Genomic DNA, 72,089 nt, shown 5'->3' with positions numbered 1-72,089 from the left:
AGACCTGACAACCCTCCATGTACGGTAGAGACACGGATGGTTCCGTGATCTAAAGCAGCGTTTTATATTACCTGGTTATTAAATGTCCATCAGTTGAACATTGTCAAAAAGGTTTTTTATTGAATTTTGTAATATACACATCTATACATCAAAACCTTAATCCTTAAACAGAATACTTGTACAGGTGTAGTACATTATCATTATGTCAATAGCAGGCCCGTGATGCAACAGGAAGGCACGTGCCTTGAATGTAATACAACCCACGGACCCAGGGGGGCATGTATACCATGGGGAGATCGACATACCAGGTGCGCTTAACCGCGCGATTTACTGTTGTTAGCCCAGGGCTAGCCTTGCTCCAAGGCTGAACTGAAAGATAAGTCCATGGATGTGTAGTAATTGTATCCTCCTAATAGGCAAGTCTAGATATGTGGACAGTAAGGACTACAGTCTCTTATAGGGACAACTTGTTCATATTATTTACACAATCTAGAAATAATGATTTATACTAACAATCATTGCCTTAGAGACTTATGCAAGACTATCCAGGGCTTGAAATGAACACCTTCCAGTTTCCATGAGGAAACAGTGAAACCTTGGTAGCTCGAAGTCAGGGTCACCATCGAAATCATATCGAGTACTCTGTAGTTCGAGTTGGAAAGGTGAATTATTAATTTCGTTGAGATTGCATATCACATTGCACTACTAATATTAAATTTCGAATGTATATGTGCTACCCACACTCACACTTTACCCATGAATATTCGGGTTAGAATTGGTCTGCAGCATCTCATGCTTGTCGTAAGGGGCGACTAACGGGATCGAGTGGTCAGGCTCGCTGACTTGGTTGATGCATGTCATCGTATCCCAATTTCGTAGATCAATGCTCATGAAGTCAATCACTGAATTGTCTGGTCTAGATTATTTACAGACCGCCGTCATTTCGCTGGATTATTGCTGAGCTTTGAAGAACACACGCTCGCCCACTCACTCACTCACTCACTCACTCACGCACTCACTCACTCACTCACTCACTCACTCACTCACTCACTCACTCACCCACCTAACCCACCCACCCCTCACTCACTCACTCACTCACTCACTCACTCACTCGTATATATGTATCAGTTTAACAGAACAGAATGTATTTCGTATAGTCTTGCCATGAGGCCAATAGAAGAGATGATTGGATAATATTTCACATATTGTGACAGAGCGCTTCAGTTTATATTGGCTTTGGAATTTAAGTTAAAACATTTTTTTTCAATATAAAGATTTGCCTGAAATAAAATGATGTCGTCATTTGTTGTGAGTAACAATACAAACTTGTGCACGGTAGGATATTGATAATGATACGAGGGCAAATACCTTATCCTTAAGTTAGTATAAGCTGGACATATAAATAGTGCATGGTATTCATCATCTAAGTCTTCTTTACAGAAATTGCATAGACTGTCAGCAAAGTCATGGTCACAAGACATTCTATATTTATGTATTTTAAAATCATTTGAACAACATCTAAATTTTGTTAAAGATCTTCTTAAATTTACAGTCTTAATCGACGATGGATTTTTCTATTCAATTAAAAAATATATATTTCTTGAATAACCTGTGCTCTTATAGAGCATACACCCCACTCCTTGGCGTGTCACGGCCCGCCTCTTTCTGTCAATATTTCTCTAGCAGTACAAAGCTCTTCATATTGCTTACTTTATTTATTGCAGTATTATTACTGTTGATATTATCACTAGCAGATAGTGAACAGTGTTTACAAAGGTAATGCGAAATTTAGCGTTTGTTAAACTGACTTCGATAGGACCATGGACCACGATATGGAAATGTATTGGGGCAAACCACAGCTGGACTTTACTGGGAAGTTCTCGCTTCTCAGAACTATGGTTATGATGTTATTATAGTTATTTCACAGTGGTACAATTTGATCTTTTACAAGATGAATAGTGTGACCATATAAAAATGTCCCTATAATAATAATGTGACTATGTAGACATGTCCCAAGATTAATAATATGACTATATGGAAATGTCTCTATAACAATAATGTGACTATATAGAAATGTCTCTATAACAATAATGTGACTATATAGAAATGTCCCTAGAATAATAATGTGACTATATAGAAATGTCCCTAGAATAATAATGTGACCATATAAAAATGTCCCGATAATAATCATGTGACTATGTAGACATGTCAAAAGATTAATAATGTGACTATATAGAAATGTCCCTCGAATAATAATTTGACTATATAGAAATGCCCCTCGAATAATAATGTGACTGTATATAAATGTCCCTAGAATAACAATGTGACTACATAGAAGTGTCCTTATAATAATAGTGTGACCTATATATACATGTCCATAAAAAAAACAAAAAAAGATGTGTCCCCTCTCGGGTACCCCTTTACTGGTACCTCTCAACAGCATCCCTTTATGTTTCCTCTATTGCTTACTCTTCTAACACCCACCCCCCACCCCCCATCTCAACCAAGCAGTGTAGAAGAAGGGATTACACATACCACAGTAATCAAAATAGCATGTGATTGAACGACCTTGAGTTATTTCCTTGTTGGTCATTGTAATACAATAACATCATGCATGGTCTATTCGTCGGGTAAGCTCAGATTAAACGCGACATCACTACGACATTAAAGAAGGCCGGTACCGTTATGTTCTGACATGCGCATGCTCACTTGCACCCCAACTGACGTCATAGCGGTTACTGACATGAATTCACGTGTACTCTACGCTGTATCGATCTAGTCTGGCGTAAAATCACTGCAGACAGATTTATTGATTTGCAACTATGAAGTATAAAAAGCCTCGTTTGATCTCATGCCTGATCAGGGGTACCTGTGCAGGTGTGGGTTTTACTTGCTGCAATTACTCGCGTGAAAAGTATTCAATACCCGTCACAGGCATTGATTTTGTGTCAGACAATAGCTTACAAGAATATATTTCTTAATATTTGTCATTAATGGGTGTGTGTTTCATACAAGCTGTGTTGAATCGGTGCTCACTCACTCACTCACTCACTCACTCAGCATCAGTTGATGTGGTCGTGGAAACTTTTGACCTGTCTCTGTATCTGAGAGCATCCTCCCATAGAACTGACAGACACGTTGTGATGTAATTAAAATACACTTCAAAGAGGAGTTGAACCTAACTCACTCACTGCTATACGGGGTCTTGTTTTCATCATGCCTAATGACATACTTCATCTTCCTCGTCATCATAAGTGATAACAATCAGACAATGTGATGGCGTAACCTATAATTGAGACGCCATTTTCGTCATTATGCAACTGCAGCCGACAAGTAACGATTAAGTCAAATAGAATCGATGCTATTCTGCAATCAAAATGCACGCTGTAATCTGGGCCTGTATGTGACGTACATGGGCCCGGTATATGTATAATGGACTGTCAGTAGGTGCACCTTGACAAGGAAGTTGGAGGGATGCCAGCGGAGCATGTGATTGTCCCTTACAATAACCGTTACTGTTATATTTCAGATGCATGCTTATTTCACTAATCCCGTTAGTCAAACAATGGCCCGCACTGTTGTGTATACATGCCGACGATCGATATTGTTCACGTGAAATTTTACAGTTAGTGAGTGAGTGGGTGAGTGAGTGAGTGAGTGAGTGAGTGAGTGAGTGGGTGGGTGGGCGGGTGGGTGGTCGAGTGAGTGAGTGAGTGAGTGAGTGAGTGAGTGGGTGGATGGGTGGGTGGGTGAGTGGGTGGGTGAGTGGGTGGGTGGGTGGATGGGTGGGTGAGTGAGTGAGTGAGTGAGTGAGTGAGTGAGAGAGCGAGTGGGTGAGTGGGTGAGTTAGTGAGTGAGTGAGTGGGTGGGTGGGTGGGTGGGTGGGTGGTTGGTTCTGTGAGTGGGTGGGTGAGTGAGTGAGTGAGTGAGTGAGTGAGTGAGTGAGTGAGTGAGTGAGTGAGAGAGCGAGTGGGTGAGTGGGTGAGTTAGTGAGTGAGTGAGTGAGTGAGTGGGTGAGTGAGTGAGTGAGTGGGTGAGTGAGTGAGTGGGAACGCACGATATATGATTGACGGACACCAAAGTTACTTAACACGTTGTATCCTATTCCAGATTGAATATCACCATTCAAATACGAAATTAATTGTTTGATAGGCATTACTTAGATGCAAGGCTGAATGATGAACATTAACAGTAACAACAATGCATACATGTTCTCTGTCCATCAAGTTGTTACAGTATTACCCTTCTGCTGTCATGTTTAACCTACTCATGTTAATCTCTCTCACGTATGCAATTGTTGTTACTGTTAAAGATGATATGAAAGGCACACTCAAGAATAGTTTTAACATGTTGCATCCAATCGTCAGTCAGACCTTTCGAGAAGTTATGGTAAAGTAGTTTATACAATATTACTGTTTCTTTGCTGTATTTCCCTTGCTTTAGTCTAACCCCAAAACATATTGATCTAGTCTTGTCTGGGGTATCTAAAACTAGTTTATAAGCGGGTAAATTACTGAGAAATGTTAGATGCTTTTTTAATATACTAGTAGATTTTAGAAACTCTATACAAACATACACTATAAACACATGTCGAGACCACATACATATCTACTAGCACGATGTCGCATTTGTACAAAAATTGTTTCAACATACAGGTTATATAGTTCTTATTTTCATATTTTAAACTATTGAACAGGCGTGTTACCAAGCTAATATTTAACTAACACGAACAATATATGTCTTCAACGTTAACGACAGCAAACAACAGCATCGTCAACTCGCAGACAGGTCCAGTATCTTATTAAAATAACTCCAAGGAATCAAAAGTTTCCCAAAATACCACGGTGGGCGATATAAAAAATAATAATTAAAATAAAAATAAAACAACAACAACAACAATAATAGTAATAATAATAATTAGGGATGTGCGGTTTTATCGGTATACCGGTATATTGCAATACAAATTCATCACGATACGTATCGCGATACGTTTTTGGCGTATCGGTTTTTCCCTCATTATTCAAACTGCGACTGACATGTATATGCCATGATGTATAGTCTTACCTTATTAAATCAAAACAAAGACAAAACAAATGCTTCATACTCTTTATTTGATTGTAGATAAAAATAATAGTACAATTTATTAAAATTGGTTCATAATTTTGACCAAATTGTTAACATTGCAGCTTTCATATTAATATTTGTCAAAGGGATATGAAAAAAAGCTTTTCTCTTGGTAGAAATTATTTCCCAATATATTGCAAAATAATATTGCAATATGTTTTTGGAATATTGCAATATATCGCAATACACTTTTTGGTCCAATTCCCAACCCTAATTATAATAGTAATAATAATTATTATTACAACAACAACAGTAATAATGACTAGAAAATATGCTGCTTTTATTTTTAAAAACAAATCAATGGTTCACTAATTCCGTGCAGCATCTTCATCCAATAGAGGCATTCATTAACCCTCCCAATGTCACCTTCCACATGATGCGTCTCAGTAAGAAAAGGCGCAGATACCTTTTCGCGCTAATGTCGCTAGGTCACGTGGTGTGTGGAAATAAAAAACAAGAATACATCCTAATAAAAACCTGAAAAACTTTATATGTTGAATTATTTTATTTGTGATCAGGTGCGTGTGTTGCTGCATGTATTTCACCCAGAGAAACAGAGTATGTGCAGTACATGTGTCCAGTATATATATATATATACACCCAGTAAGATTGTCCAATCAGTACATCCCCGCCGCCCGAATGACTCTGAAACAAGTGAAAGACTTCCGGAAACACAGTGACTCTGACAACCTATCTTTTCCGAGAAAAAGATAGATTGCAGCGTTAACTCAGCGTGGAGTGAGTGAGTGAATTTGGATTAACGCCGCTTTTAACGATATTCCAGTTATATCGCGCCGTGTCAGCTTAATATGGGAGGAAAGCCCGAAGTGATGCAGGTCTCAGACGTTTACCACTTCGGTGAAACCCACGAGCACGGGTATGGTGCTGACAAACCTAGAAACATAATTGGGGCGAACCGGGATTCGAACCCACAATCATAGGTTTCTGGTGTGCCCAAGGGACGCAACTCTGCACAGCGAATCGCGGCGCCTTAGACGACTGGGCCCCCCGTGCCCCCTACTCAGCGTGGAAATTGTGTATCTCCCTTAACACATATTTGAATGATTTACCTGTTTTTAGTTATGAAATATTTATAAGCCACAGTCCGTTTGAATTCCATTTCCCCTCTCCATACGTGCACATTACACATGCAGCTATCGCTATCAAGATCAAGTTAATAGTTTAAATGATTCGAATTTAAACTGGTACCTTAATTGGCGATTTATATAATTTCATATTTTTGTTGTGTTCGATTGTCATGGTTATCGTGCTTCATGAATATCTTGTTTAACAGAGTGACGAAATCAATACAAAACAACTGATACAGTTATATGTGTTGAATGTCTGTAGCTGCTGTTGAACTCATACAAAACCAATGAGCGCTTAAACGCCCTGATATCACGAACTACGTGTTTATTTCCACGCACGATTTTCAAAAACATACAAAAGTTAAAATTAGGCTCTCAACCAAAACAATAAATTGAACACCGTCAAACATATTAACATTTGAAGTAATGTAAGTAAGTCCTTGTTTCTTGTGTACAGCTATATAAGCGTAACACAATCTGTCCTATTTTCTTATAATTTAATAAATGTGATAGTTATATCATATAAGATGTTTAACAATTTCAGCATCAACGCCATTATATATTAAATTCACGACCATCTCCATGCACAACAATCCAACTGCAAATAACAACGTTAACATTGTTCATCGAAGCTACTGTTATTATTTTTGCGGTCTCAGGTAAAGAGAAAAATATGACATATTGATCAATATTGAAATAACGCAAAACTAAATCCTTTGGTAAACGGTAAATAAAAATATATGTAGCCAGTGAAATTCGTATGAAATGTAGACAAACAATGCCTTCTTATTCTTGTTTAATTACGAAACCTATCGAAGAATAAAATTCATCTCTATTTACGACATTTAATAGCGTCAACAAATCCGAAAGCTCCTGTGAGCGATGTCCCGTGTGTGGAGCTTATGTAAGTGCCAGGTGTTGATATCAACACATGCTGCTGCTATCGACAACTGTATATGACATACATAAAGGGCGGTGACTGGCAGACTGATATTTACAATAGTAAATGACAACTGATTGGCAGGGCTGTCGCGTCGATTACGCACGGAGATTTCGTGCAAGGGAAACTGCGTCTTAATTGCACGTCCCTTTTGTAAAAAGTTAGGGGGTACTGATTTACAGAATCAGTTCTTCTTGGTTTGTTTTTCAAAGAAATAAGATATTAAAATAAAAGGTTGACGAATTTAGATTGCATATATAAAGCGGTTGAGACTATGATGAATTGGAGTGAGTAATCAGACAAGAGTTGTCTTCCCTGATTTCGTGTCTGGACCTGCTCTCTGGTTTTAAATACCCTGATACCACGGGTAAACCCAGATGTTGCCTGTATTCTCGGAAAGCCGAGCGGTTGTGTGTTTCGGAATCCTGGACAGAATTCACTGAAGGCTTGCAGCTATATGTAGTTATTATGGTAAGTCATGATATTTGATCAGTTGTCACTTGGACGTGGGGCTATAATAACTGACATTGGCTGAGTAACTGATCCATCCGTCACTGTGACAGCACGTGCTCGTCGACACGCTATGCCAATGTCATGAATGGAAAATGGTTTTGCTTTCTTTTTGTATATTATACGCCTCTCGAAATTTCCCCCCCACATCCTCTCTCACTCTCTCCCCTCTCTCTCTCTTACCTTCACCCTCTCTATCCCCTCTCTGTGTGTCTCTTCCGCTCTCTCTCTCCCCCTCTCTCTCTCTTACCTTAACCGTCTCTATCTCTCTCAGTCCCCTCTCTCTGTGTCTCTTCCGCTCTCTCTCTCTCTCCCCTCTCTCTCTCTTACCTTCACCCTCTCTATCTCTCTCAGTCCCCTCTCTCTGTGTCTCTTCCGCTCTCTCTCTCTCCCCTCTCTCCTCTTACCTACACCATCTCTATCTCTCTCAATCTCCTCTCTCTGTGTCTCTTCCGCTCTCTCTCTCCCCTCCCTCTCTCTTACCTACACCCTCTCTATCTCTCTCAATCCCCTCTCTCTGTGTCTCTTCCGCTCTCTCTCTCTGTGTGTCTCTTCCGCTTTCTCTCTCTCTCCCCTCTCTCTCTCTTACCTACACCATCTCTATCTCTCTCAATCTCCTCTCTCTGTGTCTCTTCCGCTCTCTCTCTCCCCTCCCTCTCTCTTACCTACACCCTCTCTATCTCTCTCAATCCCCTCTCTCTGTGTCTCTTCCGCTCTCTCTCTCTCTCTGTCTCTTCCGCCCTCTCACTCTCTCCCCTCTCTCTGTGTCTCTTCCGCTGTCTCTCTCTCTCTCTCCCCCGTACTCTCCCCCCCACCCCCACCCCCCACCCCCACCCCCCCACCCCCCACCCCCCTCGCTCTCTATGTGGATGCTCACTTAAATGTTTGTCTAACAGTAAAAGATACACGCACGGGATGACGTTTGACGTTAGGCGATAAAAAGAGATTACTAAACATACATTGACAGGTACTAACATTTATTGTTAAAACACTAAGCAGATAAAATAACAAAAATACAAAGATAGCCACGTGGTTAAGGAAGTACAATAAAATTATTTACCATACAACTAATTTATTTAGCACAATAAATAATTGTATTTACCACAATAAAACTAAGGAAACGAACTGTAAGAAATGATATTAAATAGAGGAATACTGCAGCTAGTTAGATACAACCCATAACACTAAGGAAACGAACTGTAAGAAATAATATTAAATAGAGGAATACTTCAGCTAGTTAGATACAACCCAGCCATGTAATGTACAGCGGCTAGAACAACATAGACAACTGTGTACAACTGCTAGATGCAGCACAGACAATTGTGTACAACTGCTAAAAACAAGATAGAAAGTTCTGTACAACTGCTAGAAATAAGACATTTATCTACAACGGCTAGATACAACATACAATTATTACAACGGCTAGGAACAACATACAATTATTACAACGGCTAGGAACAACATACAATTATTACAACGGCTAGATACAACATACAATTATTACAACGGCTAGATACAACAGACAATTATTACAACGGCTAGATACAACAGACAATTAATACAACGGCTAGGAACAACATACAGTTATTACAACGGCTGGGAACAACGTACAATTTTTACAACGGCTAGATACAACAGACAATTATTACAACGGCTAGGAACAACATACAATTATTACAACGGCTAGAAACAACATACAATTATTACAACGGCTAGGAAAAACATACATTTATTACAACGGCTAGATACAACATACAATTATTACAACGGCTAGATACAACAGACAATTATTACAACGGCAAGATACAACAGACAATTAATACAACGGCTAGGAACAACATACAGTTATTACAACGGATAGGACCAACGTACAATTATTACAACGGCTAGATACAACAGACAATTATTACAACAGCTAGAAACAACAGACAATTATTACAACGGCCAGGAACAACATACAGTTATTACAACGGCTAGGAACAACGTAAATTATTACAACGGCTAGATACAACAGACAATTATAACAACGGCTAGATACAACAGACAATTATTACAACGGCTAGAAACAACAGACAATTATTACAACGGCTAGGAACAACATACGGTTATTACAACGGCTAGGAACAACGTAAATTATTACAACGGCTAGATACAACAGACAATTAATACAACGGCTAGGAACAACATACAGTTATTACAACGGCTAGGAACAACGTACAATTATTACAACGGCTAGATACAACAGACAATTATTACAACGGCTAGGAACAACATACAGTTATTACAACGGCTAGGAACAACGTTCAATTATTACAACGGCTAGATACAACAGACAATTATTACAACGGCTAGAAACAACATACAATTATTACAACGGCTAGGAACAACATACAATTATTACAACGGCTAGGAACAACATACAATTATTACAACGGCTAGGAACAACATTCAATTATTACAACGGCTAGGAACAACACAGACAAAATATGTACGACGGAAGATACGACTGACGTATACATCACGTCGGTTTTTGTGACCCGTATATAGATCTGACGAAATACAACCTGCCACACATTTCCACCAGTAGATACATATTCCGACAGTCGTACAAAGTGAAGCCAAGCAGAGAACGTATAGAGTAACAGACATACACATTGAACAGACAAACAAACACAACACCACTAATCGTGTGGGTGGTGAAGGTGCCATTTTTACTGTTGTTATCTATTTGACCACATGGAAGATGTATTATACTCAGTATATACCAAGAAGCAGTTAATGTATAATTTCTGAACCAAATGTATTAATTTGTGAAATAAATGTGTGCGTATACACAATTTCAGTCCATGGATTAAACACAAAGCAAATATTATGTTGTTTCGAATAACGAATGACCCCGTTCAATAAAAAAAATCAGGTCAAACTGAAAAAATAATTTTGTTGTTTAAAAAAATTCAAACATGACATATATATCTATTTGTTGTAATCATATGCCACTGACAAACACGACAGAGTTACCTCCCCTGATTCAGCCTGCACGGTGAACAGTCATGGGTATTTAATTATAACTGCAGTCGACTCACGTCGCCTTTCAGTAGCGGCGTGAGTCCCACAGAGTGAACTACGAGAGTGAGACGGTTGTGATATTCGTACTGGATTCTGTTTTCCCCCTGTTCCTTAAATTATGGTAAGAAGCACATTTACTCTCTCCCCATTATTCCCCGATGGGCGGCATATTTGTATTTCTAAAGATATATGTATATACTTTAGCACTGACCTATTCTAACCATGCTTTATATTGATTTGTGACAATGACAGAACGCCTAGATGCCGTTACTCGTGTCTGTCGGTCATGCCGATAACTTGTAAAGTCTTGATGTTTTCTATTAGTGTCATTAGTCATTAATGGCTGTTGAATTGCTTTTAGAAAATCTGAACAAATTAAATGTGGCGAAAACAATATCGAAAGTTCTTAAACGCTCTACAAGTCTTCTTTTGAACGAATATAAGCGACTGTCCTAAACAGGTCAAGTGACGTTATTCCCAAATCATGTTACAGTAACCTGATCTCGCGGTCAGAAACGTCCAAACGTTCTGTCTATATAACTGAATATTTGGATTAATACAACTGATAATATGGTATGTGTAAGTCAGAATATGCTGTAGCCGCAGCGTAGTGTTGTGTTGTGCATGACACGGTGCTTTATTGAGCACATCAAGCACAGTTATAATAATAATCATCATACACATATTTTGGTCTGGGCGTCACAAACATGCCAAGTCTGTTATCGAAATGCTGAAAGTGGTTGCGTAATTACACGTTCTGCCTGGAGTCAGTGAAAGAATTGAGGTGCCGACGTGTGTTTTTTAAACAACAGTCTGTATATGAAAAAAGGCATGTGTTACCGTTACATAAAATATGTCGGATTCTGTATCAAAAATATATTCGTGAGTTAATGTGTATACGTGTTTTCGGAAACGAAATTATTTAATTCATAATGACCTGTGTGCTTGGTATGATATACTGTCCTGTATCTTGGTATCGTATTAATGCCATGTATCTTTGGTATGGTATAACGTTCTGTATCTTTGGTATGATATACTGTCCTGTATCTTGGTATCGTATTAATGCCATGTATCTTTGGTATGGTATAACGTTCTGTATCTTTGGTATGGTATAATGCCCTGTGTCTTTGGTATCGTATTAATGCCATGTATCTTTGGTATGGTATAATGCCCTGTGTCTTTGGTATGGTATAATGCCCTGTATCTTTGGTATGGTATAATGCCCTGTGTCTTTGGTATGGTATAATGCCCTGTATCTTGGTATGGTATAATGCCCTGTAAGTTGGTAGGGTATAATTCCCTGAATCTCGGTATGGTTTAATGCCCTGTATCTTGGTATGGTATAATGCCCTGTAAGTTGGTAGGGTATAATTCCCTGAATCTCGGTATGGTTTAATGCCCTGTATCTTGGTATGATATAATTCCCTGTATCTTCGTATGGTATGATGCGTGCAGTGTATCATCTGTGAGGACAAGCCTCTCATCCACACACGGCCCCCTCCATGGTAGCCAGGCTGCTTGTGTGTCACGGCACGTGCCTAGAAGCCGGAACTGATGGGAGTGCAGTGGTTCAGGAAGCAGTGTTATCGTAACGGAATGATTTGAAACTACAATAGACACAAGAATGTGGTTTTATATGTACAAGATGTGTGCACGAGATGAGTGAAGCAGTTTCCTCATCCACATCTCCCGCCGCTACCTGAAGCTGCTTCATCTTCTTGCCTCCGTATTGTACCGCAGCAGAGACCCTAACTCCTTCAACAACGACAGTTATCTGGTCTAGCGACGACCGCTAGCATTATGATTACAATTACTTCTGCTGTTGTTATATAATCACAATCATAATACCATATATCTTATGATTATGATGATGATGATTGATGATGATGATGATTATTATTATTATTATACGTCTATTGGAAATAAGTAATAACATGGCATAACTACTACTACTACTACTACTTGTTCTACCACCACCTGACAATCAGAGAAGGACGTTCGCGGTATATCGATGATACAAAGCGAAATTTTTCAGACGTAACGAGGTTATGTTATCGCCGTCGCCCACTAACGGTACACTCATGGAGTCGGTGGACGTCAAGTGACAGTGATTCACTAACTCCGAACATGTATAGAACAAAAGGCCTACACACAAACTTAAAGGTGAAGTTTCTTAACACCGGCGCCGCGTGAGTTCCCAGAACTGCCACCCGAAGCTCTCCACGCTTTCCAAGTAGTCGCGGTTCAGCAGGACATGTTCCGTGTTTATTTATCTTCATATCTATGGTGCGGGTATATTTAAATACACGTAGTGTATTCGCAACACCCGGAAGTCATGTGGCGATCACAATACCCGTCCGTCATTCAGATCACGCGGCGTGAACGATTACACCACCACGAGCAACCGCGAATGTTCCCGAATGTCGACGATGGCAGTTTGCACGAGACACGCTCGACCGAGCAGCACGAATCACGTCGCCTACCCACTTGCGTCACGGGCTACAGTAAAAGATTCGTAATTACTCTCGCAACATTTATCGATTTCACTGTAACGTGCATTCCTGAGGAGTATTCCATAACGCGGAGATCGATTTCTCATTATTGATCCCGCGTCAGTGATAGACCATAAAAGGCTATCTCTCCGTGAAACTGATTGCATCAGACCCGCCAAATAGACGGGGGCTGCCTTAATTGCGTTGTAGGGATTCCAAAGTCGTAATTCAGTTTGGTATTAACTATACCAGTCTATATGGCGTCTCCGGTGGTACACGACGTTGTGTTTTAACTGAATATTTGGATTAATACAACTGATAATATAGTATGTGTAAAATCAGAATATGCGTGTACGACTAGCAAATATTAACATTTGACCACTATAACCGAGGTACATTTAGTTTGTGCTTGACATGCCGATGGTGAAATGATTATGATATTAGATTTATATTTCTTATAACATTGGTAACACTCGCCTCATGTGTTCTTACTCCTAATAATTTTCTTTATAAAAAATCAATGAAAGTAAGGGAAAGGTTTAATGTTAAAAGAACAGAGAGATGAGGGGACTGTTTTAGGGTTTTTTAACACAATAACGTGGATTAGCAGTGGTAGTATACATAGAATTATTAGGTAGGATATGCCGCACGACATTCAGAGGGATAAGGGAAATTATTGTTTTTCAATATTCATATTAGTAGGAATCACCTTGATTAATCATTGAATATTAGGAATATCCTATATAAAGGTGAGTACGATATATTTAAGTTCGAGATGCCAAGAAAAGCCGTGTGATGTTGTTTGGTGAATTTATTTTTCAGCGCATTGTTTGTTGTTCTCCCGTGTTATTATAACCCATGCACACATCCAGTTTGTTTATTAACCTCGCGGCTGACAGAGTTAATATTTAAGCTAACTTGTTGTGGATAATTTTAATTGATATTTAAATGATTAAATAATTAACTTAATTTGATTTTACAAGTTGATTCTGTTCTTTAGAAATCCATTGACAAATATTTGTAAACATTTTCGTTAACGAAATCTGAAACATTAGTCCTTTTTCGTGGAAGGTTTCGTAATGTGTCGAAATGAACGTTGGACCTTTCGCCCAGCAGGTACACAAGAACCGAAACCACACATTGCGCCAGTTGGACATCGTGAATATTTTCAAATAGATTTCCAGTCCTTTTTTTTGTATACATTTTAGAATCACGGTTACCAAAATATAAGGAATTTCTTCAGACAAATTGGAAATAGTGAGTTTTGTTTTGAAGAACACAAGGAGATTGAATAACCCTGATATTTAATGAAGGTAATGGGGAGGTTTAATCCCCCCCAAAATAACTATATTCTTTCTACATACTGTCGAGTTTATTAGAATGTTAGTGACTGTGTCTTATTATGCATTACTTTATATTACTGACTGTATGTTATTATACATTACTTTCTATTACTGACTGTATCTTATTATACATTACAGTTTATTAGTGACGGTATCTTATTATACATTACAGTTTATTAGTGACTGTATCTTATTATACATTACAGTTTATTACTGACGGTATCTTATTATACATTACAGTTTATTACTGACGGTATCTTATTATACATTACAGTTTATTACTGACGGTATCTTATTATACATTACTTTCTATTACTGACTGTATGTTATTATACATTACAGTTTATTACTGACGGTATCGTATTATACATTACAGTTTATTAGTGACGGTATCTTATTATACATTACAGTTTATTAGTGACGGTATCTTATTATACATTACAGTTTATTACTGACGGTATCTTATTATACATTTCAGTTTAATACTGACGGTATCTTATTATACATTACTTTCTATTACTGACTGTATCTTATTATACATTACAGTTTATTAGTGACGGTATCTTATTATACATAACAGTTTATTAGTGACGGTATCTTATTATACATTACAGTTTATTACTGACTGTATGTTATTATACATTACAGTTTATTACTGACGGTATCTTATTATACATTACAGTTTATTATCGACTGAATCTTATTATACATAACATTTTATCAACTTTTATTATTTACTGAATCGTAGCCTATAATATGGTACATTTTATTATTAACTGAATTTTATCAAATGTAACATTTTATTATTGACTGAATCGTATAACACGTTATATTTTATTATTGACTGAATAGTTTGATAATTACATTATATTAAAAACTGAATGGTATAATATGTTATATTTTACTATTTGCTGGAAACATTACAATATATTATTGCCTCAATCTTAAATTCATTACATATTATCATTGACTGAATCGTTTAATACCTTACAAAATATTATAAAGTGTATCGTATGATACATTTCGTTTTATTTTTTATGTTTTAATGTTTTGTTTTTTTCAGGGATGAAGCATCATGTCGCGAGAGGGCAAATCAGACAGCGTGATGAGAAAACCCGACCTGGGCCCTTGTCACTCAAGTTTGCGGTCTACCCATTCAACCCCATCCCCCGTGAGCAACATGGGCGGGCCGAGCCCGGAGGCGTTGTCGCCTTATTCAGCCCCACCTCCCCTCAGCAATATGGACGGGCCCAGCTTCGAGGCGGGGTCACCTCTGATGGAGAACCAACAGCGTGTGCCCCGGTCCTCTCACGTGATCAGTGCGGTCCGGCGCAAGGTCATCAACGACAGGATTGCCCGCGGGGCGGAGGAGATCAAAGTAGAATTCAACACGCCCGTGAAACATGAGGTAAACTGTCAATCAAACTGCTTCAGATTTAGACATGCGCAGTCTACATTTGCAGTGGGTACGTGACCATGAGTGACAGGTGTCAAACATGACAGAAATTAGTTCCAGCCTGAGGTGCCTTACCAATGCATGTCGATATTGTTAATATCAGTGTTGTTGGGTGTTAAACAATTTCTGTATTGCAGTTTGACTTAATTAAATAGACTGACTGACTGAGTATGGTTTTACGCCGCTTTTAGCAATATTCCAGCAATATCACGGCGGCGGACACCAGAAATGGGCTTCACACATTGTACCCATGTCGGGAATCGAACCCGGGTCTTCGGCGTGACGAGCGAACGCTTTAACCACTGGGCTACCCGACCGCCCCTTATTAAATAGAAGGTACATTAAATGTTACAATATGTTCCAATAACTTCAAAGATGTGGTTTTTCATACATACCTTTCTGGACCTGTACGGTTGGAAAGTCTACTGGTAGCAATGTTCTGGTAGCGATAACTCGGCACAGTGTGAGTTATAATTGTCTTTAAGCGTATTCATTTCAATTCGATCTTCCTCAGCTGACGGAGGAAGAGAAGGAGAAGAAGGCCCGGAGGAGGAAACAGAACAGGGAGGCTGCACACAGATGTCGCCTTAAAAAGAAACGAAGTCAATGTGGGACGAATGAGGTTTGTTTGTTTGTTTGTTTGTTTGTTGTTTAACGCCGCAAGCAATATTCCAGTTATATGACGGCGGTCTGTAAATAATTGAGTCTGGACCAGACAATCCAGTGATGGACATCATGAGCATCGATCCACGCGATTGGGATACGATGGCATGCATCAAACCAAGTCAGTGAGCCTGACCACCCGATCCCGATAGTCGCCTCTTACGACAAGCAGAGTCGCCTTTTACGGTAAAATTAGGCTGCTGAAGATATGTTCTAACCCGGATCTTCATGGCACGAATGCGGTTGGTGACCCCACACACTGATAATTTAAAAATATCTAACTCAAGTCTAGAATGATTTGGCAAGTCTAGAATGTCTCCTATCAGTTTGGGGCTCTATTTGGATTTTTTCATTTTTGTAGTTATTTATTTTTAAAATGAGATAACTTTATTTCTGGGACTAAATACACACCGAATAGCCTTCTCAGCAAATGAAGACAACTGATCTCTGTGAGGCGTAAAGTACACAGCGATAGCTTTATGACGTGGCTGGTGTAAGTTTGCATGTCAAGCTTGTATTCACGTTTGCTACATTTGTTTCAGGAACTAGGTGATTTGAGGAAAACCAACTCCGATCTTCAGGCAGAGGTAGAGCTACTCAGGCAGGAGGTCGAGAATCTCAAGAGAATTGAGCGAGAACACAGGATGTCTGGTCAGTGCCTCCGGTATCCTCAAGGCCAGCCGTGTGCCCCTCGGCCAGGCATCCACCCTCACACTGACCATCACACTGACCACTGTCCACCTGGTAATGTCTCTGACCACCATGACGACACCTGGTGTCCAGGACTCCCTCGCCAGTACCCCACGGTCCAGGTTCCTGGTGACGCCTACAGCCCAGTAAGTGACGTCAGCGGTGGTAGTCCCTGCCCTGACCACCAGGTGCCCCACATGATGGACAACCAGTGGATGACCACGTCCAGGAACCTGGAATCCTTCTTTCAAGGAACCCAAGCAAACATGGACGTGCCTCCATTCCCGGGAGTGAAGACTGAAGGATGTGACACTCGTCCCAGCTGCCAAACAGACCACGGTGTCCAGATCTCAAACAGACACCACGCAGACAGAGCCATGAATGGAAGGATCTTGCGGAATGATGCTTGGCTTAATGTCGGTGATGATGTTAACAGAATCACTCCAGATATTCCCCACGACAATAACACCTTTTACGCAACATCCCATACTAATGACGTCATGAAACCAGAAGCGGAAGATAGGCCTTTAGGGGAAATTGGTATTCCCTCCCTGGACAATATTTCAGTGGACCAGTTGATTCCTGCAAATATTGACCTCTCAAGGTACTTACCGACACAGCGCAATTGACCACTTGTCGTATACATTGCAGGAAAGTGATTTCTGAAGTCCAGGCCCTGTGCCAGAACTGATAGCACAATCAGTAACAGAAGATTGCTCAGTTTGGAAACAAGGATGACGAACATGCCGGTCGTGTAAATAGCTTCACGGTGTACCATAAGAATATATGCATTTTGTAGAATTAAGGCGTACTGCGGTCCACACACAGCTTATTCCCCCGAGAAAAATAACCTTTGCATACGTCCAATTACTGAAGATACCCCACTGTGTTCAAGCATATAAACTGCCGGGCAAAATTAAGTAACACCCATGTTTGACGGTGTCTGAAAGTGAAACAAACAAAAGATGGCTGTTCGATGGCGATGCAGAGTATTTATTCCAGGTATCTTTGTTGTGTTTCGGGCCTTAAGTTTGCAGTGTTTCGGCGACTGTTTTCAATTTGGTAAAGATTTAATAATGTTTGTAGTTTTAGGTCAATTCCAATTTTCAGGTGTATACTTTCTTCTGCCCGGTAGTGTATATGATATGTGTGTCAGGTTGGAGTGATAACATGAGTTATCAGATTCTCGAGTGCCACTAGCTCCGGTTGCTGATAACATACTTTTTTACGTGGAATGCTGTTCAAAGCGGCGTTAAACACAACTCACTCACTCAGTTCTGACGTTGCGATTATTCTACATATGATGTGTAATATCTCACCGGGACATAACTCCGGTTACTGTCTGTGCATCAGTTAAATCATATACGGTATTTTGTTTCCATCGATGTTTAATAGTGCCCCTTGTTCCACTTGCTGACGTCATTCAGTAGTTATATACAACGAGCTCCCTAGTTTGTTTAATTCATTGCGTTGATGTTGTCGCTTATGAGGACACTATTGGTGGAACATTTACACAATAATTGTTGAAATAGAGATTATGTTTGTTGATGTATTTATTCATTATGTGACCTCCCCTTGGCGGGAGTCATGCTAAGAGCGTTGGCTGTTGGCGAAAGTGATCTCCGTTTGTGGTATATTTATGAACATTTATTGGGCGGATGCAGCTACGCACGATGTCAAATATCAACTTACCTTTTATCATTGAAATAGACGACATGATAAAAAAAACCATATGCATAGAGTGAGATATGTTGTTGACACAGTGCACCACTGTGGGGCGGGGCGGGGCGGGGCGAGGTGGGATAGGGATAGGGTGGGGGTGTTAGGGTCGGGAGAGAGATAGGGTGGGGTGGGTCGGGAGAGAGATAGGGTGGGGCGGCAGAGGGATAGGTTGGGACAGGGTGGCTCGGGAGAGGGATAGGGTGGGTCGGGAGAGAGATTTGGTGGGGTTGGTCGGGAGAGGGATAGGGTGGGTCGGGAGAGGGATAGGGTGTGTGTGTGTGGGGGAAGGTCGGGAGAGGGATAGGGTGGGAGGGTCGGGGGAGAGATAGGGTGGGTCGGGAGAGGGATAGGGTTGTGTGTGTGTGTGTGTGTGGGGGGGGGGGATGGGTAGGGTGGGGCGGGAGAGAGGTTGGTTTGGTTGGGTCAGGTGAGGGATAGGGTGGGTCGGGAGAGGGATAGGGTGTGTGTGTGAGGGGGGGGGGGGGGGTCGGGAGAGAGAGATAGGGGGGGTCTGGAGAGGGAAAGGTTGGGGTTGGATCGGGAGAAGGATAGGTTTGGGTGGGGTGGGTCGGGAGATGGATAGGGTGGGGCGGGGTGGCTCGGGAGAGGGATGGGTTGGGTCGGGAGAGGGATAGGGTGGGGTGGGACGGGTGAGAGGTTGGATAGGGGTGGGAGTGACAGAGGAGACACCTATGCACTAAATCAATGTTTAAATACAAATTGGTGAAACTGACATGTTGTGAATATCAACAGGGAGCAGGTACAATCTACATACCTTGGTTGTCTATTGCCATTGTCACGTAGACATGACTTGTGATAGCCATGCGGCGCGTGTCTATTGTATGTATATGTCATGTTGTGGGTCCGTGATTATTTTTGATATGGTTATACATTTTGATTAAACTATTTTTTTGAATACAGTTTTATTTGTTCTCTGTGCGTGATTAGAATACAATGCTTTCCACAGATACCAACCGTGATGTTTAACGCAGCATTCGGCACTGTCCCAGCTGTCTTAGTGGACTCTGTATGTAATCGCATGTTTTCTAGGTACAATGTGTGAAGCCAATTTCTGGAAATAAATTAAAATCGGCGCAAAACCATACTCACTCACTATTCATGTTAAACTGCGGCATGATATCTAAGTGGGCTAGTATTTTTAAACCGACATTAGTCCGGACCAGTACAAGCAGCCACACGCACACACAAATATACACCCACACACGTGTGCATGCAATTATCTTCAACGCGACGTCATTTCACCTCATCTCACCTCTTGTGGTGAAACTAGAGGATTGATGTCAAGGGACCAATTAAATGATATTTTGCGGTGTGGATGGGGTTCGAATTTTAGTGAAAAAATAATTTGTATCCAAGAAAGATTGGAATTATTTTTTTTGCCTTAGGTTCTATACACAAGATACTTGTTTGCTAGACAGGTGTGGCAAAAACCTTCGGCTTCCCCCTTCTCTCAGAAAAAAAACAAGGTTCTATCGTGAAGCAGCGACAGAAACAATATTCTCTTTCTAACTCAAATCCCCCTTATACAACCAACCTGCATTGAAGGCATAGTATGTACCCGGACGCTAGCCCTAACAGCGTTCATTATAATGTTATGCATTTATACTTTATATACAGTCATATTATTTCCTTATATGATATGTAAAGTTCTTGCATATTATTTGTGAAAAAAACTTATTTGATTCTGCTAACTTCTATCTTCAAAACAAAGTTAGGAAAGTCATATAAAACGAAATTTTAGCCACCTTGTCCCGCTACGGAATCACATTAATCGAGTGACAATATGACGAGATATGGAGTGTAGCACGTAAAGATGTATATACCTGCGAACGCCAGATGACAGACACTTCTCCTCGCTGCTATTTTTATACATATACTCTTCCACGTGTTTCGGTCTGGGAAAACCCCATCTATTTATAGACATGGCGTCAGGTCAACGACAGTGAATCGGTCGCACGCTTGAGGCACGAGTCAAACAGTTATCTATGATTACGGATGATCAGAGCGCTAAGATAATACAATTAACATAATGTCGAACCGCTCAAACGATATTTGCAAAGACAGACGCTTTGTGAAACATGAAAATGAAGTTATCCCAACTTAAATTGTAAAATAATATTTCAGGTGGGCGGGGCGTTTTGCGATTTCCCGCGAAAAATTCAGCCACTGAATTACCTCCCCTGTTTCATGTTCAGTCATGTTGTGATATTAAAGTTTCCAAGTCGCGAGCCACATGCATTTAGTCTTTGTACAACTGCTGGATAGCTCGGACGTCTACAGAAATCAAGGCAAGGTATGTGTGAATAATGTTATTTTGTATGTGTGTGTGTTCTAGATGTCCAGAGCGAGTTTTTGACTGACGATGCAAAATTACCACGTCCAGGTATCAACAATGCCTTGTGCAATTAACAAAATTATAAAGATTCTATTGAAACATAATTCTTGAATGCATAAACTCACATTGCAATATTTGTAGTCTCCCAGCTCTGAAAACACGTGCATCTTGCCGCGCAGTGAAATTAAATACTCATCTAATGGTGACGATTTCACGTTATTGCTGTGATTTGTGAGGAGAAGATTCTTCTTACTTGATAATGAGTTTTTCTCATGTGATGAATAATCCGAGTATATATTCTAACTGAGCTTGTTATATTGTTTCTCCATCGTGTAAAAAATTACAATGTACGATTGCACGAATTTAGCTATTTTTTTCCCCAAATCCCCAAATGAAGCATTCATTTTAATAAAATAATTCATGCAAAAAAGTAAATATATTCACTAATCTCTTCAATTAACGTACCCTCAAGCACAAATAAGCACATAACCGTTCTTGTTGCATGCTAGTGAAATTGAGTGCTAGCTACATCTTCAACAATGAGTGCACATTCTCTACCAATATTAAATAAAATATTTTTGACAAACAAATAATACATTTCCTCAAATTTACGGGTATCATCAACAATGGCCCCCAGTCTCCCCTGCCCTGGCTAGGTCGTGTGTTGGACACCGACACTGATGATGCATACACTATTTATAGTACTTACCTCAAATGAGACGTAAATTTGAATATTCCAAGGACAAGCCACAAAAATCCCCTGTGACTGATGTACAGGCATAGTGTTGCTGACATCTTCACACGTAATACATTTTTTTTAGACTTAAAAAAAAAAGAATAAAAAGATTGACGTGTTCTATATTTAACACGGACAGGGAAGTGGGATGTTGCTGATTTCAATTAAAGTTTATATCGACTGTGATTTAGTGTATACAATTTAGTGTGAACCATTTAGTGTATCTCATTTACTCCGACAGACAAAGACGGGGTAGAGTGGGCGAGGGGGTGGGGGTGGTGGGTGGGAGACGGGTTGGAGGGTGACGGACATGCGCACACTCTATAATATATTGGCAAAGTGACTGTTAAATTTGCAGTCACAACGCAACTCTGACCCGTCCCATAATCCACCACCCCTCCGTTAATCCACCATCCCGCTACCTTAATCCCCCCCTCCCCCCTCCCCCCACTCAATCCTCTATCCCTCCCTCAATCCAACACACCTTACCCTCAATCCAACACCCCTCCGTTAATCCACCACCACCACCCCGCTACCCTCAATCAAACCTACCCCCCTCAATCCTCTATCCCTCCCTCAATCCACCCTACCCCCCCCACCCCCCAATCCTCTATCCCTCCCTCAATCCAACACCCCTCCCTCAATCAAACACCATACCCTCAATCCAACACCCCTCCCTCAATCCACCCCATCACTTCTCCCTCAATTCACCATCCATCCCTCAATCTACACCCCTCAATCTACCACCGCACCATCACCCCTTCCTCAATCCACCACCCCTCCCTCAATCCACAAGCCCTCCCTCAGTCCTCCATCCCCGTTCAAACACCTGGTACAAGGTGCCTGTACCTTTTTCACTGTCACACCAAGGAATTTAGCAAGCTTGTATGTAAACCTTTTTCGCGATTGTTCAATAGAATCATTTTTTTCGTCTTTGTATTTGTCAAAAAAAGATCTTTTACACGTGTATTTAACAAGGCTTATGGCGGCATGTTAAGACATGTTCACCTGTCTGTTTGTAACGTTTATTCACAAAGCAATATGTCACACGGGCATCAATAGCTATTCCGCGCGTGTATATACGACAGCTGTTGCAGGAACCTCATGCCTGTTTTATAATGTGTAAAAAGGCGATGACGTGGTTAGGAAACAATGCTACCATTGCTGGCTGTAATTTGTTTTTGTCAAACCATATATTCCTCAAGTGAATTGTTATAACGTCGTGTAGTGTCGTACCGCCTCTGTGGTCCAGTGGTTAGAGCCTCTGCCCGGAGAGCGGAAGGTCGGTGGTTCGATCCCCGGCCGCGTCAAAACAAAAGAAACGTACTTATTGTTACCCAGCCTCGGGCTCGGCATTGGGGGAATATAACATGGACTGGTTGGCTTGGAGTCAAACTGTGTCTGATTAGGGCATTCATGTGAATCTGCATAATGGTATCTCAGTGGGCTCGCGCTATAAAACCGACACACACACACACACACACACACACACACACACACACACACACACACACACACACACACACAGAGTTATGTAGAAAACCATGTTCACGGGAGCGAAGAACGGAATAAAAACCGGGGTTTTGTTCTCAATACACAAGCTTATTCAGATAAAGCACAATGTGATTAACTTTGCTTATGATGTAGTGGTAGAGCGGCAAACGCCTTTGGAACAGTTAGACAAAAGATATGGTTAACGCTTAAATAGTATCGATGTATACACACGGTCAGAACATTTAAATTCATGGCACATGAGGCAATACATTGACGGGTTAGAGGAAGTTTACATTTGCATATTCACATTCCACTCGGCTGATTACTGTGCACTGCGAAATTGCGCAGTGACGTCAATTGTTCCTTGTGACGTCATATGCACGTCACCCGTTGTGAGATACTCACTGATAACATGCATGTAATATCGCCTGCATGATACTCGTATCAAATACACCGTCATGGAATAACCACTTCTTGTTTTTTTCATGTTAGCCACCCTCAAAGACGGGTGTATATACTTTTTTTGCCGGCAGTTTAAACCAGTACAAAACGTCAAGCCTTATTTCTCCGTGCCTTTCAAACGTTGTAAGAAAAACAACAACTTTTGTTTAAGCTTAAGGTCCCCGATACTAAAATAAGATATGTAACGGTAAGTGTGAAGATGCAGTGGGTGGAACCCCTCCCGTAACGCCAGTTAAGGGGAACGACCGGGAGCTGAAACAGTGGCGCGCTCCTCGCGCAGTATCAGTAGATCGTGGGCGGTCAAAGGGAGATAATTCACTATAAATTTGTACACTCGGCTGTGGTCGTTGGGCGTGTTCAAACTTTACAGCAACAATCAACCACCGCTCAGTGTAATCGAGATTTCCTCGCAAGTTAAAACACAGCCAAATTGAGTTGTCGGAACTGCAACTCAAGTTTAGCTCACCTGGTGTCTCTCCGCCATCCCCCCTCTGTAAACACTGTGCTGAATCTGAATGTTTTTGTTTGTTTGTTGTTTGTGTATTGCACTCAGCGATATTCCAGTTGTACGACGACGGTCTGTAAATAATCGCGTCTGAACCTGACAATTCAGTGATTTACACCATGAGCATCGATCCACGCAATTGGTCTCTTACGACAGGCATATAGTCCCCTTTTATAGCAAGCATGGGTAGATGAAGACCAATTCTAACCCGGATCTTCACGGGTACTGAAGCTGAAACTTACACTAGTAGCATCACCTGGATCGTTAAAGAGCTTCCTATCTGAGTTTCATTCCGTAATATTCCGTAATCTGTGATGTGTCTACCTGTTATTTCAGATGGAGGTTGTTGGTATAAGGCAGGACGAGTATGGCGACTTTCAAGCACCGAAGATAACATTCACAGACATCTGCGACCCCAGATTGGAGCGTGCGATGTCTGTTGCCATGGAAACTAATCAAATAACACCGCTCCTTAAGGAAGAGTTGCGACTGTCAATCTTAACGAAGAGGTTTTCTGAGGGGAAGGAAGACATCCAAGTCCACTTCCCTCAACCCCGATCATATGACGTAAGCACCGGGAGATTACTTGTTATGTTACTTCTATACTAATGTCATGGATGTTTTTAATCTTATATAGTTAGAACAGTATTTCGGTTGTGTCACGATGGATCAAGTTGATGTCGAAAAACAAAAAAGAATCTAGACAGGTAGAACTTTGTTGAACCCGGAGTAGGGTGATTATGACACTCTGTCTGACTAATTGTACAATTTAGGGCAACCGAACTGTTTACTTTCTGCAGCAAATAGCTGTAACTGACTTACTCATTATCGGTTTATATGATTTAACTGTTTCGAGAAAATAATACTCGTCCCTTTGTATGTTGTTTAACGCCGCACTCGGCAATAGTCAAGCTGTATGACGGCGGTCTGAAAATAATTGAGTCAGACAATCCTTTGATTGACATCATCGATCCACGTAATTGGGAAACGATGACATGCATCAACCTAGGCACAAAGAATGACTACCCGATCCCGTTAGTCGCCTCTTACCTCAAGCATACTCGCCTTTTACGGTAAGCAGGGGTTGCTGAAGACCTATTCTACTCCGGATCTTCACGGGTCTCATTCGTTCACATGTGTGGGACTAGTGGCCGACTCTGCACTCGGTGTAATGAACTTTGGTCTGATGTTTCAGCTGACCCCGGCGGAGATGGAGAAGCGCGAGAAACGGAAGTTGCAGAACAAGATCGCCGCGCGCAAACACCGCCTCAAGTCCAAGTCCAAGATGTCCGACATTCTTGAGGTTGGTCAAAATGTCGTGATCCTTTATTTCTGACACACTTGTGGACAGGGTATATTCCAACTGATCAGTCACAGCATGGTGGTGTCAGGCGTTATTGGTCCCGGATCCGACAAACCAGTGGTTGATGATATGAGCACCGATTCGTAGAGTGTCCATGTTATGCAGTTTGACACACAGGAACTCGTTATTGGTCAGTAATTCAAAATATATACCCCTATAAATAAGTAGAGTATAGTGGCGTATATGTTTTTATTTACTGACCAATGACGAGTTCCTGTGGTTTGACATAAGCGGCACTCACAGGCCTCAGACACAGACACACATAAAAACAAACCACAGTTTACACACCAAAACACACAAGCAACACACGCAGCATACACACAATATAGACAAATATTACACACACTCCAATACACACACAGGAATACAAACGTCACAACTACGATATTTTTTTATCCTCACTTATATCCTATGTCAGTGAGTGAGCATTGTTTTACGCCGCTTGGAGAAATATTCCAGCAATACGAACCAGAACACCAGGACACCCTTCACACGTTGCATTTGTACCCTGTGGGGAATCGAACCCAGGCCTTCGACGTGACGAGAGAACACATTAACCCGGGTTAGCCCACCACCCTCAGGGTCATTGAGTGGTTATTTTTTTACGCCGCTTTTAGCACTATTCTCGCAATATTACGGCGGAAGATACCAAAAATTGGCTTCACACATTGTACCCATGTGGGGATTCTTCGGCTTGAGGAGCGAACACTTTAACCACTAGGCTTCTCCCACCCACTCCCCCCACCCCACCCGACCACCACCACCCTCAGGAATGCTAAAACATTCATTTATATGTCAATATATCGCACAGGAATGCCTCCTTCAACATGTCTTTATTCTTTCAGTCCCTTAACAATAATTATACATATTAACTTGTCTTTTTTCAGGAGTTGCAAAAACAAGAACAGTTAAAAGAAGAGTTGGAGAAAGACTACAACAGGTTATTCAGCGAGAAACAAGAGATTCTGTGTAGTCTCTTAGACCAACACAATGGCGTGGCAGTGTCATGTGATCACTGCGAGAACGAGGCTGGATGTGAACCAATCAAACTGTTGCTCAACGTCACAGGCACCATCAACGTGGAATCAAACGTCTTCACGGTGATACAGTTGGATGGCACAAGTCTCCCCGACCCCCGCACACACGCGTCCATTGAACTTTGACCTGATGTAGCTTTTGTATATAGATGCTAGCCTGAAATATGCTTCAGAAAAGGCTTTTATTATTTTAATGTTAAGCAGAACATAATTTGAAGTCAGCCTCCGTTCCGAGGCCCAAACTTTTCAAATAACTTTGTTGTGTTCGTCGTGTCTTCACCAGGCGTTTTCATGGTCGTGTAGACCAGGGAGGGACTCAGCCCTCATATTACAGCACGACTTGTTTTCTGTTTGATTGAAAGATTTTTTCCAAGTAGGTTTGCTCATCTATGGAGCATCTTGACGTATCGTGGTGTGACGTGGAGGTTGATGACGTACACCTGGACACTGCTTGAGACTGACGTTATCTTGACGTATCGTGGTGTGACGTGGAGGTTGTGTATGACGTACACCAGCCAGGACGCTGCTTGAGACTGACGTATCTTGACGTATCATGGTGTGACGTGGAGGTTGATGATGTTCACCAGGACGCTGCTTGAGACTGACGTATCTTGGCGTATCATGGTGTGACGTGGAGGTTTATGGCGTACATCAGGTCGCTGCTTGAGACTAAGGTATCTTGACGTATCATGGTGTGACGTGGAGGTTGTGTATGACGTACACCAGGATCTGCTTGTGACTGACGTATCTTGACGTATCATGGTGTGACGTGGAGGTTGAAGACGTTCACCAGGATCTGCTTGAGACTGACGTATCTTGACGTATCATGGTGTGACGTGGAGGTTGATGACGTACACCTGGACACTGCTTGAGACTGACGTTATCTTGACGTATCGTGGTGTGACGTGGAGGTTGTGTATGACGTACACCAGCCAGGACGCTGCTTGAGACTGACGTATCTTGACGTATCATGGTGTGACGTGGAGGTTGATGATGTTCACCAGGACGCTGCTTGAGACTGACGTATCTTGGCGTATCATGGTGTGACGTGGAGGTTTATGACGTACATCAGGTCGCTGCTTGAGACTAAGGTATCTTGACGTATCATGGTGTGACGTGGAGGTTGTGTATGACGTACACCAGGATCTGCTTGTGACTGACGTATCTTGACGTATCATGGTGTGACGTGGAGGTTGAAGACGTTCACCAGGATCTGCTTGAGACTGACGTATCTTGACGTATCATGGTGTGACGTGGAGGTTGATGACGTTCACCAGGACCTGCTTGAGACTGACGTATCTTGACGTATCATGGTGTGACGTGGAGGTTGATGACGTTCACCAGGACCTGCTTGAGACTGACGTATCTTGACGTATCATGGTGTGACGTGGAGGTCCATGACGTACACCAGGACGCTGCTTGAGACTGTGCTGTAACACGGCATTGGGAGACCACTCCGGTGGTTAAACAGGCAGCAAGATACGAACTTAGAATTGCTTTCACAAGACGGGAATAGGACCACGTGATCTGTCGCAACTTTCACACTGGCATCACGCCCGTTCGTCAACAAGACCGTTCAATTCACAATAGGGTTAGAGGTTAATCTGTACATACTCACCGCACACAAAAGAGCAGTGATGGCATTCTGCGTGCTCTAGCCTGTGTTGTTGAGTTGTGTTTTCATTATTGTAGTCATTTGTTACATGTCCCATACTGTCAAACTATATTAATTCTGTATGAGAACGTTCCGGTACAGATCAAGAACGATCCTCACTTGTTCTTGATATACTCGTATAAAGTGCTGTAAAACTTGCTGCTTCAACACGTATCTACGTGGCGTGTGTTTATAAAGTATAGCATTGGGAATAAAATGTATATCCATTGGCATGTTATAACAGTGCATATACACCGGCATGCTATGTTTTAACCGCGCGTATACACCAGCAAGCTGTGTTATAGCAATGCCTGGTTGTCATGGATCAGCTGGTAAGTGTTTAAATACGTGCTGTACCTGAAATCATTAAGGATGCTTTAGAGAATAAATTTCTTTGTGACATTCCTAAATCACCTTGATTTCATTATTTTACTGTGTGAGCTTCGATGCCGGTGCAAATAGTCTACCTCAACCGTAGACTGATCTACAATGTCGCAGTGGGCGGTCTACGTATGATCGTGCATCCAAGTATTGAGGCGGTTTACGTATGATCGGACCATGTAATAGTGAGGCGGTCTACGTATGATCGGACCCTATAGAAGTGAGGCGGTCTACGTATGATCGTGCATCCAAGTATTGAGGCGGTTTACGTATGATCGGACCTTGTAGTAGTGAGGCGGTTTACGTATGATCGTGCATCCAAGTATTGAGGCGGTTTACGTATGATCGGACCTTGTAGTAGTGAGGAGGTTTCACGTATGATCGGACCATGTAGAAGTGAGGCGGTCTACCTATGATCGGACCATGTAGTAGTGAGGCGGTCTACGTATGATCGGACCATGTAGAAGTGAGGCGGTCTACCTATGATCGGACCATGTAGAAGTGAGGCGGTCTACCTATGATCGGACCTTGTAGTAGTGAGGCGGTTTCACGTATGATCGGACCATGTAGAAGTGAGGCGGTCTACCTATGATCGGACCATGTAGTAGTGAGGCGGTCTACGTATGATCGGACTCTGTAGTAGTGAGGCGGTCCACGTATGATCGGACCATGTAGTAGTGAGGCGGTCTACGTATGATCGGACCATGTAGAAGTGAGGCGGTCTACCTATGATCGGACCATGTAGAAGTGAGGCGGTCTACCTATGATCGGACCTTGTAGTAGTGAGGCGGTTTCACGTATGATCGGACCATGTAGTAGTGAGGCGGTCTACGTATGATCGGACTCTGTAGTAGTGAGGCGGTCTACGTATGATCGGACCCTGTAATAGTGAGGCGGTCTACGTATGATCGGACCCTATAGAAGTGAAGCGGTCTACGTATGATTGGACCCTGTAGAAGTGAAGCGGTCTACGTATGATCGGACCATGTAGAAGTGAGGCGGTCTACCTATGATCGGATCATGTAATAGTGAGGCGGTCTACGTATGATCGGACCCTGTAGAAGTGAGGCGATCTACGTATGATCAGACCCTGTAATAGTGAGGCGGTCTACGTATGATCGGACCCTGTAGAAGTGAAGCGGTCTACCTATGATCGGACCATGTAGAAGTGAGGCGGTCTACGTATGATCGGATCATGTAATAGTGGGGCGGTCTACGTATGATCTGACCCTGTAGAAGTGAGGCGATCTACGTATGATCAGACCCTGTAATAGTGAGGCGATCTACGTATGATCGGACCATGTAGAAGTGAGGCGGTTTCACGTATGATCGGACCCTGTAGAAGTGAGGCGGTCTACCTATGATCGGACCATGTAGTAGTGAGGCGGTCTACGTATGATTGGACCCTGTAGAAGTGAGGCGGTCTACCTATGATCGGACCATGTAGAAGTGAGGCGGTCTACGTATGATCGGACCCTGTAGAAGTGAGGCGGTCTACGTATGATCGGACCCTATATAAGTGAGGCGGTCTACGTATGATCGGACCCTGTAATAGTGAGGCGGTCTACGTTTGATCGGACCATGTAGAAGTGAGGCGGTCCACGTATGATCGGACCATGTAATAGTGAGGCGATCTACGTATGATCGGACCCTGTAGAAGTGAGGCGGTCCACGTATGATCGGACCATGTAATAGTGAGGCGGTCTACGTATGATCAGACCCTGTAGAAGTGAGGCGGTCTACGTATGATCGGACCCTGTAGAAGTGAGGCGGTCCACGTATGATCGGACCCTGTAGAAGTGAGGCGGTCCACGTATGATCGGACCATGTAATAGTGAGGCGATCTACGTATGATCAGACCCTGTAGAAGTGAGGCGGTCTACGTATGATCGGACCCTGTAGAAGTGAGGCGGTCTACGTATGATCGGACCCTGTAGAAATGAGGCGGTCCACGTATGATCGGACCCTGTAGAAGTGAGGCGGTCCACATATGATCGGACCATGTAATAGTGAGGCGATCTACGTATGATCAGACCCTGTAGAAGTGAGGCGGTCTACGTATGATCGGACCCTGTAGAAGTGAGGCGGTCTACGTATGATCGGACCATGTAGTAGTGAGGCGGTATACGTATGACCGGACCATGTAATAGTGAGGCGGTCTACGTATGATCGGACCCTGTAGAAGTGAGGCGGTCTACGTACGATATGAACTTGCAAATCTCCATTCGAAGAAAATTTAAATAATCTATGAGATCATGCTTTACCAAAATCAACAAAGAAAAAGAGGAGTTTAGACTTGTGTTTACTTAAGAATCCTAATGTAGGACAATGTAAGTAAATGATTAAATACAAAAAAAATTAGACGTATCTTTTAATTTCCACGTGCGTTATGAAACGTGAATATTCCATGTCGAATATGTCTTTTAAACATGTCATTGTAACGTCATTATCAATCAACTTAACCTCGAAGCACTAGCTAGAGGGCAAGGTTTGTGTTACATTCGTGTTAGTTACAGTTTGATTGACCGCTGCTGAAATATATAAGTATACCCTCTGGTCTTAGAACAAGCGTCAAGATATTCAATTACGAATAATAAGCCGCCACGATCAAACTGTGGCGGCTGTAGAGATGTCTTGTCTGTGTAATAATGGTCAAATTTCAATCAGATACCCCTCAGTGTTTAAAGAAATCTTGAAAAAAACTATGGACGAGTTCTGTACCTGTCAACGCCATCATTGAGTACCGCCTTTGTTAGTCGTCTTCGATACGCCCCGCCGACTGATTCGAGAAGAATAACATTTATTTAACCATAAAAAAAAGAACTTTTTTTAGTCGTCTTCGCTGTTGGACTTTAGTTAGAAGTAATTTGATATGAAACATAATTTAGTTTAATCCCGTGTATCGTTTGTCGGAGTTGTAACGATTGTTAATCAAGATTCAGAAAAAAATACATACCATGACTGAACAAATTGCAAGGCGGCCTCCCGGAGTAAGACGTCTATCATGTATAGGTTGAAATGTGCAACGTTGGACGCCAGTCGTATGTTATAGCTGAACACACTTGAATGAAATGACTTGAGCGTGAGCCTGGTACTGACACGCAATTCTGACATGCGTTTAACAGCCCCATTTTTTTAATGAGCCTGTATTTCGAAGCTGATATGTATATATATTAAAGATTCAAACAGGATTATTCAATTCACGCGACTATGATTACAAATATATTCAAAATAGCTAAACTCATGCCCTGTAAATGCTTACATTAATATATATTCATCATAATCATACCCGATTACACGGCAAGACTGTATGCATGAGGCATCTTTTTATGTACGTGACAAACAGGCATCAATAATGGGGTGATTTATGAGACAATCGTCTTTTCGAATCCTATTACGGCATTTCGCGTACATCAAAACAAATTCAATATGCCATTTATATATTTGAAGCAGCCGAGACGGCAACATTAAAGCGATCCAGATTTCATATTTTATTCGGCTGGCCGATTGTATTGTCAGCTGTTTTTAGACTGTCTACATATTTCTCAAGGCTATTACCTCCCGTGTATTTCTTTGGCTTGAAACTAGTCCATGTTTAGCCTACAAGTTCAGTTGTCATGACAACACTGTCAGATGCTTCTGAAGGGTCATCTTGTCTATACGGGAGACATAAAGTGACGAGACGTTTTATTACAGATAAATCTGTTTCCAAAGGCGTTTTAATACCTTCTCTCAAACAAATAAAAACTTTAAATTGTTTGTATAATTTTAACGCTATCAATCTGGAAGCCAATGCTGATATAAAAAAATGTTGATACGATCCTTGGCGTAGCTAGGGGAATCTAAAATGTAAACATAATGCAGTTATTTTTTTCTTAAACGCTTTTAACGACTGAACACTGATAAAACACAAGCAGTCCCTACGATATATTCAAAACAGATGTCACAAAGATGTCCTTGACACATTCTAGACAACACATTGTAAGTGTAGAACAGTTTGATCATTGTGATCAAACCCAGACATCCTAAAAAAGCCAAAAAGCAAACACAAAGCCGAACTCACAAACGATGCAATAATTGACAGTCGGTTCTACCTTTTAATTTACAAAATATCCTGTCACTATTTCACCCGACTGATAGAAGAACACACTATAGTACTTGATAAAAAAAATATTTTTTTTTATCTTTTATTTTGCAAGCACGTGTTTTCCCATCTACGTTGTAACTAGGCCAGTGGCGCGTTGAATCAAACTGCCAACACGTGGCGCTCGTGCGTGGGATACACACCTTGCCAATCTGGAAATGAGAATTGGAGCAATTACAATTCTTGAAACCAGCATACACAAAGCGGTGTTGCTATAAGCAGTGAAGTGTTCACCGTAACACCATACAGTCGTTATGACGTCGGTGCCATCAGAGTGGGACCCACCACGTTCAGGACGTCCACTGGTAACGCCACGTCGATAAGATAACCATATCCGTCTGGTTCGCCTGCGAAATCAGTGTCAAACTGCAACTTTGACAGCCCGCAGCAGCATACGCAGAGTGATTTTTCAATTAACCAGCAGACTGACCCATAAGCCACATCCTCTGGACATACTACTCCAGGTGTCTATAAATTTGACGCACCAACGATAGAAATGATGTGCAATTTCCTATTATCACTTGTATCATAAAATTATCTTCCCGTGCTTTTTCAGGTAAACAATTGACATGCCTTTGCATGTGTTTGGGGCGAGTGCCACCGGTAGGGCAGGATATGCTCACCTTTTCGCGAACACCTGGTATCATCACTATTGATAGGATTCATAAACACATGCTCATGATACAGTCGGGACCCGTGAAGATTCCGGGGTAGAATAGGTATTCAGCAACCCATACTGGCCGTGAAAGGTGACGATGCTTGTCGTAAAAGGCGACTAATGGGATCGGGTGGTCAGGCTCGCTGACTTGGTTGATGCATGTCATCGATCCCAATTCCGTGGATCGATGTTCATGATGTCAATCACTGGCTTGTCTGGTCCAGACTCGATTATTTACAGACCGCCGATATATAGCTGGAATATTGTTGAGTGCGGCGTTAAACAACAAACCAACCAACCAACCAACCAACCAATCTTCGGCGTGACGAACGAACGGTTTAACCACTAGGCTACCCGACCTCCCCCTGCTCAGGTGAAGTGAGGGTAGCAGTGTAGGAGGGTAGTAGTGAACGGGATTCCTGGAACCAATGCACCTAACCGCCCCCAACCTCCTTCAAAAGAAAGGAAAAGCATATAATTATTATTAATGAATTTTTGGAGACACATTCTATCCGAATTTTCCAAAAATAATTAAAAAATAGTTACATATGTTTACAAGACCATGGAGTGAACAGCCCCTTCGTTTTCCAAAGCAGATCTTAGATGCACATCAAAACGACATGCGTCGTCGTGAAGGCGACTGACGGTGTAAGGGAGATAACTCATGCAGAATCGTCTCGCGCTACTGTAGCTTGGTCGAGACAGCGCTGCTGAATCTTAAGAGCTGACCGCTTGTCTCCTCAGCCAAATCAGGATTATACACAATATTTTATCACGAACAAAAGAAAGTAATGTGAGTGGAAGGTAAGGGAATACTAACGCGAGTTAACGTTACAGCGTTTAGCTGAGAGAGCGAGAGAGGGAGGGAGGGCTGGCGCACCATGCACAGGGAAGACACACACGCGCTTGTTGAGGGAATTCAGACAAAACCTGGCCTGCTATACCCCAACCCATGACAAGATAGACAACGATCAGTCAACAGTGTTTGTCACTGTGAAAAGGTGCACGTACATTTCGCGTGGATATCGTGTGATTAGTCTCTGACGAGGACGCTATTTGTTACACGTGACAGGACGACTGTTCACACCGTGTGGGTCCGTTGCGGTTGTGTTTGTTTGTTTGTTGTTTAACGCCGTACTGAGCAATATTCCAGCTATATGACGGCGGTCTGTAAATAATCGAGTCTGACCCGTGAAGATCCGGGATAGAATAGGTCTTCAGCAACCCATGCTTGCCGTAAAAGGCGGCCATGCTTGTCGTAAAAGGCGCCTAACGGGATCGGGTGGTCAGGCTCGCTGACTTGGTTGATGCATGTCATCGATCCCAAATGCGTGGATTGATGTTCATGATGTCAATCACTGCATTATTTACAGACCGTCGTCATATAGATGGAATATTGCTGAGTGCGGCGTAAAAGAACAAACCAAACCAAATAATCGGGTCTGGACCAGACAATCCAGTGATTGACATCATGAGCATCGATCTACCCAATTGGGATCGATGACATGAACTTGTTCTAAGTCAGTTACAATAGCATACGGTCCCAATACATTTTTAGCGTAGTCTCTTCACTTATTACCCCGGGGTCGTATATTACACAAACTGACCAATAACAATTCTTGCATTGAATGTTGGTAGTGTGTGGAATCAATGAAACCACATAGAGCCGACCACAATGACATCATCTTGAGATATCAGCAATTTCAAATTTTCAACTTTGGTACCAGAATGAGGTAACTTTCAAACGTAAAATGATTGGCAACAAAGTGATAACCTTTTGTTTTGTACATAATTCTTTGTGAGGTGAGGTGAAATTGGGTCCAAGATTATTGCACTTATATAGCGACGTGCATGCACGTGTTTGTGTGTGGCTGCTTGTACTTGTCCGGACTGATGCCGATTTTTAGTGCAAGCCCACTGGGATACCATGCCGCAGTTTAACATAAATACCCCACTCAGGCACAGTATACTGACTCCGAGCCGATCAGTCCTTGTTTTAGCCCCTTAATGGCCGAGCGCCAGACAGGGTAACGACAAGTATCATCTTTTAGCGTCTTTTGGTATGACGCGGCCGGGGATCGAACCCCGGACCTTCCGCTCTCCGGGCGGACGCTCTACCACTAGACCACGGAGGCGGTCTCATAATTCTTTGTGATCGTTTAGGAAAGGAGAATATTTACACTGGTAATCTATATTATATGTTTGGTTCAGTACACCTGTTATGTAATAATGGTGTGAACAAGGGAATTATCCCCAAGTTGCATCATATGAAAACACACACACATACACACACACACACACACACACACACACACGTATATTTTTGAAACAATTTATGACAATTTATGACTAGATTTATTGTTAATCACAATTTTTGTTTGAATGCCACAATGAACCAAACCAAAGAATATGTGGTTGGCATATATCTATTTTTTATACCAGTGGCAGGTTCTCTTCGACATTACGAATTTGATCCTTTGGGGCTCTGAGGGTTGGAGTGTTTGCCAGTTATATAGCTTTTTGTGCCATCCTAAACCCTTATTGTTTAGTTTGTATAAGGGAAAGACCTTGGTGCATGGGAATATACTCATAACTCATTTTTTATATATTTGTGGCTTGGCTTCATGATGTCAAAATATAGGAATAATGCAACCAGCCACACTTGGCTGCAGTGCCTGGTGCCAGTTCTCATGATGTCCTGAACGCCCATCGACTGCCATAAGAACGCAGCTAAAACAATGCTAAAAGCACAGAACAGATGCAGGTTCCACTGTTAAGGTGAGAAAACCACGCCCGTGAGGTTTTGTTTGAAAATGGAGTAGAGTGATGGGCCTTAGCCCTGAGCTGTAATTTTCGACTCCGGGTGTCCAGGTTTTCAACCAGAAGCAAAGAGAAGTGGAATAAAAATACTATTATCATGCCAGTTTGTATGAATTGATATTCGTTTAAGTTCCCAGGAAAGAACAAGGAACACCCACATTAAACACGAATAGTCGCGAGTTGCACGGGTTTCACGATTTCCATGTGCAGAAAACCTAAAACATGAAAGTTTGGTCTGGAATGACGGCCAGTGGTTGTATGAGTACCAGTATTCCGACGTATTTTCTGTGTGTGTGTGTGTGTGTGTGTGTGTGTGTGTGTGTGTGTGTGTGTTTATATCACGACGTAAAAATATGCTGCAGTTTTTTTTAAATCAGCTTCTAAAGTCTTTGGGTCCTAATGATAACATCATGGCAATTTCTTTTCTTTCATAAACTAGGTAAGTCATAACTTTAACCACAAGGCTACCAAACAACGCCTTCCCAGAGTTTTAAGGTGCTCATGGCGAGTGAGTACAAAAATGTGAGTGGTTTAAAAAGGGGTTGTTGTTCACAGCAAATGTTCGCACACAAATCTTGCACGTTTTGACATACAATTAACCTCGTGAATAAACATATGCAACAGTAAATATATATACATTTATTAGATTGGATTTTTTCAAGAAGCAAAATTTAAAAAAGCACAAAGACAAATTTATGTCCATGAATGAAAGGATGAACGTCATAATATAGGAATAATGTGATGTCAGGTTTCAGTCGACCCATATTCACGTCCGAATACCGTTGGGAAATAATACATGTACTGCAGTCTGTCAGTCCTCGATACATACACACCTGGATAGGTCTTCAGCAACCCATGCCTGAAAGGTGACTGTGATTGTAGTAAGAGGCCACAAACGGGATCGGGTGGTCAGGCTTGCTGACTTGGTTGATACATGTCATAGTATCTTAATTGCGTGGATTTATGCTCATGATATCAGTCACAAGATTGTCAGTTCCGGACTCGATTATTTACAGACCGCCGTCATATAGCTGGAACACTGCAGAGTACGGCTTTAAACAACAAACAATACACAAAAAGCATACACACCTGGGCCCTGTTGCTGTCGCAGCGCTACGACTGTCGTAAGTCTATGTTGCAGTTATGGGAGTTACGATCACCGAAAGCGGTAGAATAGGTCTTCAGCAACCCATGCTTGCCGTAAAAGGTGACTAGCGGGATCGGGTGGTCAGGCTCGCTGACTTGGTTGATACATGTCATCGATCCCAATTGCGTGGATCGATGCTCATGATGTCAATCACTGGATTGTCTGGTCCAGACTCGATTATTAACAGACCGCCGTCATATAGCTGGAATATTGCTGAGTGCGGCGTTAAATAACAAACCGAAAGCGCTTCGTTCGCTTTGTGGACATGGGTCCAGTATTCGGTTCCACGAGCTGATTCCCCTGACATTGAGCTGTGTTCTGGTCAGAATGGTGCGGGGGCACGGGGGGCACGGGGGGCACGGGTGGCCCAGTCGTCTAAGGCGGCGCGATTCGCTGTGCAGAGTTGCGTCCCTTGGGCACGCCAGAAACCTATGATTGTGGGTTCGAATCCCGGTTCGCCCCGATTATGTTTCTAGGTTTGTCAGCACCATACCCGTGCTCGTGGGTTTCAACGAAGTGGTAAACGTCTGAGACCTGCATCACTTCGAGCTTTCCTCCCACATTAAGCTGACACGCCGCGATATAACTGGAATACTGTTAAAAGCGGCGTTAAACCCAACTCACTCACTCACTCAGAATGGTGCAGCCACAGTTGTGTGAAGCTGATGTAAAATACCTACAACATGCCAGTGAGACATGGGTGCCTCAACTGCCGATGTTCATTGCACTGATAACATTACAGTTGAGGGGACACAAAATACAATCATACATGCGCCGTGACGGGACATGAAGATTGAGGCACGCATATTTTTATCTGTCACGGAACTGTGATCCAGTGATTGGGGGTGTCATTAAACAAGAAGAAAAGGTATAACGAACGCGGTTATAACGAACTCAAAGGGACCACCAGCTTTAGTTCGTAATAACCATAGTTCGTAATAAGCATATATACAGCATGTATACAACAAATGGCCGGTTACATCGGTGAGTTCGTATCGGTAAGCTTGTTCGTAATAAACGTGGTTCACTGTAAAGTAATAATGAAAACGTGGTAATAGTTTCACAGGTTTATTACTAACAGTAGCAATACATGACAATAAACAGGATAAAAAGACAATCAATGATCACTGATTAAATAAATCAGAGCTTAGCTAAGCAACTGTATTACAGTTATAAATTGAGAGTAGCTAAAACAATTTGACAAGATATTCTTAATCACTTGTAACACAGTCAACTGGTGGTGTCTCGGTAAAGCAAACCATGCTGTAATCTGAAAGGTGAGTGTTTTTACGCCGCTTTTAGCAATACTCCAGCAATATCACGGCTGGGGACACTTTGTTCCCATGTCGGGAATCGAACCCGGGTCTTCGGCGTGACGAGCGAACGCCTTAACCACTAGGCTACCCGACCGCCCTTAAATAATCTGAAAGGTATTCACACAAGTAAGAAAGCCTGTTAGGTGTGCCAAGTCTTCTAATTCGGTACTGGTGAGGCCACAGGCCTACTGTACACAAAACACTACATTCGTATGAGTAGTGGAGTTTTGTTTTGAAGTGAGATTTTTTTCTGTTCATCATTGTATAGTAGATAAACATAGATCAGTGTGCACTAGTAAAATCTGCGACATCATGTAGCTAACAAATCTATAAACTTAAAGACGTTGGGTTGGACAAAGTATTATTGGTGTAAACATTGTTATATCCGTTGATTATTCACGGACTGGATTGGTAAACAAGTCATGCGACTTATATCAATAACACATACACTCAAAAATGGAAATACAGTCAAGGTAGCAGTATCTTGTAGTTAATACCAGTTGCTATGATGAAGGTGCGGCGGGTGTCAGTAGTGATCTGTAGAAACTGTTTAGTGATCAATTTTAAATCTTTTTGTCTGTTTAATATAATCATGAACAGATGCCAAAATGGTTTGGTTAACGTTTGTGGTTTCTAGGGAATTGCCATAAAGTACAAATTTGAGGTTATATCCCATTGTATTGACGTATGAGTTGCATCGTAGTTATATTCTTTAACATCCTTTTTTCTAAGTATAGAAAAAACTAGACATACGAGAAGGGGTAGTGGGACTCTCGTTAATCCATTCATACGCGCCCCTAATCAGACGACGTAAGATCAAGAAAACAAATTGAAGACATGACGAAATGTTTGCCTCTAAACATAACCTCAGGACGGACAAAATTAGTTCTATATTATTGAAGAAAACTGTATATTGTATCAGCGATGCATTGTGTTTATTGTTCAATATGTCACATATATAGTACACTTATATTTCCATCAGTGCGGAAAAATGCAAATGTTATGCCATCATTTAAGAAAAGTGATCACACTATCGTTTCAAATTAGTGTTATATGGCAGTGTATTTTATTGTTAAGCAATGATTATAACTCTATTGAATTGTTTCTGTTGAGTTTCAGCAGCAGGTCATTGCATTGTCTATATTTGGACATTGATTAATTGCCAGGAATGTGGTACTATTTAATGTAAGCAGTGGTGAGGAAGTTATTATGTTTAGATGCTCGAATTATCTGAAAACGTCTGGAATAGCATGGGTGGATGGCAAGCGTTATAGAAACATGTGGTATATTCTATGATGTTCAAGTGACACTAGACTGATCTGTAACTGTGTAGAAAGTGCTGGAAGCTAGTTTGACTGTATAAGTGGAGCGGTCACGTCCCTGTCACACCTCACATTTCATCTCACATTACGTTAAGACCAGCTTTTGTCTTTTGTTTGTTTCCTTGTTGTTTAACGCCGCACTCAGCAATATTCCACCTATATGACGATCTGTAAATAATCGAGTCTTGACCAGACAATCCAGTGATTAACATCATGAGCATCGATCCACGCAATTGGAATCGATGACATGCATCAACGAAGTCAGCGAGCCTGACCACCCGATCCCGTTAGTCGCCTCTTACGACAAGCATAGTCGCCTTTTACGGCAATCATGGGTTGCTGAAGACCTATTCTAACCCAGATCTTCACTTGTCTTTTGTAATACAATTGTTGATAGTATACCGTTTGTTGGTTTCACACTAAATTCTTTTACGTACTGACTTTTTGGTTAACAATTTGGGAATAGACACATAACATTATAAACCGACATCACTCATTAGCTGTTTGGGGTAAAGAGTTGTGTTCAAACATTTTATATTATTACCTTTATGAGAACATTGTATAATAAGAACCAAGCTAGTTTCAAGCTGGTCACTTAACTGTCGATCAACTAATAGCATTTTATCATCAAATTTGGACAGTGTTAGATAACAAAGCAAACTATTGTATTGTTTACGCCATTGATCGTGTGTGGCACAGCGTGATTGTGTATAAATTAGAGAGGATTGGTATTAAAGGCCAATTGTTCACATGACCTTCTAATGGTGCAACAGGGGTCCGTGTTTGGTCCTTTCTCTTTATTGTAAGTGACATTGCTGATGAATTTGACTATATGACAAGACTTTTTATCTGATGATGCATCGTTTGGCATGTCATCCAATGATATCAGTGTATTGGAACATTCCTTATGCACAAATTTAGTAATCTTAAGTCAATGGGCGAAACTTCGGCTGACAGCTTACAATACCGAATTGTTCTATTCTCATAGACAACATTTATTTTTCAACAGAAAAGAGATCAGCTATGTACATAGTCAAAAGCACCTGGGTGTTATACTTGAAGCCAGTAGCAAATGATCTTGTCATATAGATAACATTATAAAACACCTTTCTCAATGAGAAAACGCAAGCATCTACATCGTAGAAATACTATTGATGTAAACCTTCTCTTATACGACAATGTGTATCTCTCTCTCTCTCTCTCTCTCTCTCTCTCTCTCTCTCTCTCTCTCTCACTCTCTCTCTCTCTCTCTCTCTCTCTCTTCCTTACTCTCTCTTCTGCAGTGTTGGATGTATTGAATTTTGAAATTGCGAAATTTTAAATACCAGGGAGAGGGGCATCTAAAGGATTTTGTCCCCGAATCCCTTCTCTTCTTGTGAATAAATATTTTATAATCATCGAAAGGAAAGCGTATGAATAAAGAACCTAACGTTTCCTCACTGGCTCCATGACAGCTGAGAAATAATGTTCAGAAGGGCTCTTGATACACACACCAGAAATACTCCCCCTTTCCTCCAAAGTGCTCTTGAACACATCTCCTATGTGTATGAGATGAGACAAGGTGTACGTCCTCCTTGGTATGCTGAGTCTGATAAAGTGCTGTTGCTGGGGATTCTCCCGTTCGTTGGTATCATCGACTTTCAAGACATCATGGAGATGTTTACATCGTATGCCACCTTCTACATACAGGGCACAGTGCAGGGCCCAAGCTGGATACTGCTCTGTGGGAATGTGGGGTAAACATTTGGCAGCGTTGATGTAGATGGCACTTCCTACTGGCTCAACTAATGGGACGCCGGCCTTCTTCAAGATGTCACCAAACGTGGACAAGCTTTCAATTCTGTACTTTAGATACCTGTCATCCGTTCCTTCCCAGAGACCTCTAGCTACAGCTTCCATATCCCGGCTAGATAACCCACCGTGGTTCGAATTTCCCTCAATGTAGATCATTCGTCTTTTGAATTTTCCGTATATATCAGAGAGTCGAGTGGCGAAAAAGCCACCAATGTTACACAATCCATCCTTTTTAGCAGACATGTACATTCCATCAAAGTAGGAGAACATTTCCAGAGCTATATCTCTTGCGGGAACATCTTGATACATCTTGCTTCGTGTTTTGATGAAATATGCATTTTCTGCAAAACGACATCCATCCATAAACAGAGGGATATCATGCATCTTGCAGATTTCAGAAACATGTTTGATGTTTGCCATGGATACTGGCTGTCCTGCTTGATTGTTGCTGGTTAGGGTCAAGATGACAATAGCCTTGCCTGCATCCACCTCTCTGAGCTCTTCCTGTAACCGTGCACAGTCAAGATCTCCATTGAAGTTTCCACCTACAACTTGTTTGCAAGGAACATCTACCACTATCGCTCCACTGAGTTCAGCATTTGTACGCCCTGTGATATACATTGTGTTACTGAATACAGTGAGACCTGGCCTAGCTAGAACTGAGAAGAGAATATGTTCTGCTGCTCTGCCTTGGTGAACGGGAAGAATGTATGGAAATCCAGTTAAACGTTTGATGCTATCAACAAAAGTGTCAAAGCTCTCGGGATTGATGCAACCTTCGCTTGTATCCACCATGGCAGCCCACTGGTGTTGGCTCATTGAAGCCATGCCGGAATCACTCCAAAGGTCAAAAGTTACATACTTGTCTTTGATCTGGAACGGATTGTAGCCGCTTTCATGTAGAATTTTCAAGCGTTCTTCTCTGGTTGGGTTTGGCAATGGTTCCACCATCTTAATGCGGAAGGGCTCCATGAATGACCTTCTGGAAAGTGAAAAGTTTTATTTTGTTTGAATTGAATTACATGAGGAACAATTGAGTGAGTGAGTTAAAATTTAAAGTTACATCGGCAATATTACTGCCATATCGTGACTATCAAGGTTAAACATAATAAATTCATTTTGACTAATAAAAACTGGCTACAGACGGCCAGTAAAAGAACTAGCATTATCACAGAAAAATATTTAAAAACAAGTATGAAGTCATAAAAAAGAAACCACTATGCATAACAAAACATGATAAAAACGAGATGGAGATCGCCAGCAACAAAAGTTAGGCCATCATACTTGGGCCGTGGAGATCTAGACTTTCGACAATTCTACTTCCTGCACGGTTCCCCAGCAGAATTTTCACCACCGCTGCCGATTATAGTCCATCTTAACTATTAATTAAAACTAACAAAACAATCTACGATTATAAAATGGGATAGCCCTGGGGGGACATTAATTTTACAGTATTTTAACCCCTTTCAAGAATACAGCCACTCACAATCTCAGTTGCAACTATCATCTAACAATTTTAAAATGTTTAGATTTTGTATAAAACATATCAATCCAAATATTTCGGACAATTCAATTTTCTAAAAATCCAATAATTAAATGAGAACTAATACTATTAAACAGATCCTTGAGAGATGATGATTTGAAATATTTATCCCTTGTGATGGCAAAATCAATTCAGTCAAGCAGGATTCTCTCATCACTAGGGATACAAAATCCTCGCCTTTCAATAAATATTTTTGTGTGTATATCTGCTTTGGCCAATACGACATTGTGTCATGACCTCTTCAAATCTGGACTGACAACCCAAGTAACCAACGATTCCAACATGGCCAGATAGCTTACAAAAGACGATGTCGTATTGGCCAGTAGCAAGATCGTTATGTAATTCTATAATTCCACATAAAAGTGGATGTTCATAGGAAATGGTCTGAATGGCCTGAAGTCAGGAAAGGAAATCGTAAAAGAGTATGAACAGTTTATGTTTAGACTGGGGATTTATTAATTTAAGAGCTGTTAAAATTGCGGTTGATTATGCTGTAAAAATTGAAATATGGTTTGGCAATATCGATGACAATGGCACTGGCAATTGCGTCACCATCTTTGGATCCATCTGTAAATATAGATTTTGTAAGTGTTATATGTGTTCCGCAACTGATTATATTCTTGTTGGTTGATAAGTTGGTTTGTTTCTGATGTCGTCAGTTTAGTTAGGGACAGGTCAACAGGGTGTACCAACTGCCATGGGGGAGAGAACAAAAGCCGAGTTGGAGCTATATTTTGAAGAATGGCAGCAGAAATGGCAGGTTTGATTCTTATTCCAAGTGGTGGAATAATGGACGACTTTTTTTTATAGAACATGTCCTTGAGAAGAGGATTAAGAACGCAGTTATATGAAGGAATAGATGGATTGGAATAGAGTTTTGTGAGATATTGTTATGAGAGTTTTATTTGACGTTGTTTTTTTATGGCTAATCAGTCTCCGTATACTGACTATTGATGTTCTGGAGGCTCCAAGGCAAAACCTCAGGCCTTGATGATGAATATTATCTGATACTTTAATTACTTTTTTAGGCTCCACCATATATGGTGGAACCAATATCAAATTTAGGGGAAATAAGTGCAGTTTGAATTTGAAACGACTTTCAGAAGGCCAAGGGCCTTTAGGCTTTTATTTTTCAAATGTTCTATGTGTGGTAAAAAGGTTAAATGATGATTAAACATAATACGAAAGAAATTGGCCTCTTTTACAATTATAAACGGAGTGCTGTCTCAAACTAACTCTGGGTCATCATGAGGTTTGTATTTCCTACACAAGTGTATACAATTTGTTTTGGATTTATAAAATTTACAACAATTTTCTAACGACCATTTATTTATCTTATTTAAACACAGTTGGAATAGTCTTTCGATAATATGCATGTTTTGCGATGAAATGATATGTTAGAATCATCCACAAAAAGTAATCCATCAATTGAATTGTTTAAAATTTTGAAAGACTATTTATTTTAATACTGAACGACATATACAAAAAGAAACAATGCTGCCCTGTAAGGACACCCTGATCCTGATTATGATGATCAGACAGGGTTGAACCCACACGAACTTGAAATTACCTCTCTAATAAAAAAAATGGATATGAATTGAGGCAAACGGCCTCTCAATCCACAGTCATGCAAATCTTTTAAAATACCACGTTTCCCAGCAGTGTCATATGTTTTGTTTCTGAATCGAAAAAGATTAATAACTTCATTTTAAAAAATAGACTCTAGCCGCAGTAAATGGTCAACAGTACTTCGATTTTTCCGAAATCCACATTGAATATTTGTTGGTTGGTAGATTGGTTGGTTGGTTGGTTTGTTCTTTAATGCCGCACTCAGCAATATCCCAGCTATATGACGGCGGTCTGTAAAAAATCGAGTCTGGACCCGATAGTCCAGTGATTAATATCACGAGCATCGATCCACCCAATTGGGATCGATGACATGCTGAAGGGTTACCAAACATATAAGATCGAGCAATAAACACCAATTTATTGAGAGGCTTCATTCTTTCGATATGAAAATATGGGCAATAAGCCTACGTAAATAAAGTTACATTTTGTGGATATGGTATATGATATGGCCAATGAACTCATCCTGCCTGCAGCGTCAAACCCTGAGGGATCTGAAGAACTCTAACAAGAAGCCTTATTTTAAGAAAGGAAAACTTCTGATTGTCGATTCCGAGCCAGTGCCTCCGAGAAGTACATCCATGGATGAAGTAAGCAACTCAAAGAAGTAGTCCCCTAGTTCATAGAACGTACACAGCAAAAAAAGTGTAGGTTTCCGTCTTCCGGAAACCTTCCGGATACCTACCCATTTTGGATCCGGCCCGGATACCTTCCGGAAACCTTCCAAAAAAAATGTCAAAATTTGGGGGGTGCATTTTGTTCACTTAAGTGTGAAACACATAAAAAAAATAACTTGAAAATACCAAGCAATTTGAAGGTTGCTGAAGGCATCTGGAAGGTTTCCGGAAGGTTTCCGGATGCAAATTTTCTTCATGACTTGCTTCTGGTAAAAAATGTTAGCCTGTGCATTACAGGTAGCTGTTGTAATAGTCTGGGTTACTTTAATGGTAAATATCCTTCTAAAACATTTTTGGAGAAGACAATTGTTCAATTTCATATATTGTCCTTTTCAGATGTTAATGCTATTTAATGAACAAACATCAGTTCTCGTATAATGATATCCTTAAATTTCATGTCCAGACTTCCAGTTTGTACTGAGAAAAAGAAAAAGTCATTGACAATGTGCTCACTTGGGCCTTTAGTCCTAGTGAGATGATAATACCGGGGTAAGACTATTTGTAACGGTACATGTACTTGTTATATCCAAAATACTAACTTCATTGAAATTTGCCTAACCCTAGTTTTATGGTACTACAGTAAGCTCTTCCTCAGTTTCTGTGAATTCTTTTATTAAAAGGGATTGAGAGTTAATTTGACACTGGAGTTGTAACCACTGCACATATATGTGTATTCAAATAATATAACAACTATGTGCTTAATACTTCACAAATATCTCCAGAAATAGGCATTTTAGTTATAATTGCAGAAATACTTTATGAATGACCCCTTCACTATTGCCTTGATCTTACACTTCAACCCTTCAAGAGTTATCACTTTTGACTGTGAATTTGACCTTCAATATCAGTGATAAATATTTCAAAAACATTTCAAAGAGCTATCCAGCACATAAACCAAATATGCAGTCCTTAGGTAGAATTCAACATATCATTGACCAAAATATGGAAGTAATGTAACCAGTATATGTATAAGAGATACTAAGACTTCTGCGGAAAAGGCAATTTAGGGGAAAATGTAGTATATATAGATCACACACGACCTTTTTCCAACTTCGACCCCTGTCCAAAGGAAGAGTTAGACCACAAACAAACTTTTTGTCTGGTTGTGACTTTGACCTTTGACATAACAGATCAATGTGTCAGCAGACGTTTTCAGAGCAAAGGAAACATGTGTTGTTTATCTTGAGATGCCCAAGCAATGCATGGTTTCATAAGATAAGTGTGGCTATTAAACTGAGGCAAAATCATGAAACATCCCCATTTACACAGCTGGCGAATGAAACATAAGCAACAATCAAATTATCAATTTCTTTTATTCATATGCCTATAGTATATAGCACATTGAACAGTGTTCACATGATGGTTCCTGATGCAGTATGCAATTTCATCCTATTCTTCAATACTCATGACAGAGTGTGATAACTGTTCGCTTGACAGTACCTACGGATTATGTTCACCAGTTCAGAGAACTTACTTTCCCTCAATCCTCCTTTTCTTTCTATATTGCCATTGATGAACAGGAACCAGGATGAGGGGATACCAGTTGGACTCTATCTCTGCTGCATTGTGTTAGTAGAATTGTGAACTTTCCATTTGGTGTTTGGGTCCACATTTAAAGACAATAAGTCCCATTTATCATTCCTTTCAAGTGTTTACCATATGGCTCAAGACAAGAATTTCCTGAATGTCCTGGAAGAATTCCACTCCAGCTTGGCATTGGTTGGTCTTCTCACATTAGCCAGACCAGCCTTTGTGTGTCCCAGTACCATTTGGCATACAACTTCTCGGTCGGCCTCCATTGAAATAACAGGACCCTCGTCATCGCTGTCTGCAAATCACCTCTGATATCTGAAGGGGTGCAGCCTCTGTTTAGGACTCCCTTGTCTCGTCCTTCCAGACTGTCAACCTGGAATACTCATCCAGGGATCTCAAGCAGGACTTCAGTTTCTGCAGCATTATGTAAAAAGATTTTAGCAATCAAACAATTGTTGCCACATGTACTTACAGATAGAAGGCAGCAAAATCACTTAAGTTGTCATATGTGAGTCTTGTTATATGCTAAACATTTAAGATAATCACATCTCAAATCTCAACCAGACAAACCAGTGACTAATGTTATGAACTCGGTCCAGACATCCAATGATAACTATTATGGACAATATCCCACATCACTGTGGTATGATTACATGCAATCAATGAGCCTACTCAACCACAACCTTATCTATTAATTAGGTTTGGAATGCTGGGAATCTTTTTAAGAGATGTCATTTAGTGATTGTTTCAACTCATCAACATGGAAAAATATATATTTACAATCCTTGTCATATAGCCAAACTATTGCTGGATGCAGTGTTAAATAAATGAGTTGGCTTTAACACTGCTTTGAACAGTATTCCAGATATATCACCGCATGTTAGCTTGATGTGGGAAGAAAGCCCTAAGTGATGCAGGTCATTGATGAATCCCACGAGCATGTGTATAATGCTGACAAACCTAGCAACATAATCGGGGAGAACCAGGATTTGAACCCATGACTATAGGTTTCTGCTAAGCCCAAGAGATGCAACTCTGCACAGAAAATTGTAGTGCCTTAGATAATAGGACATCCGTGCCCACAGCGATAAGGAACAAACTGAAGACATATTTGCAAAAAAACCATATGAACCAAACAGAATTTCAAAATATTTACCACTCACTGTTGCTCTTCTATGGTCTTTCTTTGCATTGATGCTGCACAGATGACTGTCTCTTTTATTCATCCGGACATTCTACAAACATAAGTAGCATTCACATCACAGAAAAATGTCCAAACTGTACATGTTGTACATTTGATTCAAATGAAAAGACCCCGGTTGTGATTCCGACTTAGAACTACCCTAATCATAATAATTCATGTCAAACATTCAGAGATGACATTTATCCCCATATTTAACAAATGTCAAAACAATATTTTGACAACAAAGTCAGGGTCATTCAACACATACATTACATAGGAAATAACTTGTTCGAGGTGAATGTCATTCCATGAATTATTGCCAAATTTTCTTGAAATGCAGATTAATGCAATGCAGTATTTACTTTTATTTCTAGGCTATTTGTTTGGCTTTTCCATGGCACTGTTTTGACAGAGATCTAACCTTGATCATGTTGATATGACACTTTGTTCAGAAATGATATAAATAAGAGAATACTTTATTATTCCCGAGAAAATTTGGGTTACATTGTAAAAGCACGGAGAAACAAGCATAAGATTCATGATTTAAGTTAAATACACTCGACCCGTGAAGATTCCGGGGTAGAATAGGTCTTCAGCAACCCATGCTTGCCGTAAAAGGCCATTATGCTTGTCGTAAAAGGCGACTAACGGGATCGGGTGGTCAGGCTCGCTGACTTGGTTGATGCATGTCATGGGATCTCAATTCCGTGGCTCGATGCTCATGATATCAATCACTGGGTTGTCTGGTCCAGACTCGATTATTTACAGACCGCCGTCATATAGCTGGAATATTGCTGAGTGTGGCGTTAAACAACAAACCAACCTAAATACACTCATACATACACACACAAACACTAGGGTTAGAAATTGGCACTAGTCATTTTGACATTTTAAAGGTTTTGCTATATGCTATCATGTTAGGACTAGTGGACTGAAAGTGTTAGTTCCTACCGCTGCAAACACTAATCAACTAATGAATTGGGTGGTCAGACTAGGTTGTCATCATACTCTGAGGGCATGGATCTTTGCTGATAATAACAATCACTAGATTGCCTGGTCCATGTTCAATTATTTACAGGCTGCCATCACAGAGCTGGACTATTGTGAGTGTGATGTTTCACATTGCATTGAAATATACCATGATGAATACATGTAGTTTGTATTTATCACAAACAAAAATACTCACTCAATACTTGGTATCCTCCCTGAGGATGTCTGTGAACCTCCCCACAAACCCTGAACATGCTGAAACAGAAAACAACTAACTTGTCTTTATCCTTTCAATGTTTCAGTGTGAATTTGTTAAAGGTTGATAAGCTGTCATTATTCATTGTGATCCATATCTCACTTTCAGGCGGTTCAGGTGGCAACACATGATTGGAATTGAATGCCACATTTTGTTTGACATGCACTTTGCCAGATTTGTACCCTTGGTAACTAACCCTCATCATCAAATCCCAGCGTTATGAGAATAAGGACACGACCCTTAAAAGTCCTGCACCTGTAGCTCTTATGCAAGCCCAAATAGAAATACCATGTCACAACAAACACTTGATCATAATAATAACAAAGGGTTTCCGAAAACAACAAAACTAAAAGGCCCTTGACGTTTACAGTAGTAACATGGAGATCAGGAAAATATCTGCCCAAATATCTAAATCAATCCATTCCATAAGATCTCTGTATAGAAATCATGGAACATTATGTCTCGAAGCCCTGCTACGTACCTGGCATCTGCAAGCTGCTCTTCCTTCCTTCGGCTGCCAATCGAGTTTTCGAAATACTTGACGTCCTCGTTGTGGATGGCTCAGGTGGATTTCGACCGGGATTTCCGTGTTAGAGGTGATTGAGAACAATGTATTGATACACGAGGTAAGCATATCGCAATCAAGCATCACGGTGTACATCGATTACACGAGGTTTAAGTGTTTGTTTACATTTGTGTTCCAAAATGGCGCCCTCGGTCATACAGGGAATTATGGGTAGACTTGCTTGTCCCGGAATAACACGAGTTGGTCACAAATGACGAGCGGTCATTTCTGCAGCAGTTACGGAAAGAGTCGAGGTTGGCCGATTACAGGTCATGCAGGCAATATTGGGAGCCGCGGGGATTTCGACAGTGTGTATTAGGAAGTAGATATATGTGGTGTATGGATAGACTAAAATCTAGTCTCTGAAATGAACATATCGTACATAAAAAAACAGTTGTTCAGTTATCTTAATAAAAATATAATAAAAAGGAGCCCAGTGACTCTCTTCATTTTCAGAGACTAAACAAATCTGCAGAGCTATAATTTCTTGGAATTTTATGACACGTGTAAATGATCCTATCACCCATCACTGGCGTGCCATTGAAAGTGTGTGTGACAGGAAATTTTATTGCCCCCACCACCTCTCCCCAAACACACAACCCTCCCAGTGGAAGCAGGGGGGTCAGTTTAGAGGGCAGTAAGTATCAAATGTCCAGGAATCTATTTTGAGAGCAAGCTTGGGTACAAGCTTAGGGGCAGCATTTAGTGTGATTCCCATGGCTAAACAACTTGACCTCATCCATCCCTTATGTCATCGACAGTCAATTTCTCTATGGTAGATACCAGACTGTCATCATTCGTCAGTGTTGCCTTCTGTGCGACATTATTCAGCTACACAGTATGAGTCCTAATGACACACATTTCTCAGTTTGTTTCTTCATAAGTGCGATCAAGAGTGACACAACAATGACGGTAGCATGGCTTGCATTTTCAACTGCCTTGTATAAATAGGGAGAAAGTTCAAATGTCAACGATTTTCCTCTCCCGGTTGGAGAGCTAAACAACACATCTTTACCATTTAAATACCTTCAATGACTGTCTTTTGATTTGGACGTATGCTCTGTTTGGTTTCATCAGTGATGAAGCAATAAGCTCATCCATTTTCCTATTCATTCTTACAAGCAGAAAAGAAGAATGGCAATTATTCTTAAACAGCAATGTAAAACCTTTAGAAATCCTCCTCTCTCCACACCAGGGTAACAATGAAACAAGTTAAGAAACTAGAATTTATATATGTCACTAAGTCTCCAATATAATCCCACATGTTGTCTGGCCAGAGTGAGTTGGCAGGGCCGGAGCGGGAGCGGGAGGTCTTGTCTCAGTCAGGGGTCTTGGGGAGTGGGGGGACGAGGTTCGCCACATCCTAATACTAAACACTAATGGCAGCTAGAGATTTACTGATAATTACAAGCTCTGTGCTCACTTGTGAATTCAGCAGATTTGTACAGACCCTGATACTGCAGTGATCTAGACTTGCCAAACATTATAGACTTGCATGGGCTGTATTTGATATATATTTGTATCAGGGTCTGTAAGACAGACTAGGTGTATGGAATACAGTGTGACAAGGGATATCCCAGCGGATGTAATATTCCTACAGCAGAAATGTTTCACAACCTCGATTGCAGGGAGCTGAAGACGTGACATATTCAGACAGAGACCATAATACATAGACTGTTATATGGTCTCTGATTCAGGTAAGGAATATGTTAATAATATTGATCACGTATTAAAGTTATTTATCTTCTGTAAGCCACTTATTCTGTTTTATATATGTTAGTTAATGTGTGATTTAATTTTTGTAGGATAAGCAATCTACCTAACTTATGTTAATCCTTGCTAATGTGTATGATGTAGAAATATGTTTGCTTACTTATATTCCTTTATCTAGATACTCTAAAGTGTCTCATTTTTTTAGTTCATACCGTACCGACTAAACTTACTTTTGCAGGTGTGAAGAATCAAGAACAAATTAAATGACAGGAGTTTTGCAACAGTGAACATTGTGAAGTGGAAGATAAGACATTTGAAAGGTATGGATATTTTCACTTGAACTTGTTGAAGAATAACGTGATGACAACTTTATCATGTTGGGAATTTTGGCGGTGGGGTAGCCTAGTGGTTGAAGTGCTGAAGACAAAGGTTCGATTCTTGTCATGGGTACAATGTGTGAAGTCTATGTCAGGTGTCCCTTGCTGTGGTATTGCTAAAAACAGCGTAAAACCATACCCACTCTTGTGGGGATTCCGGGTTGGAATTGGTCCCCATCAACCTATGCTAGTTGTAAGAGAGGGTTATACTATAAAGGGAAATAGCACCTTGCCTACTATTGCCTGGTGAAAACAGCACCTTGTTATTTTTTTTACCTTCGGTCTGAATATGCCCGAATACATGAAATTAAACTTGCATGGTCACTTGTAAACACAAATAACTGAGAAATTCAGACAGAGACCATAATACATAGACTGTTATATGGTCTCTGATTCAGGTAAGGAATATGTTAATAATATTGATCACGTATTAAAGTTATTTATCTTCTGTAAGCCACTTATTCTGTTTTATATATGTTAGTAAATGTGTGATTTAATTTTTGTAGGATAAGCAATCTACCTAACTTATGTTAATCCTTGCTAATGTTCAAAAGGGTTTACATTAAAAACTAGCATCTACTCGCCGACTCTGATTTGGAGATGCAACTAAACTTATTGTGAAAATATAATATACTTTGATTTCTTTGAAGTCAAATAAATGCAATTAAACTTGCAAACACAAATAATTGTTAGATGTTAATCACCTAAAAATAGTTTACATTAGAAATTAGCCTCTGCTCAAATTTACTCATGATTCTGATTGGGAGGTGCAACTAAACTTATCATTGAAAGATCACATGCATTGAAGTCTTAAGTAGCTTTACTCAGATTAGCTCAATGTCAAGCTGAAACTGAGTCTGGCGAAAATGTCAAGAAACTGGACAACAGGTATACTATATATGTCATATTTATTTTAGTAAGTAGGAAATAAATAGTAATTTTATAGAAATTTCATTTATATATCTTTCGGCCAGGAATCAACATGTCTCTCCAGATAACAGACAACAATTAGTAGCCCTTTTTGCCAAAACAAGGTGCTGTTTTCGTCCGAGAAATCAGTGACATTTTGCCGAGGTGTCGTTTTAGCCTCACCCATAAGAGATAACCCAATAGATCAGGTGATCAGGCTCGGTGACCTGGTTCATGGCATCTGACAGTAACCATCTAACAGTGTGGATTGATGTTCACAATATCAATCACTGGATTGTCTAGAATTTTGGGCCTACCTTTAGAATACAGTACCTAACTTTTCAAACAGGTCACAGTACCCTGTGGTGTAATTCGTAGTATTCTGTTGCCTGACACACTGGCAAAACAATGCCTTGTGATGTCAGGGGTCATTGGATGTGCATATATATGCTCTTTTCAGTGGTCTATCGTCTCCACACGCTATGTTGTTGCATAAGTTTTAATTATTTGTTTACTAAATATTGTTTTAAACATATTAATTTCACAACTTGTGAACTGGATGGGTAAACAAGCAAAAACTTATTTGAATACCGCTCCAGAATTAGAATACAATATGATATGACAAAAGTACAGTCAAGGAATACAATTATATACATGTTCTTATTATAGAAACTACGTTGTCGGCGCTGTCAGGTCGCATTTTTAGTAGTAATAGTGTACTGCAATATACGGCAAGGAATAGTATTATAAATTTAAGATGCTATGTAAAATCACAAAACCTATTGGATAGCTGAATGTAGTCTTGTACTGATTTAAGAATTTCTAAGTTTATTTTTGACGTCCTTTCAGGATTACCTAATAGAATTGAATTTAGATCATATCCCTTAACATAATAGTACATATTCTGTCTTAAATCATTGTAATTTGGGCATATGAGAAAGGAGTGAAGTGCATCTTCAGTGTGATGGCCACAGCTACATGCAGGATTATCTTATAAATATTGCCTGCGGATGCACATTTTATAACAAGTGCTTGTTTATTTTCTATATGCTTTTATTTCATTTTTTACTTATTCAGTGGTTAAAATGATTTTAAATATAAATTGAAACTTATAATGTGCAATAAGCGGGTTATAGCTGAAACGACACCTTAGCAAAACGGCACTGACTGGCGAAATACTTGCCGAAAGCGAAAACGGCGATTATTACTTGACGAAAATGATACCTTATTTTTTTTTTACCTTGGTAAAATAAATGAAATTAAACTTGGATTGATAACTTGCAAAGACCAATAATTGTGAAATGTTAAAACAAGTTTACATTAGAAATTAGCCTCTACTCCAACTTATCCTATACCCGACTCAATTTATTGTGATAACATGCTTTGAAGTAAAATATATGGAATTAAACACACATCGTCTTATACAAACACAAATACATGTAGTTGTTAAACGTTGAAACAAGTTTACCTTCGAAATTAGTCCCCTACTCCAATTTACTCACCGACTCTGATTGGCAGACACAGCTCACTTGTTGTGAATGTATTTTTCACTTTAAAGTTTAAAGTACTCAATGTCAAGCTGAAACTGTATTTAAGAATCCTAACATGGTGCTGTCAGATTACTATTTTTCACAATGGCCTTTCGATGTGTCATTTGAAAATGTTGAAAGGTTTTACAAGGGATATTTGTCAGTAATAACTGATGCTATTTCTGCCCTTACATTACAACAAATAAATCCGCCAATATGGAACTATTTTATTGATATGTGGCAACAAACATACTTCAAGCTGTACAGTTTACAAATGGGTTAATATCTATGTCATCTTGTTCCTCCTTATGTCTGGGCAGTTGCTCGCTACAATTTCGGAACTTGTTTACAGTTACAGACAGAAAATACCAGAGCCGTTAACTACTACAAATCAAATACTGTATGGGTTTCACTGAAAGTGTCGCCACAACTGAAAATCTTCAAATACCTGTATTTGGCTATAACTTTGACTATTTTTTTTCTGTTCCTGCCTATTATCTATTCCTGCCTCAGGTAAGGATGCAGTGAATTATTTAAGTGCACACATATATCACAGATAAACTCCTGAAGTCTATGAACGTTATTTACAAGTTATACACATAAGGACTTAAAGGTGGAGAATGTATTAATGTCAACTTCTTTATTATGATGATCACAACATTTCGGAGTATATACTTACTCCTTCATTAGGTGAATATTCACAATTCTGCTCCAAATGCTTAGATCAATGCTCATATTGTCAACCATATTTGCCATTTTTATATCATATTCATGTGTATAATACATTTTATTTCTAATAATGGCGTAATTGGGACACACAAATATAAAGTAACCAAATACTTTCCTTAACGGGCGACAATGCTTGTCTAAAGAGTTGACTAACGCCATCAGGTGGCGATCAGGCTCGGTGACTTGGTTGATGCATGTCATTGATCCCAATTGTGTGGGGCGATGCTCATGATGTCAATCACTGGACTGTCTGGTCCAGACTCGATTATTTACATATAGCCGGAATATTGCTTGAGTGCGGCATAAAACAACAAACCAAATCATAAGTGCGGGATGAGTGATTTGAAATTAGCAAGTTTTATGTGACCTTCAATCACTACAACCTGATCTGAGTCTTGAAAAGATATGACTTTGATTCAGTGAAAATTTGCATCATGATAGTTTCAACTGTAGATACAGTTAATCTGTTTTTTTGTACGGTTTCTGTTTATTCAATGTATATGTTGTTCAAATAAGCTTTGCCTCTTCACCAACCCTATTCCTCTTTTGGAATAAATAGTGTCTAATAATTCAAACACCATCACTACTAATCATCCTAGTGAACACAACAAAGAAATGCACATCAAAAACGTCATTATTATTATTTCTGATCTCTGATAAATTAGAATAAACTGTTATCCAGCAAGATACATTTCCTTGGTCCCAAGAAGCGTGTTACATAGTAAACTGACTCGATAAGTTGAATAGCAGTCAGCGTGGTTGTAAAGGCACAACTGACTAAGCCGTCACTACTCAATTAAGTAATTAACAGACATTTGCAAGTACTAATACCCACCCGACACTAATTGCCCTGTTAATCCCTAGTCCACAATGAGTTGACATTGAGTTCATTTTGCTAATTAGCTGTTTTTAGAGTAGCAAGGTAATAAACATCAAAGGTGGGGCAGGCTTTGATCATGTGTCCTGTAGAAGAGATGATGTCACTTGTTTTATGTTTATTTAGGATTAGCTACATCCCTTGATGCTACCAAGGCAGCCCTTGAGATTATCAGACAGTTTGGCTAGACACAAACTGATGTCTCCTGTGTAGCACACTATGTGTCAGACAAGGACTTTGACCACTCTGTGCAGATGCATATCAATGCATAAAGAACATTGGGTAGATGATACAACATTGCCACACAAGTCAAAGTTGGGTTTCACTGTATTTAGAAACAGATGATGGATCCGAAACTTTATAACAGTAATTATGATTAATTTAAACTTTGCCAGGCCAATATTTTGGCAGATTTGCATGTTATTGTTAATCTTCATTTAGTTAATTTCAAAAAAGATAGGATAAATTATAAAATATGATAATGAGTCATGAATATTTGAATTCAGATCAGAACAAACAGGGAGGGTCACCCCAAAATGTGAGAGTCTCTAGGGGAGGCTTTTGACAAAATGGACAATAAAATATAAAGTGCTTTGCATTTTCTTTCTGGGAGGGATGTGTCAAAAAATGAACGAGAGCATACCGGTAATACATGACCGGCCCCTTTAATGTAATATACATAGTTTTTAGTTGATGGTTCACGTTGTACTTTTCAGTTGAATTTCTTATCACTGTCTATGATGGACTACCAATTAACGGTAGATATTAAATATCCATAATAACTTAGATAAATGCTTCTACAGTGTCATCCTAATTTGTCAAAATTTGAATTTCAATATAGCTTCCATTAATGAATTAATGAATTTGGTGAGAATATCTATTGTCTGAATTCCTAATATACTTTCTTTTGTATTTGGTGTGCAAGGGTAGCCTAGTGGGTGAAACAGTCTCTGAAACCCGGGTTCAATTCACCACATGGGTACAATGTGTGAAGCCCATAGCTGGAACATTGCTAACAAGCTGCATGAAACTATACCAACTCACTCGCTCATTATGTTGTATTTTGAGATCACTTACATGACATGTGTTTTGATAATTATGAATAGTTGCATTTATGTATTTATGTATAAGAACCTATGTAACCCTAGTTTTGCATAGTCTTGTTTACCCTTCCTTACATTTTGATGTAATGCAAACATTCAAGCAAAATTCAGGTGAACCTTGTGGTATTGTTTTAGAACACTTTTCTGTTTGCAATGGCTTATTTAAATGTTCAAAGATTGGTTAAATATCAGTTGCAAGATAAATTGTCAATACCTCACAGTTCGAGAAAACAACTTTAAACATTTGTAAATATGTGTGTGTTTCATAACTTTTGATTAACAAGTTTCTAAAGATGTTATGAAATGTTTCAGGTACCTGGATTTCACAATCTGACACCAGCTACATTTAAGAAGATCTTGCTCACACAATTCAGACAAGGGACTCGCCGGATGATGAACAGTACTCCTGATAACAACCAACAGATTCACCTCAGAAAGTGATGATTCTGAATGAATAATGCCACACCAGTGTTACTGTAGGTGGTTTTATTATGACACTAATGAAGTCTGAATGAATTTATGCCAAAGCACTGTGACTATGTCCAGTTTGTGTACACCGATGCTGACTATACAAATCTGAATGACTTTTGTGGTTTACTGCAGAAACATAATTGACTTTAGATATTCTTCTTCAATAAAATTCTTCTGAGATTTGACTAATTTGTTTATTTAGAAAATGGCATTGAAGCGTCTGTTCTGTAAGGCCTTGCAAACACCACTGGTTACTTTATGCTAGTTCCTCTTCTTGCTTGATCAAATTTCAATTTGTGATATGTACCAATGAAATGCTATATAATCAATAAATAAGATTTTTTTATCCAAAAACATGATTTGTTTTGTTTCATTAGCATAAAGAAATATAATACTGATCAGCCATAACATAGGTGCTGAACAAATATAAAATGTACTAATGCCCTGAATGTTTTCCTACTATAAATACAGCTCACTTAACAACAGTTGTAGTTCCACCTTAGTAGACAAATGACATTGATATTTTTTCTGTACTTTATTTAGGTGTTTTCTATGGATGCCATTAGTCTTATGCACCAATTTGGGACAATTGTATTCTGTTTTATATTTCCATGAAACTACACTGTCCCGATATAAGTACTGATACCGTTCCAAACTAATCTGTTTATCTCACCAGGGCCAAATGCCAAAGCACATAGCCAATGACTTTCCATTTTTTCTGAGTGAGAATGCTGTTTTGCCACTTTTAGCAATATTGCAACAATATCATGGTGGGGGACACCAGCAGTAAGCTTCACACATTGGACCCATGTCGCAAAACAACTTGTGAACAATGCATGCCCACATATCTCAGTTGGATACAACTAAAATAACACAGAATATTACAACAGGTACCTGTAATGCACAGGCTAACATTATTTACCAGAAGCAAGTCATGAAGAAAATTTGCATCCGGATACCTTCCGGAAACCTTCCAGATGCCTTCAACAACCTTCAAATTGCTTGGTATTTTCAAGTTAATTTTTTTATGTGTTTCACACTTAAGTGAACAAAATGCACCCCCCAAATTTTGACATTTTTTTTGGAAGATTTCCGGAAGGTATCCGGGCCGGATCCAAAATGGGTAGGTATCCGGAAGGTTTCCGGAAGACGGAAACCTACACTTTTTTTGCTGTGGTAGTATCCTGTGAGACGTGCTGCTAAAGTAAGTGTAGTCACATTTTCATGATATTTTATTGTCTTAAGTTACTTACTTACTTACTTATATTAGGAGATTTTACGTGCGCTTTCCGACTGGAGCGTATTTCGCACACGGGCCCGGCCGGGCCATTTAGTGGTATAAAAGTGGTAGCGAGAGGAGTGCAACCAAGGAGGGGGGTTTAGTGGTTGCTTATATAAAGTTTTGAAATTTTGAGATTTGGAATACATGCCTTGGGGGAGTGGTTGGGACTAAGGGAGTGTGTGGGGGTGAGTTGATGTTTTTTGGATGTTTAGTGTTGGTGGTTTAGTGAAGTTTTAAATACGGTTAATTAGTTCTGTTTTGGTTAGGTAAATGCCTAGGGCTTTGAAGTTTTCTATTTTATTTTGGGGGTTAAGGATTGCTTCTAAGGTAAGAGCGTTATTTGGATTTAGGTTGGTTTGTAATGTTGTACGTTGTGTGAGGTAGTGGGTGCAATGTAGTAGTACGTGGTCTATTGTTTCTGGGTGAGTGCAGTGTGGGCACTTCCCGTTTGCGTGTTTTTTTAGTTTTAGAAGGTGGTTATTTAGTTTGGTGTGTCCTGTTTGGAGTTTGGTGATTATTCTATCGATTTTTTTGGAGGGATGGAGGATTTTTGGTTTGGTGAGGGGTTTTTTGAGGGTTTTTAGGATTTGGGTTTTTGTGTTTTGATAGAGGTTATGCCATTTTTGGGTGATTTTACGTTTGTTTATACTTTTGATTTCTGCTTTAGATATTGGTAGCTTAAGGCTTATGTCTGGTATTTTTAGGGATTGTTTTGCGGCTCTGTCTGCGTTTTCATTCCCGTAAATTCCTACGTGAGCTGGTATCCAGATAAGTTGTATGTTTTTGCCTGCCTCTGTTAGTTTGTTTACGCTTTTGAGAATTTGGTTTATTAATTTGGGGCGGTTTTTGGTGTTTTTGTTTTGGAGGGCCTGAAGTCCGCTTAGTGAGTCTGAGAGTATTAAGATTTTTTTTTGGTTTTTAGTGTGATGGCTGTGGAGCGCCGTGGCGATACCCATGAGCTCTGCGGTGAATATAGATTGGTTGTTTGGGAGTCGGAAGGATTGAGTATTTTTGACTGGTTGGGCTATATGGACTCCGAAACCTGTGTGATTTGTGATCGGATCAGCGGATCCGTCTGTGTATATGTGACACCAATTTGGCCATTTTTGATGGATGTAAGCTAGTGATGTGCTTTTAGCTAGGTTTGGGTCGGTTTGTTTGTTTATTGTGTTGGCTAGGGATGTGTCTATTTTGGGGATTTTAAGTTTTGGGGTGAATACGTTTGATTGTTTGCAGTTTTGTTGTTGGTTTCCTATTTGGTGTTCGTTATGGTAGTTTATTATTCGTTGGGATATTGGGGTGAGTAGAGGGTGTTTTCTAGTTAGTGCCTGGTTTTGGGGACGTATGTTTTGGTTTAGCATGTTTTGGAGAAGGGGGTTTGATTGAGATGCTGCCCAGAAGTTTAGTGTTAAGTGTTGTCTACGTAAATTTAGTGGCATTTCTCCTGTAAGGGCCTGCAGTGATGTGAGGGAGGTGCCATGTTGAGTACGTGTTACTAGTTTGAGGGCTTGATATTGTATTGAATCTAGTTTTTTGGTTAGGGTTTCGTTTAGGGTATCGTATATGGCACAGCCGTAGTCTAGTTTAGATCTGATTAGGGATGTGTAGAGGCTGAGGAGGGTATCTTTAGAGGCTCCCCAGTTGGAGCCGGTTAGGCATCTTAGTGTGTTTAGATCTTTGCTACATCTGGTGGTTAGGTTTTGGACGTGAGCATCCCAGGAGAGATGCTCGTCGAAGATTAGACCTAGGAATTTAGTTTGCTTTTGAAATATGATTGGTTTATTGTTTAGTTTGAGGAAAGGGGAGGCCCGTCTCATATTTTTGTGTTTGAATACTATTCCTGTCGTTTTTTCGGAGTTTAGGGAGAAGCCCCATTTGTCTGCCCAGTTTTGTATTTTGTTTAGGGATTTTTGTAGTAAGTCCTGAGATGTTAAGATACTTTTGGAGCGGATCCATAGGGCTCCGTCATCCGCAAATTTTGAGGTGTTTATTTTGGGGGATAAGCCATCAAATAGGTCGTTTATCATTATGTTAAAAAGTGTGGGGCTAAGAATGCTGCCTTGAGGGGTGCCGTTTTCCAGGGGACACTGCTCTGACAAGGCCTGGTCTATACCCACTGTAATTTTGCGGTTTTGGAGGAAGCTTTGGATGTAGTTTACGATTTGACCTTTAAGTCCTATTTTTTTAAGTTTTTGGATTAATCCGTTATGCCATACCATATCAAAGGCTTTAGAGAAGTCCAGAAAGATGCCTGTTGTGTATTGTTTGTTTAGTTGACCGGTTTTAATATCCTGTTCGAGACGAGCGAGGTTATCTAGGGTGGAGCGGCCAGGAGTGAAACCGCTTTGATCTGAGTTTATTATGTTATTTTGAGATAGATAGTGTTGAAGTCTATTTTTGGCCATGGATTCCATTACTTTGCAAAGGTTGGAAGTAAGAGAGATTGGTCTATAAGAGTTAGCTTGGTTGGTTGGTTTACCGGGTTTGGGAATAGGTATGATTAGCGCCTCTTTCCAGGGGGTTGGTACATGGCCTTTTATGTAGATTAGGTTATATAGTTTGAGTAGTGTCTGGAGTAATTTAGGGGGGAGTTTTTTTAATATTTGGTAGGAGGTTAGGTCTAGTCCTGGGGCTGTTCCCTTTTTCCTATTTTGGAGTACATAATTGAGTTCTTCTATTGTGTACGGCTGATTTATTTCTAGGGCGTCATTATTTGGGTCTTGGCTAGGTTTGGTTTCTGTTTTAAGTTTTAGTTGGAATTTGTCACTGAAATTGTTATTACTGCTTGTGGCCGAAAAGTGGTTTGCTAGGTTGTCTGCTTTTTCGCTAGGGTCGCTTTTGTCTTAAGTTGGTTTCTTTGTACATATCTATTTTGCAATTATTGGATGTAACATGGTGTTTTATATCTTATGGTTTAAAGGTAAAATATGAATAAAAATAACATATTAGTCATAAAAAGGTTGTTAAAAATATTGAAGGTTTGTGGCAGTATTCTAACGTTTGTGGTTTTAAGCGAATGTCAATCTGTTGACATTTGGTTATGTTTACCTTTTATTTCATATGAATTTCATTCATCTAAAGGAATATGAAGTCAGAGCTATGTAAAGTATAATGCTGGATCAAGAGTGCTGTCTCATTCTGGAACCAGGATGAAACTTGTTTATCACCTGACCTCAATTCTTTGCTTCTCCTTGGCTAATTTCAAAATATAGATATCCCCCTCTGCACCAATCTAACCACCTCACAATCACAGCACAGCACAGCACAGCACAGCATATGAGGCAACAGCAAGGTGGAAACAAGATTAAACAGGTCAGTTAAATACTTAAACACTAAATTATGTTTAGGTTTATTAGTTCTTTTATATGTTCATTAAATATGTTGTTTCTTAAACATTAATGTTATTTAGTAACTTCTTGAATATAATAATGTTAAAAAATGTATTTAAGGATCTAAAGTATTGGTCAACTAAGTCCAAGGTAAAGTTCATTTGGTTGTGTAGGAAGTTGCAATAAATGTTCTGATTAGAGTTAAAATAATTACAAAACGTCAGCTTTTGGCAGTGGCTGTGTGCATATATATCAAATGGTTTTGTTTGAATTGTGTGAGCGGAGACCATGACTGATGGTGAATGCATTGCCACATTGTTGTATGATGGTGTGTATGAATTACAGGCAATCCATAGTCATCTAGCGTGAGTCACCACGTTATATTACATGGCTCAATTCCATTATTATCATGTTTAAATATATTGTATCTTTATGTGTTGTTTTTTTTACCTTTGAGGGTTACCACATATTTATCTTAATGTACGTCATGTTATCTATGGAATGATGTTAGGTATGTGTGTAAATATTGTTTTAATTGTGAGTATGTGGGCAAAACCTGGTATTTGGCGGGAAATTATCTCCCTTGGCTTGACAGCATATGTCATGACTTACTGATTGATAAATTTGTATGACAATTTACATGTGTTGTAAGGCCATAGTACCAATGCTCCTGTTTAAATATTGTAGCAGGATGTTGTATACATAGTTTTTAGGAATATAGTTTTAGCTTTTTCATTTCAAGTAGTTGTATATATCTGCAGTAGTTGTAGTACAAAATATATATGTTTGGGTTAAGAGTCTATTCCTGTCCAGCTTTCTTCCCTAACATTCATTCCCTGCACACTTTTTATTCACTCTGCTTATAACTCTGCAAAGACAGGAAATGGACTCAGGTTAGTTATTTACATTATCTTTCCTGAATAGAATTCTAACTTATCGTTTAAATATGTTATCAATAATGTAAAATATTGTAAATGCTTACCTATGATATCAAATAGTCAAGATATCTTCTATTTTATCAGTATAAAGTGTTTAACATGTAAGTATGTGTGAGAGCATGATTTGATTGGGAGTTTTGAATGTAAGGATTGATTTAGAAGTTGGTTTTCTATAATTTAAGGAAATGGTTGTCATGATGTATGTACGTATGTATGTATGTATGTATATATTCAGGCATGAGCGTTATTTTATATTTACTTTTTATAGGAATACCATAATCCTACACTCATGATGTGGGTTTATAGACACACTCCGGTGTCACCCACACTTATGAATGAATTTATATGTTTTATCTATGTGTTATAATTTAACACAACGTGGTAGCATTTTATATATATTCCTACTCTTAGAGATAATAAGTATGTATTTATGACGCCACACGGCTACCAGTATTCTTCTAACTATTTAGTGTGTAACTGATATATTCAGTTATGATAAGATATATTTTATATATGAATTGCTGATTTGAAGGTCTGTAAATTGTATAAGTTATTTACAATGAACTAGTGATGTGTAACTATATGCGTTGCATGTGTGGATTAATGTGACTGCTCAAACTAGGATATAAATAACATACAGCCGTATCTTTGAATGCTATTGTATGTATAGTATATAATGTTATATTTTATTACAGGGTGATTGATTGAGGAAGTGATTCATAATCGAATAAATATCTCCTCAACAAACACAACCACAGCTTGTCATTTTTCGTAATGAACCACCCCTGCAACAATATAAGCTACTTGTGATATTTATGTATAATTGATATACTTTATGGCCGTTACTATACTGTTGTAATTGTTTCAGGGCCATTTCTGCATTTCTTAATTTCGACATTTCTGAATAAAACGATCACAACCCCACAGCGAGTCATGTTTCCCATTTGGCGACGACAGCAGCTGTAACATAAGCAATGCAAGTGTGGAATTTCTATTTTACAAGAATCTCTTCTTGATGTGTTATAGGAAGTTAATGATGTCTATATACTCCTCCGCAGGGACTTCAATCGAACCTGACTTTATAGATAATGATATTTCAGAACGATTAAACTCTGATGATTTTCTACATTCTTTGATTGTATTAACAGGGAGCGTTTTTCTGGTGATAAAGTCTTAAATCGCTTTGGTTGTTTGCTACTAAAACCGTGTGCATCTCTTAATGTGGCCTTGTGTAATGGCCGCTGTGGAACTGAACTGGAGAATTTACATGTATTTGCGCGAATAAGTCTGTGTCGTCGTGTAGGTTATATTATGTCCTCAATTGACGTGTTTTCCTTATTTACACGTTTGTATCTCGATCCGACTCTGGTCACCTTCCGATTATATGATCACTGCTGTCACGTGATCATGTACCGGCATCACGTGATGCAGAGAAGGATCTCACGTTGATTACCGCTATGCTTGGGACGATTGTAAACGGAGCAAACCAACTCTCTGATGAGTTGTTTCCATGTTTGACATTTTTTCCTGATGTCGTGTTTGATGATTTAGATAATGCTGTTAACATCCTTACTGAAGCTATATATTGTGCTTCTAGCAGTAGGAAAGTATCTTATGGATAAAGAGAGTTTCTTCGTTGAGAGGGAATCAGAATTCTCAGTGTGTTCCGTCGATATAAGAGAAGGGATTCTATAGACAATTACATTCAAGCCCGTAATAGGTTAACCACTGTGCTACGGAGGAAAAGACAGTTGTATTCCCCTGAGACATGCAACAATTTGTTGAATACCATTAACAACAGTGAGATATTTTGGTCTGTATTGAAGCGATTTTCCAGGATGTCGTCATCGTTTACTATATCCGTTTAACAATGGCATGAATATTTTAGCTGCATGTTGTCTACAGATGTTGCCACAGATGTTACTTCACATGATATTGATAGGGATGATAATGCCCGTCCCTGATGATTACATGCAATCAATGAGCCTACTCAACCACAACCTTATCTATTAATTAGGTTTGGAATGCTGGGAATCTTTTTAAGAGATGTCATTTAGTGATTGTTTCAACTCATCAACATGGAAAAATATATATTTACAATCCTTGTCATATAGCCAAACTATTGCTGGATGCAGTGTTAAATAAATGAGTTGGCTTTAACACTGCTTTGAACAGTATTCCAGATATATCACCGCATGTTAGCTTGATGTGGGAAGAAAGCCCTAAGTGATGCAGGTCTTTGATGAATCCCACGAGCATGTGTATAATGCTGACAAACCTAGCAACATAATCGGGGAGAACCAGGATTTGAACCCATGACTATAGGTTTCTGCTAAGCCCAAGAGATGCAACTCTGCACAGAAAATTGTAGTGCCTTAGATAATAGGACATCCGTGCCCACAGCGATAAGGAACAAACTGAAGACATATTTGCAAAAAAACCATATGAACCAAACAGAATTTCAAAATATTTACCACTCACTGTTGCTCTTCTATGGTCTTTCTTTGCATTGATGCTGCACAGATGACTGTCTCTTTTATTCATCCGGACATTCTACAAACATAAGTAGCATTCACATCACAGAAAAATGTCCAAACTGTACATGTTGTACATTTGATTCAAATGAAAAGACCCCGGTTGTGATTCCGACTTAGAACTACCCTAATCATAATAATTCATGTCAAACATTCAGAGATGACATTTATCCCCATATTTAACAAATGTCAAAACAATATTTTGACAACAAAGTCAGGGTCATTCAACACATACATTACATAGGAAATAACTTGTTCGAGGTGAATATCATTCCATGAATTACTGCCAAATTTTCTTGAAATGCAGATTAATGCAATGCAGTATTTACTTTTATTTCTAGGCTATTTGTTTGGCTTTTCCATGGCACTGTTTTGACAGAGATCTAACCTTGATCATGTTGATATGACACTTTGTTCAGAAATGATATACATAAGAGAATACTTTATTATTCCCGAGAAAATTTGGGTTACATTGTAAAAGCACGGAGAAACAAGCATAAGATTCATGATTTAAGTTAAATACACTCGACCCGTGAAGATTCCGGGGTAGAATAGGTCTTCAGCAACCCATGCTTGCCGTAAAAGGCCATTATGCTTGTCGTAAAAGGCGACTAACGGGATCGGGTGGTCAGGCTCGCTGACTTGGTTGATGCATGTCATGGGATCTCAATTCCGTGGCTCGATGCTCATGATATCAATCACTGGGTTGTCTGGTCCAGACTCGATTATTTACAGACCGCCGTCATATAGCTGGAATATTGCTGAGTGTGGCGTTAAACAACAAACCAACCTAAATACACTCATACATACACACACAAACACGAGGGTTAGAAATTGGCACTAGTCATTTTGACATTTTAAAGGTTTTGCTATATGCTATCATTTTAGGACTAGTGGACTGAAAGTGTTAGTTCCTACCGCTGCAAACACTAATCAACTAATGAATTGGGTGGTCAGACTAGGTTGTCATCATACTCTGAGGGCATGGATCTTTGCTGATAATAACAATCACTAGATTGCCTGGTCCATGTTCAATTATTTACAGGCTGCCATCACAGAGCTGGACTATTGTGAGTGTGATGTTTCACATTGCATTGAAATATACCATGATGAATACATGTAGTTTGTATTTATCACAAACAAAAATACTCACTCAATACTTGGTATCCTCCCTGAGGATGTCTGTGAACCTCCCCACAAACCCTGAACATGCTGAAACAGAAAACAACTAACTTGTCTTTATCCTTTCAATGTTTCAGTGTGAATTTGTTAAAGATTGATAAGCTGTCATTATTCATTGTGATCCATATCTCACTTTCAGGCGGTTCAGGTGGCAACACATGATTGGAATTGAATGCCACATTTTGTTTGACATGCACTTTGCCAGATTTGTACCCTTGGTAACTAACCCTCATCATCAAATCCCAGCGTTATGAGAATAAGGACACAACCCTTAAAAGTCCTGCACCTGTAGCTCTTATGCAAGCCCAAATAGAAATACCATGTCACAACAAACACTTGATCATAATAATAACAAAGGGTTTCCGAAAACAACAAAACTAAAAGGCCCTTGACGTTTACAGTAGTAACATGGAGATCAGGAAAATATCTGCCCAAATATCTAAATCAATCCATTCCATAAGATCTGTGTATAGAAATCATGGAACATTATGTCTCGAAGCCCTGCTACGTACCTGGCATCTGCAAGCTGCTCTTCCTTCCTTCGGCTGCCAATCGAGTTTTCGAAATACTTGACGTCCTCGTTGTGGATGGCTCAGGTGGATTTCGACCGGGATTTCCGTGTTAGAGGTGATTGAGAACAATGTATTGATACACGAGGTAAGCATATCGCAATCAAGCATCACGGTGTACATCGATTACACGAGGTTTAAGTGTTTGTTTACATTTGTGTTCCAAAATGGCGCCCTCGGTCATACAGGGAATTATGGGTAGACTTGCTTGTCCCGGAATAACACGAGTTGGTCACAAATGACGAGCGGTCATTTCTGCAGCAGTTACGGAAAGAGTCGAGGTTGGCCGATTACAGGTCATGCAGGCAATATTGGGAGCCGCGGGGATTTCGACAGTGTGTATTAGGAAGTAGATATATGTGGTGTATGGAATACAGTGTGACAAGGGATATCCCAGCTCTTCCTTAAGACTTTACAGTTTACAGATTTTCAGATAGGCATCTAGGAGTTCAGTATTGTAGGATTGACCGCTCTTTCCACTCATTAAACTGAAGGAAGGTGATGTTCTGTAAAATGTTAGGTTCATGTCAACACCGTTAGCTAGGTGACGATTCATGTTGAACACATCCTCGTAGATGGGACCGGAGAGCGTCAGACTCTTGCTTGTTGCAATAAAGTTTCCACGCATTGATAATCCTGTATTGGTTCCGGTGATAGGATCAGTGCTTTCAATGTCGCCATTGGCCACCCTGCATCCTTGTAAAATAACTGCGATTGCAGCTGCGATCGCTTCGCATCCTCTCCGTAGTAGATAAGGGTCTTCATCATGCTTTTGTAAGCATAGTGGTTGTTTGTCGACGATACCAGTTGTCCTTGCAGGTAGACTGTCACCTGAGACCATAAGGCTTGCATAAACAAGTTAACAGGTGCCGCGTGCTCGCCTTTAGCTAGCGTTTCAGATCAATGTAATCACTTCCTGAATTCGTTACCTGAAACTCCACTGGTGAAGATTCGTTCATTTGACTCAGTGGGCGAAAGTTGACAAAATAGTGTTGAAATATACTGGTCTGATAAGGCGGCGGATTGAATAGCGAGAGGCAGTCCTTGTCATTTAACAGTGACATTGAGTTTTTGCTTGTTTTTTAACTAAAGATATCTTCTTCTTCAACAGGTGTGCTTTTTAGAACTTTAGCAGTTCTCGAAGGTATGTTTGCAGTGCGGCGCATTTTCTTGGATGTGACAGTCTTCTCACCTGCTTTGCGTTTTATAGCCTTGATGCGTTTTTCTTTCGCACCTGCTCTCTCAACTTCGCTCTGATTCAGATGTCGCTCATAGTGTAACTTTAGGTGCTTCCATACGTTTGTCATTTGACACGTTATTTGAAGAAATAATGAAATTCATCTTCATAGTTTTACTTCCAGTGACATTTGTCACTGCTCCTACCATATGTTTCTCAAAGTACTGTTTCCATTTAGAATAGTCTGGTACATAAACGGGTAAGTGCTCCATGATAAAATGTTCAATCTAAGAAGGGATACTGACGTAAGAGTAGTGTCGCATGCGTCTCTTCTTTAATAAATGATTCAGTTGTTCTATTACTAGCTCCTGTATGTAATTCTCCTTCACAGAGACAGGACTGTAAAAGGGTTTAGCGAACAAGTAACTGGGTCCATGTCTTAGATCAACACGTCTCAACCCCGGGTCTGTCTTCCACCTACCAGTGAGCTATCGCATATGTTGCATAGAATATCAACATAGGAGTCGTTCATGTCCTTAAGATTTGTCTTTCCGAAATTGTGTTCAACTAAAGCAACTACCCAAAGCCCCTCAAATGTTAACCTCTGATTTAAGTTCACTCTGAAGTGATATGGCGTGTTTTCTGGGAAATATGACATTTTTGAGTCTGAGCTGAACAGATAGTTCTCTCTTTCAAATCGGTTTCGTCAACATATGAATCGAAAGAAGTAGGCCAACCCAACCAACGAACCAAATAGTAGATTTTCCCCTTCACACGCTTTTTCTTAAGGACTTTCTACACTTTCCACTCGATGTCCGCGTCTTTATTTACTTGTTGCAGTTCATTAGAATAAAAACCATGTCACCAACGTTATATATACATTTTTGCAATCTTTTGTTTGTTTTTGAGAAGGTTAACATTGGTTTCACATAAAGATATCGCCTACATTGATCTCGGTGGCTTTGTTCACTTGTGCTGGCGATAGATCAGGTAGAGATGAGTGCAGCGTGAGATTGTAATTATAGACAAGGTCTTGTATACGTAGCACATCAATGTATCGCTTTGTATTGATGTGTGTCATGTAGCGTGGTAACAGCGATTTCAACGTTCTATTGAAACGTTCCATATAATTGCTTTTAATGTTTTATTATGTGTGACGATAAGTTATATATTATGCTCTTCAATAAAAACTTTAAAGGCACCCTTGAATTCACACCCACCATCTAAGCTTATCTTCTTGGGAACGCGACCTTCTTTTAAGAGGACTTTGAAAGCCTCCACAACAGTGTCTGGCTTTTTATTGAGAAGAGGTACTGCTGTTTCATTATCACTGCTTTGCGTAAATATAATATTATTCAGAACAGTTAAATGACATATCATCAACACATACAAAAGATGGATCTTTACACAGACAGCGTGGGTTTCAAATCGCAAGCAAATTTGAAACACGATTGGCTAGTTTTACACCGAACTGGCCTTTACAGATGAAACAAAAAGCTAAAGACATGGCTCATGCAGGGTTTACCTATGAAAACAGAGGAGACATCTGTGTCAGTTTTAAATGCAAGATTCACCTGAAGGGATGGAAAAGTACAGATGATCCGTGGATAGAGCATGAGAAGTGGTCTTTGGAGTGCGAATATGGTAGTACAGTACACAATAGATTGGTCGTACAATATTCAGTGACAGTATATAATACGATGACAGTGGTCTGTATTAAATACAAAACAACAGTGGTGATTGCAAAAGTCAGTGATAATAGTATATTCACCAAATGGCGACAGCTGTCAAGCTTCCGAGAAAGGCCAAGGCAGGGAATCCTGGCTGAGGATTGATCTCCACACGAAAGTTAGTCTTAATGTAATGAAATGTGTGAGAGACATGCCCGACTTAGGCCTATGACATGACCTAAATATTGTACATGTGCCTATGCAAATTCACTTTTCACTAAATTTACAGTCAACTTGGCTTCACTGAGTCTTTCGAAGAAGGCACGTATCCCCTTCAGGTGTTTTTCCCACTTCATGGAAAGATTGATGGCATTGCCAACATAGGCTTCGACACCCTTAAGTAATGTAATGTTCGTTCACACATTTTATGTCAGTAAAACATCGTAACTACCATCAGGCTTCGGCATAAGAGTGCAAGGTGAACACCAGGCACTATAACTTGGGTCAATAATGTCAATGTCCAGCTTGCATTGATCCTCCTGCTTGATTGGATTCATCTGATAGGAATGTTGTTTCACAGGCATTGCATCACCTACATCTCCATCATGATTCGCTAAGTCTGTACGGCCAGGTACATCCGTGAACAAGTGAGCAAACACTTGCATTAACTCTATCACTTAAACGAAGATGACAAATGACCTAACTTAGCATCAAATTTAGCTAAAACTTAAGAATTGTGTAGCTTAGGGCCAGCATCATCGGCAATGCAATCAAACTTGACATAGTCACAATTCTCATCAGCATCGCAGTCTGATAAACTATCAACAGGTGATACAGTGGCAACAAACTGATGAGGTAAAATGTCATTTCTTTTTATGACGTCTGGTGTTTGTATGATATAGTCAGTATCACTGAATTTTCTGTCAATAACATGCGGACCGTGGTACCCAGCATGTAATGGTGGACCAGCTTTATCGCCAGAGCTGAAATTTCTCTCTTGTGACTTTTTTGTCATAATGTCAATCATTTTGTCCTGGGGTTCCT

The 72,089-nt window shown here is 40.0% G+C and overlaps 3 protein-coding genes and 3 long non-coding RNA genes across 11 annotated transcripts in view; 3 read left to right on the top strand and 3 right to left on the bottom strand.

Annotated features, from left to right (window-relative positions):
* The window catches only part of LOC124121577, a 207,548-nt gene extending 188,395 nt beyond the window's left edge, over nucleotides 1–19,153 (top strand). Inside the window, exons 1-4 of one of the 4 annotated variants that reach the window (XM_046484592.2) lie at nucleotides 7,481–7,623; nucleotides 15,627–15,971; nucleotides 16,534–16,641; nucleotides 17,225–19,153. In XM_046484592.2, coding sequence (XP_046340548.2) covers nucleotides 15,639–15,971; nucleotides 16,534–16,641; nucleotides 17,225–18,001 — 1,218 coding nt within the window. In that variant the 5' untranslated portion in view covers nucleotides 7,481–7,623; nucleotides 15,627–15,638 and the 3' untranslated portion in view covers nucleotides 18,002–19,153. Of the gene's footprint in view, nucleotides 1–7,480; nucleotides 7,624–10,725; nucleotides 10,850–13,025; nucleotides 13,547–15,626; nucleotides 15,972–16,533; nucleotides 16,642–17,224 lie in introns of those variants that run through there. The other 3 variants (XM_048393163.1, XM_046484593.2, XM_046484595.2) reach the window with 3 other exon arrangements.
* A 2,130-nt stretch (nucleotides 19,154–21,283) lies between these two features.
* Nucleotides 21,284–29,111, top strand: LOC124121575 (cyclic AMP-dependent transcription factor ATF-3-like). Of its 2 annotated transcripts, XR_007220060.1 has the most exons (5): nucleotides 21,284–21,408; nucleotides 24,984–25,214; nucleotides 25,843–25,950; nucleotides 26,898–27,472; nucleotides 27,890–29,111. XR_007220060.1 is itself a non-coding variant. In XM_046484588.2 (4 exons), the coding sequence occupies exons 1-4, from the start codon at nucleotides 21,349–21,351 to the stop codon at nucleotides 27,171–27,173; spliced, it is 675 nt and encodes a 224-aa protein (XP_046340544.2). In that variant the 5' UTR covers nucleotides 21,284–21,348; the 3' UTR covers nucleotides 27,174–29,111. The 2 variants fall into 2 exon arrangements, 1 of the variants encoding a protein (XP_046340544.2); XM_046484588.2 differs by having other exon boundaries at nucleotides 26,898–29,111.
* A 12,803-nt stretch (nucleotides 29,112–41,914) lies between these two features.
* LOC124121574 (tryptophanase-like) lies at nucleotides 41,915–43,234 on the bottom strand. Its single transcript, XM_046484587.2, has one exon. The coding sequence runs from the start codon at nucleotides 43,232–43,234 to the stop codon at nucleotides 41,915–41,917; it is 1,320 nt and encodes a 439-aa protein (XP_046340543.2).
* Nucleotides 43,235–47,488: 4,254 nt separating this feature from the next.
* LOC125378192 lies at nucleotides 47,489–50,901 on the bottom strand. 2 transcript variants are annotated; one of them, XR_007220059.1, is made up of 4 exons: nucleotides 50,573–50,901; nucleotides 50,032–50,090; nucleotides 48,819–48,897; nucleotides 47,489–48,076 (listed from the first exon to the last, which is right to left on the bottom strand). It is a non-coding gene; the product is annotated as an uncharacterized LOC125378192 (long non-coding RNA). The 2 variants fall into 2 exon arrangements; XR_007220058.1 differs by having other exon boundaries at nucleotides 47,491–48,076; nucleotides 48,826–48,897; nucleotides 50,573–50,896.
* A 1,318-nt stretch (nucleotides 50,902–52,219) lies between these two features.
* On the top strand, nucleotides 52,220–58,675 carry LOC125378191. Its single transcript, XR_007220057.1, has 3 exons — nucleotides 52,220–52,353; nucleotides 52,608–52,689; nucleotides 58,206–58,675. It is a non-coding gene; the product is annotated as an uncharacterized LOC125378191 (long non-coding RNA).
* Nucleotides 58,676–66,173: 7,498 nt separating this feature from the next.
* Nucleotides 66,174–68,471, bottom strand: LOC125378198. The gene is made up of 3 exons (XR_007220061.1): nucleotides 68,142–68,471; nucleotides 67,601–67,659; nucleotides 66,174–66,466 (listed from the first exon to the last, which is right to left on the bottom strand). It is a non-coding gene; the product is annotated as an uncharacterized LOC125378198 (long non-coding RNA).
* Between the last annotated feature and the right edge of the window lie 3,618 nt (nucleotides 68,472–72,089).

This window comes from Haliotis rufescens, unplaced genomic scaffold, assembly GCF_023055435.1.
Source record: "Haliotis rufescens isolate VD_foot unplaced genomic scaffold, xgHalRufe1.0.p SCAF_116, whole genome shotgun sequence".
In the NCBI taxonomy this organism is placed as follows: domain Eukaryota; kingdom Metazoa; phylum Mollusca; class Gastropoda; order Lepetellida; family Haliotidae; genus Haliotis; species Haliotis rufescens.
The sequence above is the reverse complement of the archived record's forward strand: the minus strand, read 5'-3'. Positions and strand labels throughout refer to the sequence as shown.

Bases quoted from the DNA above. Each gene is read 5' to 3' on its own strand.
- LOC124121575 (XM_046484588.2), top strand. From the start codon at position 21,349: ATGCATTTAGTCTTTGTACAACTGCTGGATAGCTCGGACGTCTACAGA. The intron at 21,409-24,983 runs GTATGTGTGAAT...CTGTTATTTCAG, and splicing joins TCTACAGAAATCAAGGCAAG to ATGGAGGTTGTTGGTATAAG. The intron at 25,951-26,897 runs GTTGGTCAAAAT...GTCTTTTTTCAG, and splicing joins AGATGTCCGACATTCTTGAG to GAGTTGCAAAAACAAGAACA.
- LOC124121574 (XM_046484587.2), bottom strand. From the start codon at position 43,234: ATGGTGGAACCATTGCCAAACCCAACCAGAGAAGAACGCTTGAAAATT.